Consider the following 62,807-nt stretch of genomic DNA (forward strand, 5'->3'; position numbering starts at 1 on the left):
CGACCAGACATGTGTACTGACATAGAGGCCGCAGACAGTGTTTAGTTTCAAGGACCGAGGGCTGGTGCCCCTTATTATATAAAACCTATAACAGTGGAGCATCAGAACTCTAGAACTTTCTATCATAATCTAACTTCTCATTGATATTTGTATAAAAGATATTTTGACAGATAATATAAAGGGAAGATGGCTTAATTTTTTAACTATACACGTATTATAAGTAAACATACATTGTAGAATTCAATATATTTTATTAAATTTACTCGAGAAATAAAATATTTAATATTAAAATTATTTATAAAATGAGCCTCATACTTCAAAATTTTTAAAGAGGCGATCAATCAGTTATTTATTATGTAATCATAATGTGTTAAGATTATTGATTGCTGTTTGTTATTTATTCCCAACCATCTTAATCTCACCCTTAATCCCACCAACTTAATATTTACTTATATAATTAACTCCATAAACGGCGACATTTCGCCTTAAAACAATATTTTAAAAAAACCTTAGACTCAAAATCAGATTAAGGGAATTCCCTTTTCACAAAAAAAATCCAACTTTTAATATTCCAACATATTTACGACTCTTATCTGCACAAACATTTTATATTAATTAATTATATTATAATATTTTATGCCTACCTTTAGTTATTTAATTTTAAAATATAACTTGAAATAATTTATCTGAATGTATAAAATTTGTCGTACATTTGGTTTGCCTCGATTTCAAAAGATGGGAGTCACTATAATCTAATATGCAAAATAAAGTCAAATAATTATTAAACAGCTTCTCCTATCTAAACTAAACAGCTGCGTAAAATATTTTATATAGGGCTCGTAGATCCTTAGATGACCATAGATTAGACTTTATAAGCCCAAAATATAAATCTAACCTAAAATGGAGAAATGTCAAAGCTAATCGGTCTTAATTAGTTGGTGGTTCAGCTGATTTTATTTAAAAAAATATAATGTAAGAATTTTAATTTTATTGTTGTTGTTATTTAATATCTCGAGGATATTAAAATTTTTGTTAAATTTAAAATATTTTTATATCCCTATATTTTGTTAGTTTTAGAAAAATGAGAAAATAAAGATTATTTAAAAGATATAAACTTTCTTTTAGTACGTGGGATTTCATAATCATAAATTAATTTAAAAGTTCATTTTTAGGATCAAACAACGTTATATAAACATTTAGCATAATTATAATGTTTAAAAATATTTTTGAAAGATATTAGTGAAGTAAACATATTACATATAAATTATGTATGTTTTATAAATTTTTCTAAGTTGTAATATTTAATTATATAACATTACTATTGTTTTAATAAAACTTGTACCATTGTGTAACCAAATATGTTTTAATTCATTACATTTATTAAGATTTTTTATGTAGGTGGTAATATTAGAACAATAAATTTTGGTCCATCAAAATAAAGGAGTAAAATTAATTTATCTTACACGGAGCCCTGAGTAAATCATTTAATTTAATCAGCCCCAGCGTTATGGGCAATGATTTGGGATATCTTGTGTTATTTACGAATTCAGAAAGATAATTTATCTTTCTATGAAAATTTTAACTAATTCATTCTTTATTTCTTTTTTTTATTCTTTCTTTGCGATTCTTTCAATTTAAAAACGGCCGTCAGTAAAAGAAAATCAAAATGGATTAATTCCGAAAGCTCATAGATTCCAAATCCCAAACTATAATGTAAATTACTCTTTCTTATGTATAAACCTAATTTATAATTTTTTATAAATAAAATATTATTTTGCTAAAAAAATATTGATTATTCTCAAGTTTAAAATTTCTAATTTAAAAAAATAATCATATGATAAAGCAATTTATATAAAAATTGAAATCAAGCCGTTTTTTATAATCGAAACAAAATTTTATTGAGGCTCGGCTACCCAGACGGAACTGATATTTCAAATATTGAAATTAAACATATTTGGACTTTATTTTTGAGGAAAGAAGATAAATTTTTTGGGCATTGATATTCAATTATAAGTGGCCTCAATGAACTATAAATGATGTTTAATTAGACTGAGTAATATATTCAATAAAACGCATTTTGAAACTTAGCCCATTTCTCACATAAGAATTTATATAAATATGTGAAACTATGAAACTCTGATTATTTTAAAAAAATGTTTTAGTAAAATTAAATATAAATTATATATTTAAATATAAGACACCGACTGTTTTGCGTTGGATTGATACGCATTCAAATTAATGAATCGTCATTCTAGTTAGTTTTACTTGGACATTTGATACGTACGTTAAAAATTTGTCTTATATAAAAATTTTTTAGGGGATTTGATATGTTTTATTTACTTTAAAATTTAATATAATTAAGATATGATTCTTAATTTCAATATCTATAATTAAAACGCTATTGCTAGAGCTCTCCGCTCGGCTAAAATCCGTCCACCTTAGAAACCCTCGAGACTTATTATTCGATAACAATATAAAGCTGGCACTTTCCCTTACAGACCTCCTCCTAACTTGGTATTAAACCAGAAGTGACCCTTTCGCAACCTTCCATTAGTTAAAAATCCGTTAGAAGAAAATAAGAAAACTACTAAATATAAAAAAATACTCAAATATTATTGATTTCTAACTTTTTCCACAGAATCAATATTTATTAAGTTAATATTTGTTTGTGCTTAATTTCAAGTGATCCTAGAGAAGAACTTTACATTCACTAATCAATCAATATATGAATGCCTTGTGTTGTTAAATGTTTTTATTTGGTCGATTTAAAAATAACTAACTCAAAAGATTTTGCTAGATGTCAGATAATTTAGGACATCTATTCATGTAGCCTCGAGTCTTGGATAATAATTTTTTTTCAAAAAAAAAATCTTTTTTTGGATGTTTTTTTTTAAATAGTCTCAATTAAGCCGTTTTACAACACTATGCAGGCGCTTTACTATAACGAATAATAGCTAATTTACTGAGACTAATAATAAATGGTTCTCGGGTAGATTTTTATATAGTTTTCTTTTTGAAATCAGTCATCCATTTATCCCTAATGACATTAAAATAGGCAAATGTAAATGAAATATTATAGACAAGAATATATTCCTATCTTATATAGAGCTTGTTGGCTAAACTATAGTGTTAATTCCTCTTTAATGTGATTGGATGAATTAGAATTCTAGAGGCATTTGCTAAAACTTAAACGTAATTGTAAAAAAAATATTAGTTTTTTTTAAATCTTATCAAAATATAACTACATATAAAATCTTCCGTGCAAAAATTAGTAAAAGAGACAAAATATAAAAATGGCCTTATCTTTGGATTTGGGTAGTATAGGAGAATATATTACGAAAAATTATATTATTACTATTTCTTCGAGTTCTGATGTAATGGCTTGGTTTGGCGGGTTATATTTGTTTAAAAAGAACTTAAAGTTTTCGTCTGAGACACGATTATTATAAAAAAAATTTAATATATTAATTTATAATATTTCTTTTGTTAATTTGGTCACAACTATATCAACCTGATCAGAATTAACATTATTCTAAAAATAAGAGAGATATGTGAATTGCTAAATTAAGTTAATCTAAAGTCAAGATGCGGAAGTTGAACCATCTAGCCTCAGGTCATCATCTGATGGCAGATACACCTTCTTTAGTATTCGTGCCAAAGCAAGTGTAAATAAATTATAGTAAATTAAGTTTTTAAATTGGGAAAAAATAATTTAGTTTAAATTTTAAAAGAAAAGGGGCAATAATAATTCTCAAATAATCAGGGATTTAAACCATAACCGAACTACCGTTATTATTTACCAAATCCTACCCTGAATTAAACCGACCTTCTAAAAAGGTTCGAAATAAATTTAATGACAAAATTGCCCAAAACATTATAATATTTATTTAAATTTTGTTATAAATATAATATCATTAAAGTCATTATCTTTCATCTAATATGATCATTATTATAAGAGAATAAGAAAATTTTAAATGTATTTTAAATCTAAATTATTAATATATATATATATATATATATATATTCTTTTTCTAAATCTAATATTGAAAAATAACAAAATTTTTAAATTAATAAAAATTTATTATCTAATATGTGAGGTTTCACAAGGAATACAGTGAACATTATATTCGTAGTCACAATATTGGTTAACTTCGTCAAATTGTAAATCGGATGGGAAACTCATTATTGGACGTTCTTGCGCTCGACAATCCACGTATTTGCTGTTTAAAAAGATTTTTTAATCTATTAAAAATAATCTTAATAATAAATTTTTTTCAGAAATAATTCCCTTATCCTTTTTTATAAATAATTCAACTTGAAAAAAGAAAACTAGACAAATATTAATTTTTAAATAGAGAATATAAACTTCCTAACTTGCAATCTGGAGGATATTTTGCTAGTAATTGGCCGTTATTACATATCGTGTCAGTATCCGTACTGCAATCAGGGTTATTATCGGTCGTAGTCGGCGTATACCATTCCTCCGTGGTTGTCGATGCTGGGTTGGTAACAGTTGTGCTTTCTCCGCAATAGTAGTTTATTGCATTTCGGACGAATTGAATAAGAGTTTGGGTCTTTTCCATAGCTATATCGTTAATCATCACCCCTTGATAGTTTTTCTGACACATCCATTCAATCTTTTTTCGGTTGAGTATAAATATGAAGGAGGAGACATAAGGTATTTTTTTTATTATTTTTATTATATAGTCTTCGCCATTTATAAATAATACATAGTAATTTTCATAATATTTTGTCCCAATTTCCGATAACCTTAGCTTCCAGGCTCGTCTCATTATCGTAACTCAGCCACTGTATGCCTTTAACAGCGTAAGGTACTTTCGGTATGTCATCCCAATATCTGTCCCAAGCTGCAACATTTATCTAGTTTATAAAATATAAACGTATAAATCAACATTTGTAGATATTATATTATATCGAATATCCATTTACATAATTCCAAGGCAACCTTATATCAACACCATATCCAGGGCCTAGTGACTCTGCGCCAACACCAATATTGTTTGAATTTTTCAATTTCCAAGTAATACTATAAAATGCCAACCCAATTACAATTTTATCGTTTCCAAGACTCTTTTTATCCATTCATCAGCGCATCCTTTCTGAAATATTCATATTACATATTTTCAAAGTTTTATTTTCGGGTGTGACGACATTAGTTATAATTCTATAAAATAATTTTTTAAATATTATAATAGATTACAATTGTATCAGGTCCGCCAAATAGAGGTGTGCTATATCGAGTAAACATTTTAAACATGGGATCATGAAAATCGTGTCATCAACAATACATAATCTAGATAGCTTAATATTAATCATGTATAATAATTTCTTTATATTTAAAATATTAATATGACATTATATTTGCAAGAAACAGAGAAAATTCTCCTTAAAAAAATAATTTATATATTATTTGTATATATATACTTATTCATCGCTACTTCATCGAATCCATCAAAATCTTTAACACTAGTAGGAGCCTTTGCCGTGATTACTGCATTTGGTCCTAGTGTTTGTCGCAAAATCTAAATTTATTTAAGAATATATTAAATTAATTAAAATCCTTTTTTTGAAAAAGTGTCTTTTACCAAAATCTACTCTAAACTAGGAGGAAGAATGTCAATCTCGCCGAGGAGTCGAAAGCGGTTTTAAAAGGTTTATTAGTTCGAGAAAGAGATAGAATGATTTTATATAACGAAATATAAACTGTTCACTGTGTGAAATTCCAATGGTATTCATCCGTACGATGCAAAGGTATTGCAAGAGTGTTAGCCTAATTACTAACAAATATTAGGGGCATTATAAATTAATAAACGATAAGAATAGCTACTTAGAACATAGAAATTTATAATGCAAAAATAGTTTGATCTCGATTAGTTAAACGAAAAATAAATTTCCAGCACAAAACACAAGATAGTGGTAATGTAAAATAGATTCAATAATCGGAGATGGTTGTAAATTGCGTTCCAATATGATTAAGTTGACATTTAAAGACAACATGAAAAATTTCAAACGAATGGCGTAAATATTATCTGGATTCAATCCACAAAAATAAAAGATATATTTATAAATCATTACAGAATATTTTTATAAATGATGATTATCCTAGGGTAGCAATCAAAAATGATACCATCTAAACTATACGTATATTAATTTAGTAAAATATATTTTCTTGAAATAATAACTTTCATATAATTTATCTAAGAAAAAAAGTAGTAAAAGTTATAACTAGGAATATTAATAAACCATATGCGGTTTTTCAGTTCAACCATGTTCGCCGATGCTAGAGGTGGGCGTGAGCAGACGAGTTACATTTGGAGGCTAAGCTAGAGGCTCAGGCGAATGAATTTAAAATATTTTAAAGTAACGTTATCAGAACGGACTTATATTTTAAACACTTAGAGTCCCTAGTTAAACAATATATTTAGATAAAGGGGCTAACAAATAAATGGGTAAAATATGGTTGGGCTGGCCGATTAAAAATTTTGGGCAGAGAAGGCTATTGGTTAACTCACATATTATAATTGTGTAGTTAACATAAGATGACTCAAAATTTCTTTTAGATGGGAAATGGAGTATTATTCTATAAAAGTGCGATAGACGAAGGCAGCCAATGGCAGTGTACGAATGGGTACATTTTTTAGGTTTTGATCGCCACTGTCACATATGGATATTATATATATATAGAGAGAGAGAGAAAACCTTTTAATTTTGATAAAAATATGTTACTTAAGAATGTGTATAAGGACCGAGTAATTTTTCCTACTAAATAAGTAAATTTGAACTATGGGATATGATAAATAGTAGATTTGAAGTAATAGTGTCCATTTAAAAAAAAAATTAATTGTTTTTTAGTATTAGTTATTTGACTCTTTATCTCGACTAAACGTAATCTTAAGAAGTGGAACGAACTCATAAGAAGTTTGAAGAAAAAATGCCCATCAGTTACAGAATAAAGTTAAAATGAATAGCAAGTGTAGAAATATTTTCGTGATAATAGGAAATTAAGCTTGATGTTGATCAATAAATAGATATGGTGGGGGATGTTCTAAAAGAAATGAAAAATAGCTGAGGGAAAGAAGAATACCAAAATAAATTACCTCATGTTATTAAATATATGATTGCAAATAATTATGAATGCGAACAAAGATAATATAATATAACCAATAGAAATGGCAAAAATAGTTTTAAGAAATATAAAATTGCATCAAAAAGTGTAAGCTGTTGATCTATGTAGATAAAACAATCATAATTCCTGATTAGAAATAAAACTCGATTATCTATTTCGTATATCATTATTTTTCTTTGCATGTCCAGACTTTTCAGCTACTAAAATTTAGTTTAGTCTTAACTTTTTCTGATAAAATATTGAAAAATGTAGAATAAGTAGAGTAAAAATGCTTTTATCTTTGTATTGTGAGGTTTGTTTGTATTGTGCTTTTAGCTAAGAACATACCTTTAATACATTTTCATATCTAGCTTTTTCGCTCTCAATTGGATTTTCCCAAGCAATATCAATCCCATGTAATCCGTATTGCTGTATTAGAGTTTTGCAGTTTGACGCAAATGTTTGCAAAGCATCTGTTGTTAGTTGACTGATGAATGAAAAATAAATATTAAAATTGTTTGTTATTCTTAATGTGTTTACCTGAACATAAATCCATTATATTTACCTCCTACACTAATTAAAATTTTTAAATGAGGATACTTGGTTGTTAACTTCTCCAATTTTGGGAAATCATCTTTTAGTTTTACAAAAAAATAGATATAATCTATTTTATAAATTGAAATTGAAAATACAACTTGTAAATGTTGATAAAATAATCTATCCTTTAAACTGTGGCATGATAGACTAACGAGTAAATGAATATCCCTGATAGAAATATTAGTTGATTTTTTTAAATATAGTTTCAATAATGTAATAAATAGATGCTTAATCACCACATACAGATGAAATTATTAAAAACACAATATATATAATATTATTGGCAACTTACCCCCATAAAAGAATCTAATTGTTCCGTCCCTATATATTCCAACATGGTTATAAACTAAATGAGTATACAGGTTACCATTCACATCTGATATATCTAATATATATTGGTTCCAGGATCCTATATACCCCACGATAACTTTCGAAGATACTTAATTATTATTTTTTAATCGTAATATAGTTTAGAATATTTTATATGAATTTTTTTATTTATATCATTCTCAAATAGAATTTTAAATTTGTATTTTAATTAATATATTGAAAAAAAGGTGTTGCAGGGCTGATTTACTTTATACCTAAAATATTTTTATTAATTCAGATATAACCATGATTAGTGTTGTTAAACGTCTCATTTTGAGCCATTTTATTAGGAAAAATATTATGCAGCCTTAAGATTTTGCTCATAGGCGGCACAAAGGTTTGAACATCTATTGACAAAATTTCGAGGATTAGATAAAATTTTCTGGCTAAAATATTGAGTCTGTTTGATAACACTAACCATGATTTATAATAAATACAGGGTTTAATAATTTTAACAAATATGAAACCTTTATTTTACTATATAAGGTATATATATGTGTATGTATAAATATTATACAAAATTATTTACCGAAGTTCAGGATAAAATTTATAATAATTAATGGTAAATAAAATTTTAAAATCATTATTTAAAATATATAATTAATATTTTTAATAAAATGGGAATTATATTTTCTGAATTTAAATTATTTTTTTGAAATAAAAATTAAACGCCCTTCCAGAATGGCATGTTTTTTTTAAAATATTTAAAACAAATTTTGCACTTGCTATTTATAAAGTTCTATTCAAACTTGTGTAAATATGATTCAAAAAAAAAATTACATATTATATTATTTTTTTTAAACAAAAAAATATTAAAGAGGGAAACCCATTATGTTTTTTTTTACCTTTTATATATTCTCTGTTATTTTCATCATATATAAATAATATATATTTTTTTAAATAATCAAAACTTGGATTTTACAGGAAAACCTAAGAAATTATAGCTCTTTCCATCCCACAATAAGTTTCAAAGATTTTTCTCAAGCTCGACCTAGGCTTGTATCCATATATTTTTTTTGACTGAGGAACATGCGAAATTAAGAACATCAATAAAATTAAAACTACTTAATAATATTGAATAAAATGCTAAAAATAATATTTTAAAACTTTAAATTTTTAACAGTAATTAATTTTACCGAAAAAAATATAGGAAAGGATGAGCTATATTCGTGGAAGGGTGAGCTTTGAGTTGCACAATAGTGATTATTTTTAAATATAAAAATGATATATTGAGCCATATTGGAAAATAATTATTAAATATTAGTGAAATTTATTGACAATTTAAACAAATAAAAAAATTGGATTAAACAACAAAGTTTAGGTGGCCAAAAAGAGCATTTAAGTGAGACAAAGATCCATAATCATTTTGGATGCACTTATTAGATAATATAATTGTATAATCCAGTTTTATGAATATTTGATTTGTTTTGATGTAGAAAATATAATCCTATTGTTTCATTAATCTTGATTTAAATCTTTTTATGTTGAAAAATCTAAATTTGTTTTCTCCATTACGGCTAGCTAGGACCGATATTCATTGAATTTATTAATAATTTCAACATTTGTTAGTTGTTTCTTTTTTCTAATATAATTTCCTACCAAATTCAAATTTCAAAATAAGCAAAAATAAATATTTAACATAACGCTCATAAAGTATATATTAACCTCTGAAAAGTGTTCCCTCACTTTCACTATCTTTAAAATTTAATTTTATAATTATGTCTTAGTTAATCTTTTAAATAAGATATTTGAATAATTAAAACCTTTTTAGTTTATTAATTTTTGTCGATTTAAAATAGTTTTGACGGTTTAAATCATACATTATATTATTAAAAGTATATTCTAACCGATATTAAATCAGGTTATTGCCGCATATACATAATTTAGTTTCATGTATTTGGTTAAACTATTAGAGGAGTACTATTAAAAAAACTCCAAGGCTCGCAATCCCCAGGTTCATAGAATTACTGACCTCTTAAAATTTGTCGTTATGAGAAGAAAAAAATTGCAAAATTTTTTGGTTTGTTAACTGTTTTATTAAGCTTAAAAACAATTTTTAAGCCCAGACCCGCCCCTGTCCCTACATATAAGTAGGCAATCATGATAGAATTGTAATATTATCTATTTAATTTACATTTTCTTTTCATTTTACCTTCCACCTTTTCTGGTGGTAAGCTCCTTCACTATATATCTCCACTTTATTATTCATGCTATCTATTTTTATCTAATTTATATTTCTATTTCTGATTGATTCCATTTGTATATCCTACCGGAGTATCGTTATCGTTGTCAAAGTATCTTGATCTCCTACCGATGTATCAAATCATATCGACAGATATCCCACTGGTGTATTCCTCAAACTTAAGTATCAAATCGACAGATATCCCAATCTTGATCTCCCAGCGGGGTATCAATCCCGATGGAAATCTTACCGGAGTATCGTTATCAAGTCCATTGTAACTTGCTCGATATTAAGCTTGAACAGCCTACCGAGGTCACTATCATTCTAGCGCTGGCCAAGAAATCTTTATCACATTTATAAAATGAAACTTGTGTTTCAAGATTTCTAAAGAGGGGATTAATAAATTAGTTATTATGGGATCATAAAGTGTTATGTTTATTAATAGCAATTTGTTAACCTTTTTTTAAATACCCAACGATTTTAAGCCAACCAACTTAATATTTACTCCAATAATTATTTCCTTCAACGGTTACTTTTCGGTAAAAAATGTTTAAATTTTAAAAAAATCTTAGACCTCAAAATCAAACATTTTAAAAACGAGGCTAAGGTAATTCCCTTTTATCACACAAAAAATTTAACTTGAAATATTTCAACATAATTACGACTTTTGGAAACACAAATATTCTATATTAATAAATTATAATATAATATATATTATTTTAATATTTTGATTTTTATAGCTTTTTAAATAGTTTTATATAAATAAATTGAGTTTATATCATATCTGAAAACATTATAAATGTGGCTACTTCTAAAATCATTGATTATTTAAAATACCTGTCATTGCAAAGTATTTTGAAATATAAATAACATTTCAGAAATAAATAATCTCGATGGATAAAATTTGTCGTCAAAAGATAGATTCACTATATTCTAATAGGCAAAATAAGGTGAAAATTTTTTTAAACAGCTTCTCTTATCCTAACTAAACAGGTGCGTAAAATATTTGATAGGACTCGTTAAAAATATTTAATATCTCAAGAATATTTAAATTTTTCCTATAATGAAAATATTTTTATATCATATTAAGTTGTATTTTATAGAGGATTTAAAAGACAATATAGATTAAAGTAAGTATTTGGGATTTTCATAATCATTATTTTTTATTTAAAAATTTATTTTTAGGATCAAACATCATTATACAAACATTTGGCATATTTATAATGTTTAAATATATTTTTAAAATATATTCGTGAAATAGCATTTTAAACATAATAATACAATTAAATTATGAAATTTTTTTATAAACTTCATAAATTTTTTTTAGTTTTAATATTTAATTTTTTAAAATTACTATTGTTTTAATAAAACTATGTCTATGTACCATTGTATATCCAAATATGTTTTAATTTTTTATATTCACAAAGATTTTTTATTTAAGAATATTATAACAATAAAATTTTATTCATCAAAATAAATGAATAAAATTAATTTATCTTACACGGAGCCCTCTGTAAATGATTTAATTCAACTATTCTTTCTTTCTTTCTTTCTTTCTTTCTTTCTTTCTTTCTTTCTTTCTTTCTTTCTTTCTTTCTTTCTTTCTTTCTTTCTTTCTTTCTTTCTTTCTTTCTTTCTTTCTTTCTTTCTTTCTTTCTTTCTTTCTTTCTTTCTTTCTTTCTTTCTTTCTTTCTTTCTTTCTTTCTTTCTTTCTTTCTTTCTTTCTTTCTTTCTTTCTTTCTTTCTTTCTTTCTTTCTTTCTTTCTTTCCATTTAATCGATGTCGTTAGAGAGAGAGGTAACCCTGGAGGTGTTAAGACTTCTATATCATCCGGTATATTTATCATCTGGCTGGCTTGGATACTTTTGGAGGAAGGGTGGTGGGTATTTTTTAAAAAAATATTTGATTTCGACTGGGTTGGGCCCTAATTTTTTTTTTTTAAATCGGGCCTGGTCGGGCTTAAATTTTCAAATAAAATAGTAATAGTTCAAATTTTTGCAAGAAATATAAAGCAAATAATTTCTATTTTTATTTCATGTCTGACTTTTCGGAACTAATAATAGAAAAATTTGCTCAGGATCATTCCCGAGCCGGACGAATTTAAAAGAATTGATAGTTAGCACTAATATATAAAGTATTAATCACAATATGAATTTTCCATGCTTTAATTTATGTAAGACTCTTTATAGATTTTTCGATTAAATTATTTATACACTTGTTGGAATAATTTATTGTCAAATACGACTCTTAAATTATCCGAATTTTCATAAAGAAAATTGACAGAGTTGTTAAGAAGCGGCGCTACAGGAGCGCCGCTCCACTTTTTCAAAAACACCTGAAGTGCCTCTCCTTTCAAAAATTAGGAGCGAGAGCGGGTATTAGCTCCTTTTAGGGCTGGAGTGGAGGAGCGCCGCTCCACTAATCTTTTAAATTTAAGTATAAATTGATTTATTAATTAAAATTCAATAAAAGTGAAATTTTATTTTATTTAAATTTATGCAATATTAAATGTTGAGCCGAGTTTTATATTGGTTTTTTATCTAATCAATTAAAATAGTAAACAATGAAAATTTCTTTGAAAATCTTGTAACTCATATAAATATTCATTTTCTAGATATATGATAAAAAAAATGGTTTTTGATATTATGCACACAGAGATCATAGAAGAAATCGAAATATAAATAAATTATATATTTAAATAACTTTAATAGCAGATTTTCAAATGTTTATAATGATGAAAATATTATATTCAAATTAAATTGGGAATGGATAAAATGTGCACAAAATTTGGAACTACAAATTAATAAATATTTTAAGAATTTAGAAATCAGTTAGCCACATATCACTAATGACACTAAAATAGATAAAATGTAAATGAAAAATATTAAACAAGAATATATTCTTATCTTGTATAGAGTTTGTTGGCTTAGCTATAATATTCATTCCTTCTTATTGTAAATCTAGTATTTATTGAACAATCGGATCATTTTGAATTCTAGAGGCATTTGAAATTAAAATTCAAACATAATTGTAAAAAAAAGAAGAAGTTAAACTTGTTTTTTGCAATCTTAAATAAAACCTTAAATTTAAATATTTGGTTTAAAATATAACTACATGCAAATGATTGCGTGTAAAGATTAGTAAAATAAACTGTAAAACTGACGTTATTTTTGAATTTGGGTAATATATGAGAATTTTTTATGAAAAATCATACTAATACTATTAATAAATTAAAATATTAACAACGGTTAATTCTATAAAGACAAAAGTGTGACTTCAAGTTCCAAAAAAACAAAAATAATCTTTGAGTTCTGGTATAATGGCTTTGGTTTTGCGGGGCATATTTTTCTTAAAAGAATTCTCCACAGAGTCTTATTAGTTAATTTATAATATTTCTCTTGTTATTATGCTAACAACCATATTAACCTAATCTGAATTAACATTATTGGGAAAGGAAGAGACATATGTGAAGTCCTAAATTAAGTACCCGAAGTTGAATAATCTGGCCTCAGGTCATCATCTGATGACGTCCATGTTTAGTATTCGTGCCAACGCAGGAGAAGATAAAATATAATAAATTTTGTTTTAAAATTACCAAATTAATTAAATTTATATTTTAGAAGAAAAGAAGGAAATATCCAGAGATTTAAACACAACATAATAATATATTTATATTTTTTTAACATAAATATTAATTTTTTTAGCATGGTATAAATAATTATAAGTGTGGAGCCCTATCCTAAATATTGTTATTCATTTTTTTAACGTAGTAAGAATAGTATTAATTAGTTTAACGTAGCATAAAGATTATATTAATTCTATTTAAGAATTTTTACAGAAAAATTAGAAGGGAAATTTTCTTGCTTTTATGGAGGCTTCCACACTGCATTATTGCCTTAATAGATAATATGCAAAATAAGTTAATGGATGCTAATTTCAATAATACCAGTAATTAAAAATACTATATTAAATTATACAGCTTTATATTTTTGGCTATATTATCTGATATGGAATATTTGTAAAAAATATAACTGAATAGGCTCTCATTCTTTACAGGGAAATTATAATAATGTAATTATTTTTATATAATTATGAAATGCATTTTAATAAATTCGGTCATTTGTAATATATTTCAATGTTTATATAACTTTTTAAATAGCCATTTTATATAATAAAGATACAATATATTTTATATAAACTATTTGGATATAAATAAACTATTATAAAAAGAAATAAAATTCAAGAATATTCAATAATATTTTTCTCTCAAATTCTTGGGGCAAACAAAAATACGACTCTATTTTAAAATTAATATAATAGCATTCCTCCCCCTCTCAAATTTTAGAATTATATATGTGAGGACTAACCCTTCTAAATAACTGATCGTGAATTTAGAAACTAGCTAGTCTTAGCTGGTTTAAAAACTAGTTGGCTAATATAAAATTAGAAAGCTAATATCTAGTCAACTAAAATACAAACAATATACTATCCAACTAATATTTGTTTTGTAATTTATCTTAAAGATTTTGTTTTGGGATATATTATATGATTTGTTTTTATCTCATTTATGCAAAATATTTTCCCCATTTTTTGTACAATTTATGATTTTTAACTCAATTTTATTCCTTTTCTTATTCCTTTGTAATTTTTTCTACTCATTTGGAATATTTTAGGTAATTTTTTAACAAAAAAGATAGAAAAGTTTAATTAAAATTATTTAGAAAAATATGACGAATTATTCCAAAATGGAAAAAGAAAATACAAAATCAACGGAAAATGAAAGAAAAATTAAATTTAAAGAAATAATAAAAATGGATTTTTTGAGGGAAAAAATTAATTAGCCGCAGCGTCGACATGAGCAGGGGGGGGGTTAGGAACAGTTTGCATCCAATTTTTCATGAGGTAGGTAGGGGATAGGCGTCACTAATGGGGGTAGGATAAATTTTTTTTTGGGTTATCCATTAAATTTTGAGATGAAATAGGACAAAAAAATTTATACTAATACTATAGACCTAATTTTGATACAAAGATATTGCTGATTATCGACCAAATCTATATATTGCAAATAATCATAGTTCTCAACAACTCATTATGCTATAACAATGCTTTCATTTTAAATGAGGGGGTTTAATTGAATTCATGATCTAAAAAATAACTCCTTAATATTCACAATATTTTGGTAGTAGAGATAAAATAATTGAAGTTATTCCTTTTAAAATTTCTGAAAGGATGTTATAATTAAAAGGTTGTAAATAATAGGCGGAATTTTTTTAGGGGGGTAGGCATAGGTTTTTGAGTGGGGGGGGGGTGTTTACATTCAGTGAAAATCCTGTCATGTAGATGCTGATTAGCTGATATAAAATGCCATGAGTAAAAATAATCAAAATATTATAAAATGGTTACAATTCCCGAGAATTTAAAATTGTGTTTTCAGAAATATTCTTTAAAATTTCGAGAATGTTTGTACATCAGTAATATTTAAAACCATTTATCAAAAATAATTGAACAAGAGAATCGTATACTTACAAATTTTTTACCTTGACCTGGTAACCTACTTCTTAAAATACCGTCAAAAAAGAAAGTAAATATTAAAATCATTTAAAGTTCCTAATATTATAAGGTTATACTTATGATAACTATTTTAAATTGAAAATCGACAAACATTAGTGAAAATCATATCACTATTAAAAATTATGACCCGTTTCATATTTAAAGGTCTAAATGGATAACTACAAAAAGTAATAAAAAAGGTAACTAAATAAATGAGTTAAAAACGACTAAAATTATTCGAATTCAAATCAATATATATACCTAAATATTTCTCGAAATTGTATCTATTTATAACATTTTATTAAATACAAAAGTAAATTTTTTCAAACTATTTCTAATGTTGATTATGCAAACGGATAACTTAGTAAATATTTTTTTAAGTTGTTCAAACATATCTTTGAGAATATAATACTATATTAATTTTTACTCTATATTTTATTATTTTTAACCTTTCCTACCCAATTTATTTATAAATTGAATTTCCTACAATGATATCAAAAAGTTATTATAACTTATTCATAGGCTTGATATGCCTTGCTCTCATATATATTAACAATGGAACTTCTCTTGGTAAATTTATTATATTATTTTTATCTTAAATTTAATATAATGCTCATTGATTATTTTATAATGACCTTACTTTGTGGCGGTGTCTGGCCAATTTACATGTTAGGCTTATAAGATGATTGGTAGTAAAAAAATATTTTTAAGGAATAGTAGGTAAAGGGGATTGAAAATCTTGATGGTGTAGCTTCCAAATTGTAGTATGAAGATTATCAGAATAGTTAACAATTCAAATGCCAAACATATTTTAATTTAAACTATTTTTTTTTATCTAAAATGAACTTATATAGATAGCGTTAAACGAAATAGAAAATGCTTTCAAATGGAAAGTGAATCAATATATGGTATAAGAGATTTCAAACTCGGCTTAACGGCAAATGACAACAATGACACATATAAATTGGAAATAAGATTTATGGCTCCCTACTCTTTGATCCCTAATTATACGATCTTAGGATATAATCATATATTGCATAAATATGTAAATGAGACAAATCTGACCCCAGTTCTCAAAGATGGCTATATCAAATTCAAACCTAATACGGTTTTTATAAAGGAAATCTTGTAGAATTTTAATATTTTTTTCTTCAAATAACATAGAAACACTACAGATTCACTATAAAAAATTTAAATAAAGGCTCAAGATATTTATTAAAACTTGTGATTTTGCACAAAGATGGTGTAAGGGATCATTTTCCAGCTATGCACACATTTAAATGTAATATTTATTTAATTTATTCATCCTTTTTTGTTATCTTAGTTTTTACATTTCAGTAAGAAATATTTAATTTTAATAGTAATAATGTTTATTTTTATAAAAAATAAAACAAATTTTTTAAAATTTATTTTCTCTTACATTACAGATCAAGAATCACCAAGACTTATTAAAATTGGTATATTTCAATAAATCAAAATTATTTTCATTTATTTTAATTTGAGGAATCAAATAAAGTGACATATCATTATATAATTGATGAATATCCACTTCTTTCCTAATCATCGGAATAAATAAAATGTTACTTATTAAAGTGACTACTCATTTGCATATAAGACTTTATAATGTATTATTTTAAAAGATGATTTTGCCCATGCTCCAAGAATACATACAGCCTATGTGGTTAATTTTGATGATGAAAAATTGGGCATTTCGGTATATTGGAAATCTAATCATCTCCTCAAAGAAAATTATAAAGGTTATTTCATTCAACTGTTGCCTACGCACCCAGACTTATATTTACCTAGACATGAACTTTTAAAAGATGTAAGTAACACAAGTGATCTCATTCGACTGTTGCCTATGCATCCAAACTTATATTTCCCTACAAATGAATTTTTAAAAGATGTAAGTAACAAAATATACTATATTTATAATAAGATAGATTTGAGCCTAAATATTCATGATTAGCTGGGATAAATGTAGCTGAACTTTATTAATTTTTTAATTTTGTTTTATTATAATATTAGATAGCCTCGTAATTTTATTCTTATATACAAATAAAATCATTGTTTTTGAGTAGCGTCTGTGGCTAATGTGAGTGCATATATCCTCTATCGTATAGATCTGACTTCGAATCCAGCAAGGATCAAATTTTTTTCTGAAGCTAACTAGGTGATTATATTAAAATAAAAGTGGGTCTCTTACTTCATTTTAATAAAAATTGGTCTTTAATTGTCTAATTGCTCTACGATGATCAATCATATTGATCATTACCCTGACTAGTTAGAAAATGTAACAAACAGCATGTATATAATTTTATACCCTCAAATTACAAAATATGGCACACTGTTTTATAATCTTCAAACTTGGTCGTAAATACTTAGTTTCCATAATACATAGTATATTTTTTTAAATACTCTTCATAAAATTTTTTAATTTTTATTATGAATTTTTATTTTATTAGCTGACAACTACCTATTACATTTTTCGTAATGTGATACCGAAAAGAGAATACAGAATAACGTTGTCCGTTTTATCAAATATTGAAGAAACAACTTATGAAGAGATCATCTTCAATGCTCACAATGTCTTCATAAATACTTCCTGAATGTTAAGCTATTATAATAATATTTTATGTTATAAATTAAAATGGGTTATTTTTTTTGTAGTATATATTTATTATCGTATAATATGAGGTGTATTTTTATTACTTTACAATTTATTAATCAATTATCATTTATATTAGTTTATTTTAAAAATAGTTATATATAATATTATTTATATAAAAATCTTTTTCGCCATTTATCAATTGACTCACAATTAAGAGATAAAATTTATTTAAAATAAGTTAGAGAAATGGGATTCGATTGAAATAATTAATAACATCCAAATATTTAAATCATAATTTGCATCATTATTTACAATAGCTATATTCCCTCTTTACATATTATATAACAAAATATTAGAAATTATTCCAAATCATAAATAAAGGGAAAATATACATATAAAATGTAAAAATGGTTATAAATTAAAATTAAAAACGTTTCAGGAAATTTCTAAATAAAAAAATAAATAAAAAAGCAATAAGAATATTTTTTTATTATTAGTTTGGAATCCTCACGGACATTATAATCTACCAATTTATTATTGTAAATTTTTCCCATGCATCTTAAAGGCTAATGTCAACTATCACATAGTCAACATATAGCAATTGTTAAAAAAAAACGACCAATTTTTTTCATAATGTAGTAAGGCTCATTTACTTTTTAATATATATTAACAGAATTACGTGACCGAGTCCGATCTAATATATACACTCCCTCCCCTAGGAAGGGCCACCTAGTTGTCTTCAGAAAAGCATGATTTATATTGGATTTAACCTCAGAACTATATATGATTGAGTTACGCGCACTTATCTGAATAGGTCACAGACGCCCTCGGAAAATGACTATTTTTTAAATATATTATAATATTGACTTCCGGTAAAAAATTTGAAGTGATAGAACGGTAAATATTATTTTATTTTAATCATATTTATTTACAGATTCTATGAACATTATATCTCAATATTGATAGCAATTATAACTTACACTAAAGAAATTAAGCTTAAAATCAGCCATCACCCACCTTTAAAGTAATTAAATTATACTGTAGTTCTCGGGTATAGGCTTTTTCTTTGTCCCACTCCTTTTAAATTAAAGCCTATAGAGGTTTAAGCAACATTTTTCGAAATGTTGTGCCTGCAAGTACGTGCGGCTTGCCCACAAACGTGTAGAGGGCTCCTCATATTTTTACTTTTATACCCAAATTAAATTGTTCCAATTAGATGGAAATGAGGAAAACCTAGCGTAGCTCTTTTGTGTATTCAACGTTAGAGGGCGATGCTCTATATATCACGTATTACTTGTATTACTTTTTATGAATTCAAATTTATCTTTTCAATTCAACTTTTTATTTTTGTAATTCAACTTATTTTACTTATTATTTTTCGTAACCTTACTTTTTGTTTTTATGTATATTCTAATTTATATTTTAGAAAATGTATATATACCTTAAGAAAAGAAAAAGAAGTTAGTTAATAAAATATATTTTTACTGACTCGCACCTCGCGCCATATCGTTAAGATCCTTATTCTTTTCGATATATTAAAAAAACATTGTTTATCTCGATTGTATCACATTTTGTTTGATTAAATATCGCATCATGAGATATTTAACATTAACCTATCTAATACATACTCTATATGAAAAGTAAATTAGCTTTGGATTCAGGGTTATATTAAAACAAACAATAAATATTTGTATAAATACAAATAATAGAAAATCAAATTTTGTGAATTTTCTTTTTATTTACTATCGAGTACTTGGTCATGATTTTAGATGCTAGAGTGATATACTATGGATATTTCCTATGAGAGACTCTTTTAATAGCATGTAAGGTTTACATTTCGCTATTTACGTTTGGAAAACAAGTTCTTTAAGTTTTTTCTAGTATAATTTAATTCTTTTAAAAAAAGTATAATGTGGTAACCAAGTATTTGGAAGAGCTGAGAATTTTATATAAAATTGAAAAATAAATATGTTATTAGTCCATTAAAATTTTTTTATATTAACCCTACCCCGCATCTTTTTAACTTCCTATCTCCTTAATCTACCGGTTCGAGAGTAGATTGGTTTTAGAAGAAAAATTATTCAATACTTTCCCATCGTTTAAATCACCGCTTAGAATTAGTGGTATTCAATGCAATAAGAATTGTTACAAGCGTTAATCACTTTAAAACCTTTAGGCACAATATATAGTTTATATAGTCAGTCTAACAAAAATAAAAAGGCATTATATCAAATAACGTCTGACTAAAAATTGAATGAGTATTTGATGTAAGATGGGCGTATATCAGCTTTTATATTGCGGTAGGTTGGAATTAAAAAAATTTAGCAATTTTAGCAATAGTTAATCTAACGGGCTGTCCACCATATATGAAAGTGGTGAGTTCTTATCAGATCTCGCCTTGATTTGATGTATGATGTAGGGATTTGCAAATCACAGCCCGGCCGGCACCCGGCCTGAGCCCGAGTCCTGCTGGAACAAGTTTCAGATCAGGTCGGGTCTGTTAAAAAATAATCTTGGTTTGGGCTGGGTATGGCCTAATATTTAAAAAAAAATTGAGCCGAGCCGGGTTGGGATTAATTTTTTAAATATGACATCTTTACATTTTGTCAAATGATTGATATATTTTAAAAATCTGGTGCTAATATTTTTTATTTATAGAATTCTTTTTTTTTACAATCAAAAAAAAAATTAAATTTTTGTATATTTAAATAAATTCGGGCCGGGCCGAGCTGACAAATAATTTTTATTTCGGATCCGGTTAGGTACAAATTTAAAAAATTATTAGGGGGCACGATAAATTTTTTTAAAATTATATCGATCACTAGTATGATGTACTATTTGAATTATCCGATTAGTCTTTGAGGCATCTGACAAGAATAATCAATTTAAAATATTCCTTCTGGTTATATTTTTAATTAACACTAACCATATAATATTTATCTATGAAAGACTTATAATTATCTGAAAATCTCTGTAATTCGTATTTATGTCAAATTTGTGGCCATTTTCCTTAATTAGACTATCTATTAATTTCACAGAGTTTAAAAAGAGTTCCGGCTTCTTATAACTATTTTACAGATATCTTCCTATTTTTATTTAAAAATTACTGCACAGTTTGGAGACTGCCCATGTCTATTCCTTGAGTTGGAACACAATTTACACTTACAAAATATAGACTTTGTACCCTTCATTTTATTTAATGGTGTAAAAATGTTTCATATTCAGACAGGGCAGGATTGAATCATCTTCAATTGAAGAAATATGTATAATTGACACTCGATTGAAAATTTACCGCACAAATTTTGGTAGTTGATGTGAAATAAAAACTCGCCTTAAATTATTTATAAAACTTAAAAAATAAATAAAAGTTATTTTGATACAATAAAATATGATTTTTCCCTAACTTTCATGAAAAAATTTAAAATATCGGGTAACGTTTTTTCGTTACCGTTACTTAAAAAATAAAATGATGCGTTAGTCGTTATTTGTAACCTCTAGAAGAAAGTTATAAATGGTATCCCTTTTCTTCAAAAAGATAACACCTTTAGTAACGATGTTACTTTATTTTAAATGTTATATTGTGGCTTTATTTTTGTGCTATTCAGGTATAGAAATAAAATGATATCGTAATTTATGAAATTTATTTTTAGTATATTACACCAATAATTTTAAAATTTCAAATGAATATTGTATATTAGAATATAATGCATTACACTAAATATTCCTCATCGACATATTATGCACACCATAGCGGTTTTAAAAGATAGAATCTGTGAAACATACTTCTTATCAGCCTTATCACCATAATCTCCGAAAATGAAAATTTCCAATCATAAATTAGAAATCAGCATCTGAGGTCTAGTCATGCTCACTTTCCTACCTCCACTATAAACAAATAATCCTCCAAAATAACTATAGTTAATTTTTTTATTAATTATTCATATCTATGTATTTTTAAAAAAAATTTTCCTTCGGGTTATTGACGGCATTGTTGGCTAGGTACTTTATTTTTTTTCTCTTCTTTTATCATTTATATTTAGTTATTATTAGGTTTATATCCAATATTTTTCAATAATGCATAAATTCATTTATATTTTATATAATCTTTTTGTTTTTAAAAGAATCAATTAACCGCATGGAAATGGAAATCGTATAGAATTGATTGCACAAATAATACCTTTATTTCTAAATTTTATATCAGCAAATCTTTAATTTGATCTTTTATAGTTCTTAAAATGGTTCAGTCAATTAAATTTTTCCTTTATGTGATCCTAGTATTCTCAGCCATAATAGGTAAAAATCATTAAATAAAATAATATAAACATATTAAAAAATAATATCTATTTCAAATTATATAGGAATTCGACCTGCTGTAGATGTTAGCATGAATGAAACAAGAAAAACTTCTATGTGCCCTCCAGGGGTCTTTGTATTCCAGTGTTACTTATCTCCATGTTATAATAAAAACTGTACAAATTATCCTTTGGCAAAGTGTTTTCCTAACTATTGCGGAGGGTGCAGGCACGATTTTTATCTTGATGGGAGAAAAGTTATGTGTTAAAACAATCAATAATTTCGTAATCAGAATAACGAATTAATTATATATTTAATTATTAAAAATATGCAACGATCATTATGCGAAAAAAGTTAACATTATAATATCGTATTATTTTTGTATTATTGAATTATTTCAATATAATATAAATAAAATGATATAAAAATTTATGAGATTTATCATAAGCACATTTTACAAACAATTTGAAATTTCAAATATACATATCGCCTTGCACTTAATATCTCTCCAGCAATATTATGCATATCATAGGTGATTTTAGGGTGAGAAGGATCAAAATATATATTTCTTATCAGACTTATTGACGATGGCATTCATTCTACGACAATGATCGGAAAAAAGAAATAGAATACAACTAATTTGAGGCCTACATAACACAATTTCAGGTCTACTCATAACACGCTTTTCCAACATGCTTTTAATATATATCGGAACCTGGTTACATATAACAATATACAACCAAAACCCCAGCTATACCACATCAAATAAAATTAGGAGAAATAGTGCAATGGTGTAGTAGATATCCTTGATTCGTAAAATATATAGAACCTTAGGTCATTTCCAGACAGAACATTTTTTCAAAGCGGTTTTTGGGTATTGTTAACAACAATCAATTTTTTATTTCCAATAAAAATATATATGTAGAATTATTTTTTTTAAATGTAATATAATATTTTAAAAATAAAAACAATCCAGATCCCCATTTTTTTAATCGTAAATAGAAAACAAACTGTTGATTCTAAAAAGGATTAAATGGCGTTTTGAAATGTGGCTCCGGATTGTTTTTTAAATATTATATTATATAAAAAAATTAATAAGACAAGTTAGTATCCTTTGTTTGGAAATAAAAAAAAATTGCTGGTAAAATTACCCAAAAACCGCTTTGAAAAAACATTTTGGAAATAGCCTTAGTTCAAATGTCTAATTATCTGATTTTACTCTTCCGAGTTAGTTTCTACAACAGACGGGTTTCAATTCACGAGCACTTCTACCCTTTATTTAAAAACAAAATTCAACATTCCCCTCCGTGCACGTTCTTACACAAAAAATTGTCTAATTAATTAGTTTTAAAAATCCTTTTTTATATCTTAATTTATTTTGGATATATATTTTTTTAGAAACTTGCAAAATATGCAAAATTTTGTAATAAACAATTAATTTTTAATATATATGTTAGTAAGCTCTAACATAACCCGTAATAATTATAAAAACTAATTTGTCGGTCCTTAAATTGTTTAATTTTCAAAAGCCAAGCGGGCAGGTTTAAACTCGTCCATTGCAAACCAAGGTGGAATAAGTCTCTTAAGTGTACATATGATGGTGTTATGTTTGACCCTATATTTTTAATTAAATTTCGTAAAGTTAGTTTGTTAAGTTATGCCTAAAATATTTACCTTTATTAAATAAGATTTCATCTTATTAACATATTTATTTTAAAATTTGATCCAAAAATAATCAAATATATATAAGAATTATTATATTACAGGTAATCAGAAATCATTAAAAATATCGTCAAAAATCTAAAAATTTTAATTACTGAATGAAAACCTATTTTAACACCAAATCTTTCTTTTATAATTTGATAAGATTTTAGTCATTCTAACCAAGAAATTTTATAAAACAAAAAATTAACATATGAATAAAATGCGGAGTAGAACATTCTACACTTTGAATAGTAAAATTTTAGTACTTTAAATGTCAAAATTAAAAAAAAATTTATTTAAAAATATGAAGGTTGGTTCTTGTGTACAAGGAACGAACTAAGAAATATCCAAAGCAAGATTGATGGGAGATGGTTTTAAAAGTATTTCATTTCTATAAGAGAATGGTATTTATCATAAGCTGGCAATAATATTTTCGCAAATATATTAACCATGAATCAAAAATTGTAAAATTTTGATTGGACTTAATGATATTAAGATCATTATTATCATTTCTCTGTCAAATTTAAGAAATAATTCGTATTTTTCCTCATTTGAAGCAAATAAATTTTGCAATTTATATAATATAAAAATAACAAAAATACTTTCTACCATTTTGAATGATTTTATTCAAATATATGATATCGTTTCTCCTAATTATTCTGATCAAACAGAAACTTTTTATATGTGCAAGCTTTTTTATCCAATTTTGATTTTGAATATTATGATAAATGAATTAAAAAAGAGATTTTGTCAAGAAAACGCAAAAATTTTAATGATATTCCTATGATATTCAACTATAAATGAATGTGCAACAATGACTAACAGGCGTAGTGAACTTATTTTATCAAATAGTTTAACCTTATAATTTATATTTTATCCAATTTTAGGCGTTAATGTCTGTTAGTGAATATATCGGATATTTATTCTATATTATCATTATCCAAAATAGTTAAATATATTATACTTATAAAAAAATTTCTCTTTGAGATTGGTAAAAATCAGAAACCAACAGTAAATGCTTCCTTATGATATGACCTAATAGGTTTTAGCAAAAGATTAATTAGAAATATTACATTGACAATAATGTATAAAATCTTAATTGCTTTTATCATATCACTCTGGTCCTTATTTTCTAGTTACTAAATGATTCGTTTCTAATGTGGTGGCATCCTCGTGTAAATAACACAAGGCCTCAATATTTTTGCATAATTATTTCTTCTAAAATTTTTAGTGTTATTATGTATGCTGTTTATCGATGAGTTAATAATAGGATAATAGCCCTTAGATTGCCTATAACGAATTTATTTTAAATAATATAGTTGTGATTACTTTCAAAAATGAGCTGTTAAACAGTGAGAAAAAAAAATAGTTTAGAGCAATCAAAAGATTTATTGATGTCTAAATAATTGATTGAGATAATTTATTTCTGCTTATTTAAACTAAAGAAGAGAAAAGGACTAAACATTTTACGTAGAAAATAGATAATAATATGAACAGTAAAGGGGATGAGAAAATATACATCTTTTCGACATTCCATTTAATTTATCAATAAATACCTATCTCTTATTACATATAATGGCGATAATAGGATTCTAGAGGAGTTATTGTGAAGGTTTAAGAGGAGGGTTTAGCTATGCATATATTGGTAATAATTTGTTTTAAATTGGTTAAAGAAAATCTAGAAAATATGCTGGAGAAACATCTTGTCAGTTAAGAGAATTATTTAATAGATAATCTTGTTACAATATATGGAATTTGATTGGTAGTATAATGCAAATAGTAAAAAAAATTAATGGTTCTCGGAAAAAGTAAATCTAGTAAATATTTTATAGAAATAAAAAAAAATTTGTTTTGCCTAAAATTATATTTTAATACCTTACTAATGCTAATCATTTGGCATAAAATTTTCCTTAGTTTCCTCTATATTTTTTTTTCTTCTGCGGACATTGAAATATGGTGCAATTTTTTTAAAAAAATAAATATTTTAAAATTATGGTATATTTATTCAGATATAAAAATAAAACTCGCTTGTTTTTCCAGATTATAACTATTAAAATTTAATTTCATAGCTAAAATATAACTTAACGAATTCTTCTTCTTTAGCTCAAATTTATATTTGAAGATAATCATAATTTATAAATAACACTAACTAATTTCATTATTCTTCACAATATTGAAATCGAATTCATCATTCATATTTGAAGAATACGCATAACTAGGGCTCTGAGACCAACAACACCAAAAAATTTTGCTTTTCATTTCTAAAAAACGTGATTTTTTTTGTTTGATTTCAATGCGTTTTTTAATATTTAATTTAAAAATAAACCCCCCTACTTTCTAAAAAAAAATAGCTGCAAAATATCCATTTTGCGTTTTTTTAAACAAAATTAGTTGTTTTTTTTTATAAAAATATGGCGTTTATAATTTTGTTTTTTTTTGTGGAATCCTAATTTTTTTTTTCTGTTGGAACTAATGGGATTTTTTTTTAAAAATATTTCTAAGGGTTTGTTGATAATATAATATTCTTTATATAAAAAGCACAAAATTTATTTGTTGCGAAACGTGACCTAATATAATTATGAAACTAGCATGAAACTTTTCTCCCATTTAAATAATAATCGTATTTGCATCCCCCGCAATAGTTTTCAATACAAATTGCTGAAGGATTATTTAAACAGATTTTGTCTGGACATGGAGAAATGTAACACTTAAATTCTGCCACCCCTGGCGGGCAAATAGATCTTCTACTTCTTGTTTCACCATATCTATTGTCAGCTGATTGAATTCCTTTATATATGGAATAGTTTTGTTTATAAGCTATTTTTGAAAAGTGCATTTTCCAAAATTAACTTGCAACCAGTTTATATTTTTAAAAAGTAACTAGTTAAATTGCAAGTTACTTTTTGAATTATTTAAAAAAACTCATCAATTTAATTATTTTATTAAATTCTTCTAAATATTTATTTTTAAAAAAAATCAGTGCCTTATTATAGAAAAGGTGAGCTAGATTTTTTTTGCTCAAAAAATAAGTTTCCTTTGACTTTAAAAAAAACGTTCTATAAAAGAGTGATGTAAAAGACAAATTATATTTTATAAACATAAATTTTAAATTTGGGAAATCATCATATTTAATATATTCTTAAAAGTAACTTAGTAAATATTTTTACCTTTCATGGCTAATATTAGGATTAAAAGTAGGAAGCATTTATACTTAATATAAAGACACATTTGAGAAAAATATTTTTAAAGGAATTTATGAATTTTAAAGTTAAAATTTATAAAAGGTTATAATTATGATAAGATATTATATTAATGTTCAAGGTTATATTAATCATTTTTTTTAAATTACTATTTAAAGTTATGTGTTTTTTTATTGTACAAATCTCTTTGTTTTAAAAGATGGAACGGAATGAAATGGATTATTTAAATAGAAATATAAGTGAACAATCAGGAATAATAAATCTCGTGATATTACAACCAGAATAAGGGATTTTAAGTCGAGATAACTATCTTTTCAGGATTATTACCAAAAAGTAACCTTGGTGTTTATTTATATTACTTATTTTTTATAAAACATAGTATAAAAATTTAAGGAACAGCATTTATACAACAAATCTAAAGATTCTAAGAACTAATATAGTATGATTTAAAGCAACATATGCATAGCCAGGATTTTGCTAGGGGGTAGGTAAAGTACTATTAGATGGGGGCTTCCTCAAAAAATTTATTGGAGGTCTTTAGGTCTATTTTTGTTGAAGGCTTGTGGCTAATTTTGGTGTTTCACTTTTTTTGATGTAAAAATGCTTTTTTCTAAAAAAGTTATTATTTTTACAAATTTTTCTTCCAAATTCTTTTTTGTAATAATATATATCTTTTTAGGGGAGAAAGGTGAGGGAAGGTGTGTGAAGATATTTTATTAGCTCAAAATGTGATATTTATGAGAATAGACAAATTTCTGAAGGAAGGTTTTCCATGCTTCCCCTTTCCGACTACCCCTATGTCAGCATTTAAAAAGTGACTGGATGACACTGAATTTTTATGATATCTTATAAATCTCAGAAGGCCTTCATTTTCCATAAAAATAATCTAAGGATCAAACAAATCATACCATAAAACAGCTTAAAAATTTTAATTATCTGAATGTTATAACATAATATCGATACAACTTCTTTATATGGCGATAAAATTTTACCTTTGTCTAGGATATCCCAATTTTAATTTAACATTATTACTCTGATTAAAAGTGATCAACATTTCAGATTAAATAAGGATATTCATATCTATTGCGTATTAATGTCTATTAATTAGTTATAACATTCTTTTTAGAAATCAATCATTCTAAACAATAAAAGTGGAAATAGCAATATAGAATTACTTCCAATTTATACTCCTATATTGTAAATACTAAATACCACGTTAAAAAAAAGAAAAAGCCCTTCTTAGTTACCTTCTGAAAACTTAAATTCATTGGAAGTTTCAGACTACCCCCGCAACGCTCAATTTAAATTTAATATAAAAAGGAATGCTTATTGATAGCTTTATTTAGATTGGAGATATTTACATTGTATGAAAATTTTATATCAGTTCTTCAAATATAGATTTCGCGGTTGAAAAGAAAAGTAATCGGAAAGAGTTAAAGGACAACAGTCTAAATAAATGAGGGGTATTAATCTAATTACTCTTACAGTAGATAGCAATGGACAACCACAATGAATGAAACCAAAAATGGAAATAATGATGACTGTTATTTTTTTTAAAACTAAATTTAATAACTATATTTTGTTTTGCAATATTCTTATTTATAATGTTTATTGTTTATTTTCCTAGAAATTCCTTTTCCTGGAAGTTTATTTTTCTAGTGGGTTATATTCTCTTAGACCCTTTTTTTATAGGAGTTTTTTTCCTTAATTTCCCCCCCCCCCCATAAGTTACTTTTCTGATCACTATAATATTCATTTACTAAAATAAAGGATTCGCTGTGAGGTCTATAAAATTCATATTATATACATTTATTTAATATGCCAACAATATCATAAATTTGTATATGAGACTCTTTTTTTCTTAATAAAATGATTAAAACAATAAAGATGATGTAAAATAGATAAATATTGTGCATTTAGAGATTAAGGTAATTATGATTAGTTTGAAAAGAAAATTCATAATATCGTTAAATAATTATTTCATATTTTTAATTTTGTTTAAAATATATATTTTACCAATAAAACTCTAGTATTTTAAAATCATAACATTTTTATTTTCTTTTTTATAAGTTGGCAATATTTGATTCGTTAGTTGCATTTAATCTTTCTTCCGTTGAAATAATAATCGTAATAGCAACCCCCACAATAATTAGGAACACAATTTGCCAGAGGATAACTTCGGCACTTAGTGCCTAAACAGGGAGACATCCTACAATTGACTTTTTTAATCCCTGGCGGGCACATGATAGATCTCTTAATTCTTGATTCATGCCTATGAGCACCAAATTGATACCCTATACAGAGTTTATAATTGAACATAACAAAATATTAATTTTTACCTTTTATGGTTTGTAATACTAGAATCAAAAGCAGGAAGGATTTGATTATATAACGCATTGAGTTATTTAAAAAAATTATATTAAAGATTTAAAAGTAAAATTTTGATAACTTGATACTATAAAAAAATGTTTATTAGATATAATCATTTTAATATTTATTATATAAAGTCATCCTATTATTTTTTTATTATAAAAATATATTTGTTTTATATCGGATTGGCAAGAAATGGCATCAAAATTTTTTTTGTTTCTATTTATTTTTTAAGATTAAAAGAGAATAATGAGTTGCAAATCTTGTGAGTTAAAAGGTACTATAAAGGAATTACAAGGAATTACATATCCCTTCTCATAAGATTTTAAAATGAGAATCGTATAGGCAATTGAAAGGAATGCATCCTATGATAACACCTTCCTACATATACAATTTCTAGCCTAAAATGAAAGTATATTAAAATGAAAGTAAATTAAAATGAAAGTAAATTAAAATGAAAGTAAATTAAAATGAAAGTAAATTAAAATGAAAGCAAGATAAATTGAAAGTAAATTAAAATGAAAGTAAAATAAAACTTAAAGCTTATATATAATTAAAATTGAACGTAAAGTAGAACGTAAAGTATATATATATTCTTTACCTTTTTCCTTTATGAAGTATTAATTATATATTTTTTTTGCCTCTTCACTAATTTATGAATCTTTTCTTCTACAATATTTCTTTATTCAACAATTTCCATAACAAAAATCCGTCATTGTATATACATAAAATTTTCCTCTTTTAAAACAAAAATAAAATAATGAATCTCCTTTTCTTGTGTTGCCACTGTATTTTTCTTTTTCCACAAAAAAATAAACAAAATACATGGCTAACAACAGGTTCGTAAATATATATATATATTAATTAAAATCATTTAAAATATAATGAATTTTTATCATTCTAATACAACACGTCCACCCTATTAAGGCTTCTTGTGTTTCCATTCATTTGTTGCCTCCATTTATCCTCCCACTTTAACGACAATGGATAATAATTAATGGATAATATCACATTTTTCATGATAAGTGTCTTAAAAGGAAGGTATGATACGTTTGCCATCAAATCTTTAAAAAATACAAAATAAATATATATCTCTTCCCCTTCCCAGCTCTATGTATAAACTATTGTACTCTAATTTTTGTTTGATCATGGTGACGAATACCCTCCATCCCATTTTCAAATTCTATACGATTTAATTTTTTTCCTAAATTTTCTAATACCATCCCTCTTTCCCATAATTTATCCTTATTATTATAACATCTAGCCCATACATTTGACCAATATGATATAATGTAATTTGATAAAACCTCTATATCACATCTTGGTTTCATAAGATCCAATAATACTTTCGCCCTTCTTCCCAAAAATCAGTTGGAGTAAAACCTCCTATCCTTTTATAATTATTAAGATTATTCTTCCACTTTATGGTCCCTATTAAACATAATCTTACCTGTCTTTTCCTTATCCCTTATACTATGTTTCCTGAGTTCATCCCACTTAGTAGACCCCCCCCCCCCTCCTTAATATGTGAGATAAATTACGAATTATGGTTTCATCTTCTTGCGAAGATTCTATATTATTTATTTTAAAACTTTCAGTGTTCAATCCCAATCTGGATAAAATATCAGGTAGATGATTTTCCCTACCTCTTCGATATTTAAGCTCCAAATTGAAACTACCTACCAATAATAACCACCTTTGAAGTCTAGGTGATAACATTAATTCTTTGTTATTTCTCTTAAACAAATGAATTAACGGCTTATGGTCGGTTTAGACTGTAAATCTTTTACCAATTAAATATTCCCTACATTAAGTTAGACCAAAAATTACCGCTAGTGGCTCTCGCTCAATCACTGAATATCGGGTTTCTGCATCATGAAAAACTCTTGAAAAAAATAGAATAGGTCTCTCCATATCATTTATTACATGTAATAAAGCCCCCCCCCCACCTCTATTAGATGCATCCACCGCCAATATTATGGGTAAATCATTATTAAAACAACTTAAAATTGGCTCTTCACTAATCTTTTGTTTCAATAATTCTTTATTCAACAATTTCCATAACAAAAATCCGTCATTGTTTATATATAAAATTTTCCTTTTTTAAAACAAAAATGAACCTCTTTTTCTTTTGTTGCCACTGTATTTTTCTTTTTTCACAAAAAAATAAACAAAATACATGGCTAACAACAGGTTCGTAAATATATATATATTAATTATAATCATTTAAAATATAATGAATTTTTATCATTCTATTACAACATAGCCCACTTCTATTAGTCACACCAGGGGCGGATTGAGAAACAAAGCGCCCGGTAAAATTGTTTATTAGGGGCCTCAAAACCCCATTTGTAAGTTTTACTCCTCATTTCCGCTCATGATTATGAGTTTATTAAGTATATAATCTTAATATACTAATTCATATATATTTATGCAAAAAGCCATTCATACAGAAAATTTAGTTACGGTTAGAGGTCTGACTCAAAGACTTGGGTCGGATTAGGACATAAAAAAAAATTTGGACTCGGTTAGGGCTAGATATGTCTGACCCGACCCAACCCGGAAAATAAATATTAGAATTACAAATAACCCTAAATAATACAAATATCTTTTGCTTCACAAATAGAATAACTGATATTTATATGTCTTTTTAATTGGTTTATTATTATATTTTTTAATTTTTTTTCTTTATTTAAACAATTATATCATCTTTTTTCGACATCAATCTTGCAAATTATTTTTATATAATCCCAATATTTTTAAATTCGATTGTTTTAATTTTACTTTTTATATTTAAACCGAATAAAATTTATATGTAAACAAATTAAATAAAATGCAACTTTATATCAATATTGATTAGATTATAGGGGATTTTCATTTAAGGCAGTATGTGAATAAATACAAATAATTTTTATTTGTTTCTTAGATAGATTTCCTTGCCCATTCTAAAATACATTACCCTTTTCTCAAAACTGAGTCATTAAAATGCCAAAAATATTCCTACCTGATGGGTGATAATCACTTTGTCTTAATCGTAGCTATATCATCCTGCTTTGGGCAAGCCGTTTTGAATCTTGTCAAAACATTTTCAAAATCCATAAGGGAAAAAACATATATCTCTCCTTTTTATAAACTTAAACAAAACAATGCCATCACAATAATCCGGCCCAATTATTTAAGGCTTAAAAATTCTTGGCCAGAATCATTCATTTAGCATTCTCCTTTTTAATTTTTTAATATATTCGTTCTTTTTTAAAATATTTTTCATGTTCTATTTTAATATATATTTATTTGTAAATTTTTAATAATTCTTTTAAATAAAAAATGATGATTATTATTTAAACTCAAATTATATAAAAAATTTGTCGGGCTCGGGTTGGGTTGAATCTAAAAATTTGTGCTCGGGCTCGGGTCAGGCTTGGGTCGTGAAATTATTACTTTGCAGACCTTTAGTTACGGTATTTATCTTTTCTTAATATTTCTTTTGTTCATTGAAATTAAGAGGTATACAATCTTAAATAAATTAAATACCTGTTAGATAAATAAAAATAACATTTAAATAAATAAAAATAACATTTAAATAAATAAAAATAACATTTAAATAAATAAAAATAACATTTAAATAAATAAAAATAACATTTAAATAAATAAAAATAACATTTAAATAAATAAAAATAACATTTAAATAAATAAAAATAACATTTAAATAAATAAAAATAACATTTAAATAAAAAAAATTATTTTTGCATCGGAATCGTATAGTAAAAAGAACATATAATTAACGCGAATATAGATAAAGATTATTTTAACAAATTTTAAACTAAAAAAAAAATCTAACCTTATGAATGGTGATAAAAAGGTATTTTTTTTATTTATTTTTTTACAGATGATGAGGCTTGTTTGTTAAATCATAATACTTATTCAAAAAAATCTGAGGGATAAATAAAAGACGAAGATATTTTATATTGTAAATTCTAAAGGAATATGTAATGATCTTAAACTAAAAAACAAGGATAAAATAGTATAATAAGTTACTATACAATATATGTAAAGATTTGAGTGGTCGTAATAGCAATTGTTATACCTAAAAAAAATCATTGTAGATTCAAATTTACAAAGTTTAGAATCTAAAAAGAAATAGTGGTATAAATAATGAGACAGCAAAGACGAAGAGGGAATTTGTTACTATCATAAAATGAGTAATGCTAGATTATTATCCCAAACCCAATCACTCCTGAACCTTTATAAAATTTCAAAACTTAAATTACGGTTAAAATGTATTTATAAATTTAAAAATAGTTAGACAGTTTTAATATAGCCTATAAATATTATGGGTAGTGTTGTTAAACGGCTCATTTTGAGACCATTTTTTAAAACGGCTAACTCAATATTTTAGCCAGAAAATTATTGCCTAAGCCTCGAGATTCCGCGAATAGATATTCAAACCTTTGTTCCTTCTACAAACAAAATCTTTAGGCTTTGCGCAATATCATTCTGGAAGAAATATTGAGTTAGCCGTTTTTAAAAAATGGCTCAAACAACACTAATTATGGGGTTTGAAAAATATATTCATTTAGAAGTTGTAAAAAATAATAATAGTCTCAAAAAACTCAAATATATGGATGCAATACTAAGTACAAACATATACAAGTCCGATTTAATAAAACGCCATTATGCACACATTTAGATTATAATTTATATCTACAAATTATTTAATCAAATTTAGTGCTCATTAATTCACAATCATTACTTATATAATTAAGAATAAAAAAATTAAATTTCCAACATATCAAGTTTAACTGACTTTATTAAAAGCGTCTCCAGATAGTCTTGATTAAGGCTTGCCCACATCCTATTTCTAATTATTTTTTAACTTAAAAAATATTATTTTACAATTAACTTAGGTAAAATAATTTGAGATTATATTTATATACAAATAATATAATAATTTTGGTAGATGCACTTGAGTATCGTCCTCGTTTCCACTAGACACGGTATCATTATATAAAAAGCCCACTATACTTCCAAGGTACCTTCTTTTCTTACATTTCCCGGTAAAAAAGTAAAATTTTATCGTGGCAGAGATCTGCAGAGTCCGGACGGGATACATGGGGCGGGCTGGAAATTTAAAAAAATAAACCCAGACCATGTAAAAGTAATATATTTTTTTAAAATACCTGGGCCGGGTTGAATAATTTTCCTATAGACATAGGCCGGGCCGCCGAGCCAAATATTTTAAATCGCAATTATTATATAAAATACAATGAATGTTACATAATTGATTAGTATATCACATTCATTCATTTCTCATATCTTTCAAAACCGAAAATTAAGAAATCTGGGCCTGGCTAAAAAAAATTAAAATCTAGGTCGGGCCAAATAAATCCGGGTCAGGTTATAAAATAGGACCTCTGCAGGTCTATGATATATGTTCAGTCCACTACTATGATTTCCTTACTATTCTTCAACCTGGTTACATATGATACACCAAAAACTGTACCATATCCTCAAGTAACTTAGTTAGAACTGTTAGAGCCTGACAGCTTTTCATATCATAAATAAATAATAGAAATAACAAGAGCCATAAACATAAGCATATTTAAGTCCTCAAACCATATTTAAGTTTGGATAAAACTAAATTTAAAGAACAGCGTTCTTAATGAAATAAGCAACAACCTATTTTATAAACAAATAATTATCGAGAGAATCAATTAATATAGTATATAAAAACTTAAAAACATTTATTTAAAAAAACCCAAAGGATTTTAAAAATTGAATTGAAAACAGGGGAAATAATAAGTTTAATCAAAAATCTGCTGGTTCCCCGTGTCAAAAATTGTTAAATATCAGGCTCAATCAATATCTGTCAGCAATAGAATTGATATGAGTAAAAAAAAATTATTTCTACAATTAAAAGAAGCAAGTCTCAATCATTTTAGGGACAATTGATAATTCCAAGAAAATGAAAAAATGGCATAGCACTAAAATTACATTATTTTAAGTATAACGAGATGAGCAAAATTCTCATTTTGAAGCATTCTTAATATCGGGTAACATTGATTAGATTTCAATATTTTTTAACAGCGACATAAGATTTCCTATTTCATATAGCAGTTATCGCACAGACTTGAAGAACGAATCTTCCGAATGTGATAACGGTAGAACATTATCATTTACTAATATTATTTAATTTTTATTCCAAAAATGAAAAGAAATGATTTACAGAAGAATATTTTTTGTATCTGCTGCAATTAGTGTTTATTAAAAATAATCAATCAAGTAGGCCGAATATATGGCATTTCATTTAGTATTTAGGTGAGTCGTGTAACCATGTTTAAGACAATTCGGGTATTCTGGAAGATTGTCACATAGCAATATACAATTTATTAAAGATTTCAAATGTATTTGCAAACGCCTTGCTTTCTGGAAACTTAAATATGTTTGAAGATACCATCTTACTCATGAAGAGTGACTAATAAGGAAAGTAAAAAAAGAGAAGAGAACTAAGGGAGATTTGATAAATAACAGTTGTGGAAGGAGGCCGAAAAAGATTTGTCCATTAGTGTAAATGATATCATATAAGAAATTAATTTTTTAATATGGAAATCTACATTTTAATACAAGGATTTTTAAATATTTTTTTTCCCAAATTAATCAGAGAAATTTGAAAATATGAATATTCCAAAACAAATTTGAATTAAAGAGGCAATCTAAAATCATGCAAAAAGCAATCAAACAATCATAAGACGAGTTATGGCATTGATCATTTGGAGAATTATAATATAGATGAATATGATTGAGCATTTCTACGTTTTATCTGAAAGATGTGTCATTTTAAGGATTTTGCATTCTCATAATCTTGCACTTGAATATAATTATGCTAGTTTCTCTATCTATTATATTTAAAAAAGGAGATGAGTGAATTCAAAACGATGTTAAGGCCAAAGTAGTAACCACTAAAATTTTATGATTTTTTAATCCTAGTTTCTAAAATTTTCATTTTTTTATGGGGTTTATTTTCTCTATAAATAATTTTTCTGATATTAGAGATATTTTTTTTGAAGTTTTTTCTTCCGATTATGCTATAATTATCCTATTAAAATATAATAAAATTCGAATTATCCGAAATCTACGAAAACCAAAATATAATAAATTTTATTTGATGCGGTATTTATAAAATCTAAATTTGTATTTCTAATAAAAGAAGATGAATAAAATTTATAAAATAATATATTATGTTAAGTAATATACATATTTCTTTATTTTTAGTTTCAAATATTTATAAATTAAAACAGAATTGACGATTTTTTCATTAGCATGTAACTTTTTCCCCGTCATAATAAAAATCGTGTTTGCATCCCCCGCAATAATTGGGAACACAATTCGCTAAAGGATATCTTGGGCACTTTCGCTGATGACAAGGAGACACAAAACATTTAACTACGATTACATCTGGCGGGCACATAGAAGATCTTCTGATTCGTGTTCCATATCTATGGTCAGCAGGTGGAGCTCCTATTTATGGAGTTAATAATTCGATGTATACTTTAAAAATTAAATTATTTACCTTTTATGGCTACCAACACTAGAACCAAAAGTAAGAAGGATTTAATTGGGTCGCACATTTGAGCCAAATTGTTTTTAAAGGAAATAAAATATTTTTGAAGTTTAAATTTTTTTCTATTTTTAAAATGTTAAAATTATGACATTATATATTTTAAAGCTCAAGGTTTTCATAATAATATTTACATTTTATTATTTAAAATTTTTCTTTTCGTTTACTCTCTTTGTTATAAAGAAAATTGGACTGGCATGAAGTGGTTTATTTAAAAAATTTTTTTTTTAGAATTAAAGGAGAATAATAGTCACTTAGTACAATACATATGCATTAGGTATATGTGAAAATAAAACAAAAAAATTCTTAAATATATATTTTTTAAAAAAAGACGAAAATAAATGACTATAAAAAATATTATTAGGCTACATGGAGCAGTAAATTGATAAGAAATTTTAAGACGATAAAAATAACTTAGTTACTAAAGCCGCTACATTTGAGTAACGGTAGCGCAAAACATTACTCGTTACCTTATTTTTTTTTCTTAAAAAATATTGAAAAAAAAAATGTTTTATTTTATTTTATATTATATTAAATTTTTATAAAATTTTATAAATAATTTAAGCCGAGTTTTTAATTTCAGATCAACATCAGAAATTCTTCATCAGCTCATATCTAAAAATAAACATTTGAAGATAGAAATATGAATTCTGATTAATTTAAAAAAAATTAGAGGATCTTCTGAATAGAGAATTTTGTGAAGATGATCTAATTAAATATTTTTTGTAACCGGAAAATGATTGCTTACAAGCACAAACTAACAACTAAGGTAATAATGTCGTTATAACTTTTTCCCACCAACAACCTTCTATCGTCAATCCTTAAATGCAATCACTCAAATATTAATTTTTTATATACCCAACCAAAGGGTACCCCCTTAACATTTTAAATTTTAATTTACCGAATATTTATTCTATCTAAGATAATATATAATATATATATAATCATATAACTTATGGCAAATTACCTAATATAATTCATTCAAGGTTGTTTTATTAATTTAAAAAATTTAATGATTGAATTGGCATAAAATTCAATTCTTATTTTTTTAAAAAAACGTATATATTTGAAATCCTTAATCTCCCTAAAAAAAATGCTATGGGTCATCCAGTTAAATCATTCCTATTGTTGATTCTAGTGTTCTTAGTCGATAAAGGTTCTTTAAAAAAAATATCTTCTTTGAATTTTATAATATATTAATTATTAGTGATCTGCAACGGGCCTAATTTTTCAAACCCGGCCTGAAATTTTCTTAAAAAAGTTACACCAGCCCGGCCCGAATTTATTTAAATATAGAAATTAATTTTTTTTAAAAATTGGAATTACTCAAAATAAAACACCCATGTCATATGGCGTCTAGTCTCATAAATATAATCAAATATGTTTTTTACAAAAGAATTCAACATAATGTTGGTATACTTAAATAAATTTCCAAGGTGCGACCTGACCCGACCTGAGTTTTTTTAAAAATGTTAGGCCCGACCCAGCCTGATCCCGACGGGGCTACTTTTGCAGATCTTTAATATTAATTCTATATAGAAATTCAATCTGTAGACCGAATAAATTCAACAGAAATAACATCTACCTGCTCACCAGGATGCCGGCGACATCCTTTTGCAAGATGTATTCCTAATTATTGTGGAGGGTGCAAGTACGATTTTTTTTTACAAGGGAGAAAAGTTAGATGTTAAGCGAACCATCGATAATTTTAATATTCTATAAATGTGTTTCAAATCAACAAAAAAATAATTATTTAATAGATAAAATATAAGAATAATATTTATCAGAGGTTCAACCAAATGTTCAAAAAAGTATCAACAGATATTTTTAAATTTTTAGTGAAATTTTTTTTTTAATACCAAGTCTTATTTTGAAAAATTAAATTATTATTTTTTTAAAAAAAAGAAAAGAAGCTATGTTTAATTTAGATTTCATATAATATTCATTAATTGCATAATAAAACGTTGCTATTATAAAATATTTTGATGAAGAGGGAATTATTAAATCAATATCGGCGAAATAAAGATCATAGTACATCTTATTGTTTGTTATTTATAAATCTACGCTAGATAATTTTTTTTCTACCAATTTTGTAACTTATATTTTCTTTACATTTGTCAATATTCAATTTTAAAAATCATCTCAATCTTTTATAATAAAAAAAAATTGAAAGAATTGTGTATGTAGCTTACTGAATAACATTTTTAAATATTTTAAAAAAAAAAATTGTATTCTTATTCATCGAGATTATCATTATTACAAGACGAACTTTGAATCGTTTTAGATTATTATAAAAAAAATGAAATGTTATATATTATATAAATTTATGGGATTGCATAAAAATAAAACGTTATATTGACGAATTAACACATCATTTTGAATGTATATTTTAAATTATAGTAAATGGAAAATAGGATATATAAAAAAAAGTAAATGTAAAGTTGACTATAATACCACGATTGTACAATAATTTTTGATTAATAATAAAGGAAATTAAGATCCTTTAGGAAGGCAATTTTTAAAATAAAATAATTTCACATAATTTTTTTGAATTTTAGAAGTGTCTAGCAAAAATGAAAGCTGGTAACTAGATTAGATATCCCGTGTAGATAATATTTATAGAGTATAATATTAATTAAAAATTCTTTATATTTGGGCCATAGCAATAAATTGATGAGAAAATACTTGCAGCGAACATAAGCTAGCTAATATATGCTGTCTTATCCTATTTTTTTTAAATGAGGGGGGGGGGGGGGGTGAGGGGGAGGGAGTAATGTCGAATAAATACAAATTCCTACCAAATAAAGAATTATCCCCCCCCCCCCATTAACAAATATTTGAAAAATGGATTTTTAGTCCATATTAAATAATTGACCTCCCTACATCTTTTCTCAAAAATTCTAGATTTTTTTTATAAAATTTATAAATTTTTACTTCCCCTTTTAATATTCGATCCTTTCGAAAAAAAAAGCACAATTTTTTTGGCGAAACATAGCAATTTATCTAAATCATTGACGCGCGCTATCTTTCGTAGGGTAACATTGGACAATTCATAATCGCCATTGTAGATAAACATTTTAAGCGTTCAGTCTCTTGTTTTTCCTTGAGTGATTTTCCATGGGCGAATTAAAGTAAGTTTTGAAGTAAATCCCCAACATCCTGCCCATCATATTGAGTTTGCACGAGATATTAGATGTTCAATTTTTCTTGGAGCTTATTAGCAACGAAACTAATAATATAAAGTTAGTCCGTTTTGAATGATAGGTAAATTAGTGCTATATTATACGTATTAAATGGGGTATTTTTATGGTAGATATTACTATAATTGATATTTGAATGATTTTAAAAAAATTATAAAATATTTTATACTCTTTATCTCTAGCCATATTAATTTTTTTAAGTTTGAACAAATGGTTTAAATTTATATATGAAAGATTTATTTGGTTTATCTCAATATAAGATCAAATTAAAATACTATAATAATTAAAATACAAAAACAGTTTATAAAAATATATAAAATTACTAAATAAAAATAATTATAAGCATTGAAGGCTCTAACAAGAGTTTAATTTAATAATCAATATATACCTTAAAAACAAGTATAATTATGTTTAAAAATTAATAGTTGAAGTTTTTGTTTAAGAAATATGGATTCGCGATTTTCGTTTGTTATATTAAAAAATTTTCGCAATAAAATTTTTTTTAAAAAATATGTAGACTGTTGAATATTTATTAATTTTTTTATTTTCCCCGCTAGTAGGTTTGAATTACTTGATGAAGGAAAGAAGGAGACGCAGGTTGCGTCCCAAATAAAGGATTTCCCGTTCGACTAGGGGGTACAGATTAAACCGTCGGGTCTGTTGACTGTGGGTGCAGTTTAGGCTGTGTCGGACGTTAGGTTGAACGGGTCAGTTGCATTGATGGCAAGTGTGTGGTTGTATAAGCGAGCATCCTATGTTAACTCTCAGTTGTAGAGCCGCTATATCACCACTTGCCCCTACCTTTGCTATTTCTTCCTTATCTTCCTCTACCTCTAACGTTCTTCCCTCTCTTCCCCTTTCTATTACCTAACGGCCGTTTTTAGGGTCAATACCCAACAACCCTTTTCAGGGCTACATACCTAGGAAACTGAAGGTATCCAAACTCTGGATAACAGACCTCCGACCCGGATACGTAGAACAGATAAGTTGCTAGACATGCTCAAAAGGGTTAACTAATACCTAAGGTAACTGAGGCTTCAGCTTTTTTTATCTAATGAAGATCAAGTATCTGGCGGATCAAGCAATAATCAACCGCCTTCGCCTCAGCCAGATGCCACCATCGCCTGTCGCCGACCTGAATCTTTATCCGATGTTGTGTCCCTGTTGTCAGATGATTTAGGAATTCTGGATGGAATATCAGCATCCTGAATTTCCTTAGACATCAACAGTCTGGGGAGGGGGGAGAAGCTACATCTTTTATTGACTTTCTGGAGGGTTCTCTCACCGGAATAAAGAGTCCAAGCTTGCGGTGGGTCCTCTGATCTCCCCCTTCATTAAGCAGTCCGAAAACGGGAGTCAAACCTAGGCTCGACCATCTCCGTACCCGAAACAATGAAGGAAGGTACTTCCGCCATGCGCACCGATGGGAACCCGACGCATGTTACATACCAATATTCCAGCAACTCTAAGGCGACTGGAGTAATTGAAATTGAAGGAGATGACCAGATTTGCTAACTTTACGTTATCCCTAAGTATAGCTCCCCTAGATTAATTAGCGACTTTTCATAAGTTTTCAAGAACTTTCTTCACTACCCGTTCAGGCTCTAGTCGATCCCACTGCTGTCCATCAAGCTTGACAACCCGAAATTCGTTGGCAAGATTGATTCCACCTTCTTCTCAATCCCACTGGTCACTTATAAACGTTTCTTTGGAGTCCGTATCCAAGGACAATCCTTCAGATATATAGTCATCTCCATGGGAGCATCTTTTAGTCTTTACTACCTCCAGAGCATCATTCTGGGGGCTGTTGAAAAAAAGAAGAAATAAATTTAATTTAATTTAATACATCAAATGTCAGTTATTTTCTGACAGGGGAATTAAGTTTTCCTGGTGGATAGGGGGAAAACGTGATCATCACATGTTTGGTTTTTAAGGATTCCTTTGTTAGCTATTTTGGAGTGAAGATATTGGATTAATTGGAGAAGATGTCAGCTGGGAGGAACAAAGAATGGACCTGTGGGAAGGAAGAACATGTGAAGGGGGATAATTATGATTTATAATATTTATATTCTTTTTTAATGGATAGATAAATATAATTATGAATAAATGTGTTATGAATAAATATGGATTGTTTTATGGATTTGTTTTAGGGGCCTGTGGTAAAACTGTACAGAAAGCAAATTACAATGTTTACCTCGACGATATTCTCATCCATGGGGATAACGAATTAGATGTTAAGTGGTCGATGATCCCTCAGATGTATCTTAGAAGGATGGGGACTTAAAATCGACTTGAAAGATCGGTCTTAGATCCTACTCAGCGAATTATCTACCTTGGAGTTCCTATTGACCTGGTTTCAAAAACCATCAAGGCGGACAACAACACAAGATGTGGGCTATTTAAGTGTTTAGATGTATTTTGCAGGCATTCCTATCAACACCTGGAAATCGGGCGCCTCCTAGCCGCAAGGATCTTGGGGTGTAGTCAACCATTTTGTCTATACTATCACTGGAATGTCCCGTCTTTTTTCGCCTTACTACGTTACAATGAACCAAATACAACTCACGCCCGTTCTGGATACATTCTACAAAAAAAAGATCATCTTTGACGTTCTCCAATCGCTTATTTTCCTCAGATATCAGGCTAACAATGAGTTGAATTTCGAAGCCTAAAATAACCACATTGGGTTATGTTTTTAGGGCTACAACAATATGTTAGTCTCGTCAGGAAGCCTTGTTGCTCTTTAACATCCCTTTGCAAGCGATCAGCCATATCAGTATCACTGACAAAAATATTCTAGCCGCAGGGGTTGGCGTGCTACTCACTATCGACAAAGATGGTTTCCCACCTATGATTTTCACCAACTCGACGGTGTGGTATTTCGTGTACAAGAATCAAGATCACCATCCATCGAAATAGTTATTACACAAATTTTGGAAAAACTAGGACTACCTAACTTTACCGCCGTTTTGCAAAACATCCAAAAGGTCTCTACTGATAAAAACCAGGCCTATGAGCCATCCAGAATCTGAATTGGTGACCGCGCCTACGCTATTCGAACAAGGATCCACTATAAATACATAGAAAATCGAGGAAATCATGGATCAAACTGACCAGGAAAGGTCCATTTTCTGACCAGAAACTGTTGTTACTCCATCATTAATCTCGGGACTCTTAATTCATTTCACAAAAACTTGAAAACTTAACCAACTATCTATCAACACCGACGAATTAACCTAACAAGCCAAATTTTATGAAACAACAACATATACCTTAAACAAAATGCATCCCCGATAAATATTATATATATCGCGTTAATAATAACAGTTCTCGATTTTTGTTTTTTTTTATCCTTTGCCATATTATTATTTTAATTTACGAATTACCTCCAAAATTTTCAGCTCTAAATCACTAATAAAAGAATTCAAGTACAAAAGTCATAAAGGCCAATGTACATGATTAAATTTTATCATGTCAGAAAATAGGGCGTATAAAATGTTGTAGTGAATGTATAATTTACTTTTCTGACATTAAAACTGAAACATAATAGTTATCAAACGAATTTAAAACACGTTTCATATTCTCCGAACGATTACTTTAAGATAACCTATTCTATAACTTCTGTATGAAAAAATGATTGTAATATGATACATGGGATTTTTTTTAAGATTCCTAAAACTCAACAATCTTTCCATCGAGAATAAAACATAATTATAAATATAAAATAAAATTTAATTTAATTTAGATTAATATATATACATCTCTTAACATTGAGGAGGGGGTAGAGATCATAGGATTTCTTTTCCAATTAGAATTGTTTTCCTGGCCTTTTTAAAAATTTTTATTATTAACCTTCATATACATATATATATCACGAAATAAAATTTAAAAGGGTAAAAAAAGAATCATTTTATATAAATCATAGACATTTAGAATGCCATGGATGTTTTCTAATCAGGGATAATGTAATAAGTCATTTTTGTCCTATCATTACTCATAGATATATTATTTTCCATCTCAATCATGTTTTTTTTGAATTAATGTATCATACTTGTTTTTGGAAAATGATTGCTTACAAGCATGAACTAACAACAAGGTAATTAATGTCGTTTATAACCTTTTCTCTCTCACCAACAACTTTTATCGCCAATCCTTAAATGCAATCACTCAAATATTATTTTTTTTATATACCCAGCCAAAAGATATCTTCCCCGTTTACATTTTAAATTTTAATATACCGAATATTTATTCTATCTAAGATATATATATAATATATACATAATCATATAATTTGTGGCAAATTACCTAATTTTTCATCCAAGGTTAATTATTAATTTTATATTTATTAAAAAAATTTTTTTTTTTATCCAAATCTGGATTGATATGAAATTTAATTCTTATTTTTAAAAAAAAAATTGTGTAAATTTAACATTTATTATTTTAAATTTATTTATCTCCTTAAAAAAAATGACTCAGATGCGACACCCAGATAAAACATTTCTATTATTGATTATAGTATTCATAGCCATAATAGGTTCTTTAAAAAATATCTTCTTTGAATTTTATAATATATTAATTTAATATAGAAATTCAATCTGTAGACCCAATAGGTTCAACACTAATAAGATCTAAGTGCCCACCAGGGGTTCCGATAGTCCACTGTTACATTTCCCCATGTCTGCACACAAAATGCCGACTATATCCATCTGCAAGATGTGTTCCTAATTATTGCGGGGGGTGTAAGTACGATTTTTATATAGGAGGGAGAAAAATTATATGTTAAGCGAATCACCGTAAAATTTTAATATTCAATAAATTTGTTTCAATACAAGAATAATATTTATTTCAGAGGTGGCAACCAAATGTTCAAAAAGTATCAACAGATATTTTTATATTTTTAGAGATAAAAAAAAATTTATTATAAAAATCGTTATAATGTTGAAAAATTAAATTAATATTTTTTTTAAAAAAAAGAAAAGAAACTATGTTTGATTTTGATTTCCATATAATATTCATTAATTGTATAATAAAACGTTGCTATTTTAAAATATTTTGATGAAAACATCTACGATTTATTTATCATGATACATTGTTTGTTATTCATAAAATTGCGCTGGATAATTTTTTTCTTCCATCAATTTTGTAACTTATATTTTTATTATATATTTGTCAATTAATTCAATTTTAAAAATCATTTCAATCTTCTATAATAAAAAAAAATTTGTATTCTTATTCATCATGATCTTCATATTCATATATTATAAGACGAACTTTGAATCGTTTTTGATAATTATAAAAATATATAGTATATTTTATAATTATACTAAATGGAAAATTGGATATATAACATGTAAATGTAAATAATACCACGATTGTACAATAATTTTTGGTTCGGGTCCGCTTTATATACTCTTAAAAATATCAAAAAGACAAATAAGCTAAAATGGCTGTCAAAATGGCCCCTATAAGTTTACGTGATACGTGATATAGAACGTTTACGCCCTCTAGTTGTGGATACAACAGAGCTACGTTAGGTTTTCCTCAATATCCATCTAACTGGACAAATTAAAAGGGGATAAAAATGAGGAGCCCTTCACACGTTTGTGGGCAAGCCGCACCTGCTTGTACGCGTAATAGTCCAAGGACTATTACTTAAACGTCTATGGGCTGATGTGGAAAGGACAAAATAAGCACAGCCCACACCCATAAGATGCTTATATACATAATAGATTTTAAAGGCAAAGGGGGACCTAACTTTAAGATGAGAAAAATGATAGCAAATAATAGATGAAAGGAAAAGGGAGCAAAAGTAAAATAAAGAAGATAAAACAAAAATAAAGTAAAAAGCAACCCTTGCATTATGAATTCTAATTTTTAGTTCTTCGTGACAGCTACCCCTAATGTCCATGTTTACCCCAAGATATTTATAGGAGGACACCACCTTGACCAACTTTCCCCCAACCATCCAATCAACCAATGGGGGCGCATGAGATGAAGGCATAATCACCGTCTTATCGAAGTTTATATCCAATCCAACCCTTAAGCTGAAAGAATTTAGTATCAAGACTAGATTGTGGGCCCCTCCAAGCTCTTGGCGATCATAACTAAGTCATCTGCATAGCAAATCACCCTAGCGAGAGATTTAAAAAAATATCAAAAATTTGACTTTTACAGATTAGATAGTTTTTCTATTTAAGTATTTAATATTAAATTAATATCATTATAAATTTTAGTAAAATACCTTAATCAAATTTACATTTAATATAAATTTTAATAAATATATAATTGTAATATTTAACATAATATATTATTAATATAATATTTAACATAATATATTATTAATATAATATTTAACATAATATATTATTAATATAATATTTAACATAATATATTATTAATATAATATTTAAAGTAATTAAATTAATTAAATTAATTTGATATAAAGAAAAATATATAAATTGTATTAATATAAATTTTAATAAGTATATAATTGTAATATTTAATATAATATATTATTAATATAATATTTAAAGAAATTAATTTAATATAAATAAAAATATATAAATTGTATTAATATAAATAAAAATATATAAATTGTATTAATATAAATTTTAGTAATATATAATTATAATATTTAATATGATTTAATTATAATATAATAATTAATATTATTAACATAATTAATATATAATTAAAATAGTATAATTTATATTATATATTTATAATATTATTTACATATTTTATATATTTATAATATTATTTATCTATTTAATATAATTTATTTATAATTCAATATTATACAATATGGTTAATATTACTAGGAACTCCATTAATAAAATTTTTATAGTAGAGATTTATACTTATTATTCCTATAAATATCAGATTAACTCATATTTTAATTTTTTTTTAGATTTCTAATGATTAATGGGAATATGTTAATCTCTTTTCCTACTAGGAACTCCATTAATAAAATTTTTATCGTAGAGATTTATATTTATTATTCCTATAAATATCAGATTTACTCATATTTTAATTTTTTTTTAGATTTCTAATGATTAATGGGAATATTTTAATCTCTTTTCCTACTAGGAACTCCATTAATAAAATTTTTATCATAGAGATTTATACTTATTATTCCTATAAATATCAGATTTACTCATATTTTAATTTTTTTTCTAGATTTCTAATGATTAATGGGAATATGTTAATCTCTTTTCCTATTAGGAACTCCATTAAAAAATTTTTTATCGTAGAGATTTATACTTATTATTCCTATAAATATCAGATTTACTCATATTTTAATTTATTTTTAGATTTCTATTTATTAATGGGAATATGTTAATCTCTTTTCCTACTAGGAACTCCATTAATAAAATTTTTATCGTAGAGATTTATACTTATTATTCCTATAAATATCAGATTAACTCATATTTTAATTTTTTTTTAGATTTCTAATGATTAATGGGAATATGTTAATCTCTTTTCCTACTAGGAACTCCATTAATAAAATTTTTATCGTAGAGATTTATACTTATTATTCCTATAAATATCAGATTTACTCATATTTTAATTTTTTTTTAGATTTTTATTGATTAATGGGAATATGTTAATCTCTTTTCCTACTAGGAACTCCATTAATAAAATTTTTATCGTAGAGATTTATACTTATTATTCCTGTAAATATCAGTTTTACTCATATTTTAACTTTTAGATTTCTAATGATTAATGGGAATATGTTAATCTCTTTTCCTACTAGGAACTCCATTAATAAAATTTTTATCGGATTTATACTTATTATTGTTATAAATATCAGATTTACTCATATTTTAATTTTTTTTTAGATTTCTAATGATTAATGGGAATATGTTAATCTCTTTTCCTACTAGGACCATTAATAAAATTTTTAACATAGGGATTTATACTTGTTATTCCTATAAATATGAGATTTATTTTGTTAGAGCTATTTATCATACGTATTTATTCATATAAATATCGGATTACTTAGATATTACTAAAAAATATTGTTAAAAGGCTCGATTTGAGTCGAGTTTTTAAAAACGGATAACTCAAATTTTGGCTAGCAAAATATTGACTAAGCCTCGAGATTTAGCTAATAGATGCCAAAGTGTTGTTAAACGGCTTGTTTTGAGCCATTTTTAAAAACAGCTAACTCACTACTTCATCCAGAAAAATATTACCCAAGCTGGAAGATTTTGCTCATAAAAGGAACAAGGGTCTACACATATATTATAGAAATCTTGAGGTTTAAGCAATATTTTTCTGGCTAAAATATTGAGTTAGCCGTTTTTAAAAATCGGCTCAAAACGAGCCGTTTAACAACACTATGCCAAACCTTTATGTCACCTCTGAGCAAGGTCTGCTGGCTTGCCTAATATTTTTTCAGATAAAATATTGAGTTAGCTGTTTTAATCGAGCCGTTTAACAACATTACTTATAAATAATATGATATAATGAATAAGCATGCATGTTGCAAGAATAATGAAATATAGGCCTAACAATTTTATTATTACTTTTGCAATTATATCAATAGTATATACAAATATTATTAATGTGATTGATAAATATTATTATTGTGATTGATAAATATAAAATAATGATTGCAATTGTATAATAATGCTATATAAAATAATGATTGCAATTGTATAATAATGCTATATAAAATAATGATTGCAATTGTATAATAATGCTATATAAAATAATGATTGCAATTTATATATCAATAGTATATAAATTTATATTTATTGAGACTATATATTGATGAAGGTATATAAAATAAAGATTGCAATTTGCATATCAATTATAAAATTATTTTTATTAAGACTGTATATTGATGGTGGTGTATAAATATTTGTATGTATTGCAATTGAATATTAATTGTATAGAAAATGATGATTACAATTTGTATATCAATAGGTGGTATATAAAATAATGATTGCAATTTGTATTTCAATAGTGATATATAAAATTATGGTAATTACTTTTTGCATATCAATATTATATAAAATGGTGTAAATTTGGTATAAAAAGCATTAAAAAATGAAAATTTTAACAGCATGATCATAATATTGATAAAGAGTGATGTGAAATTTTAGGTAAAAACCTAATAATTAATAAATATCTATGTAAGCATCAATGACATATGTCATTGTTATGCATATAATAGTTTTCTCTATTTTGAGAATATAAATAATTATTAGAAAATAGTAGATTTTTATTAAATTTAGATTTTATAAATTTATATTGGGCATTTTGCTTTAAAAAAATTAATTGATTTATTGAATAATCATAATTTCCAGATAAAACTAGTAGCATATTTTAAATTTTCTTTGGTTGGTTGGAGTTCCTGAATGGATTATATCAAGTGATGCTAGGATTAAAATTTCCAGTTTAACAAGATAACATATTTTAAATTTACTTTGGTTGGTTGGAGTTCCTGAATAAATTATATCAAGTGATGCTAAGATTAAAATTTCCAGGTTTACAAGATAGCATATTTTAAATTTACTTTGGTTGGTTGGAGTTCCTGAATGGATTATATCAAGTGATGCCATAGGCGTAGCCAGGATTTTCATTAGGGGGGGAAATCAAAAAAGTACTGGGGGCTTTGCCCCCAGACCCCCTTTTGGGTGGGCCTTCGGCCCGCTTTTCCCCGGCCTTCGGCCGGGTTACTTTAACCTATATATAGTCATAAAATATTTTTACAAATTTTAATAAAAAAAATAAGCCTGGAACAAATATGAAATATATTTTTATTAGTTTATATAAAATAAAAATATAATAAATTACTTGTATTGTATATACCTTAATATAAAAGCATGGTAATAATTTATTCCAAACAATTATAAGAAATTTATTTATAATAAGTAAGTAGACATATAGTTGATTTTACTCTATTATATAGAATTAGTTATAAAATACTAGGTAAAATTCCAATTTTACAGACATATTTGACAGTTAGAGAATATATTACAGTTAATAATCTGACAAAATTTACTAATCAATGCTCTTAATATTAAATATAGCAACAATATGTATACAATTATTTAACGCCATCTATTTTATTTAAGTATATATAAATTTAATCTTCATATTATTCATCCCACAATGTCTTTAAAAGATATTTTCTGATGTCCTTATCAATATTTTATAGTTTTCTGTAAAATATATAATTCGCTATATTGGTAAAAATACTTGATTGTCATTTGATAATTAGATATATTGTAAATCGACGACATATAATATTCCACTGTTTATATTGTGCTTTAATATTTTTTTAATTTATGATTTAATTTTATCAATAGTTTTATAATTATATTTTACTTTTATTGAGATAAATAAATTAAAATTACTCACTTTATAAAAAATTATATTTGATATATTATATTATTTAGTAATTTTATAGATCTATTATTAATAATTATAATACATTTCACTTCTGTCTTAAGACTTATCCTTGGCCTATATTCCATTTATTAAAAAACATTTTTGGTTCATTTTATATATTTATAAATTTATTTTCTCAAAAATCTATAAATTATGATGAATAGTTTTATAAAAAAATATCATCTTTTACATTCTTTCTTTTAAATTATTATTTAAGATATATGCATACATATATGAGGGTCAGGGAGTGGGGAGAGGACTAAGGGGGATATTTTTTATTAGCTATAAATGATATTTACAAAAAGTGATAAATTTCTGAAGGGGGGGGGGATTTCCCCTTGCCCCCCCCCCTGGCTACGCCTATGAGTGATGCTAAGATTAAAATTTCCAGGTTAACAAGTTAGCATTTTTTAAATTTACCTTGATTAGTTGGAGTTCCTGAATTGATTATATCAAGTGATGCTAAGATTAAAATTTCCAGGTTAACAAGATAGCATTTTTTAAATTTACCTTGATTAGTTGGAGTTCCTGAATGGATTATATCAAGTGATGCTAAGATTAAAATTTCCAGGTTAACAAGATAGCATATTTTAAATTTACCTTGATTAGTTGGAGTTCCTGAATGGATTATCAATTGATGCTAAGATTAAAATTTCCAGGTTAACAAGATAGCATATTTTAAAGGATTATCAATTGATGCTAAGAAGAAAATTTCCAGGTTAACAAGATAGCATATTAGTAATATATTCTAAGGTTAACAAGATAGCATAATAGTAATATATTCTATAATTTACCTGGGTTGGTTATGGTCTCAAATGATGCTGGAGAAAATATTATTGAGCAATCAGCTTGTTAAATTTATCATACAAATTTTAAGCTTAAGCAAAATTTAGCAAAAAGTCACGCGACAAAACATCAAAACACAAAAAAAAAGTATATCATGCGGCACGATCAATGTCATTGGGCACGATACGATAATTTTTGAATAACAAAAAAAAATTTAAGATCCTCTAGGAAGGAAATTTTTAAAATTAAACAATTTCACTTAATTTTTTTTGAATTTTAGAAGTGTCTATCAAAAATGAAATCTAATAACGATGTTTAAATAATATTTGTTTATGATAATATTTATTAAAAATACTTTGGTGAGAAAATACTTTAGGAACATAAACATATGCTCTCTAATCATCGTATTTTTTAAAGTGATTGGTACAAATCCTTACCAGATAATTTGAGAAATACCCCCCCCCCCCCCCCCCCCACCCATCAAGATATTTGAAAGCAGGATTGATAGCCCATTGATGTAAAAGATAATATAATTGGCTGATATCATGATCATTTTTAATTGCATTGATTTCACACATATATTTCGAAATGACATACCTTTTTAAGGAAATTCAAATTGAAAATTTTTTTTCGCTTATCCAATTTAAATATTCCAAAACAAATCTTGATTTATCACTAAATATAACATTTACAACATCTTTCTTTGCCCTATCCCTAATTGTAATTTTGTTTTTAGAGTAGTGATAGCAGAATCTTTTTCTTTGACAATATAGGAATTAAAAATAAATCTTAATAGATTTGGATATCATGTACCTTAGAGAGCAAACCGTAGCTTTCAATCTTTTATTGCAGGATTGAATATTTCATTTATGGTTATTTGCGGATATGTCTAAACCTATGAAAGAAAGAAAAAAAGAAAGAAAGAATCTTCCCTTTTTGTACATAGAATTGTTTTCTTCAGGATTTTGCTATAATATCACCAACGGCAGCCATTAATGTACAATTGAAAATTTTCCATAGACCTTTTAGCATTTATTATTTGCAAGACTTTATCATAATTCTATCTAAATATTTTAAAAAAATAATAACTAATAGTAAATGGGGATATTAACGACAATAAAAAATCCTTCGTTTTTCATAATACGAAACTCCGTTTTAAATATGAAAATGGAACATAAAACCCGATTCGTGATTATCGCTTTTAGGATTCGGGATCATATATAGCATAAAAAAATATATCAAGATTCTGAGAAATGTATTTTATTCAAATATATTCATTAATTTTCTTTACTTTTTATCTATAAAATAATAATTTTACTTCTGCTAACAGTGGTCTAAAATCAATCACCGTTAGACTTGTTTTAAGGGCCTGAAGTTATAATGTCAACTGATTCAGATTATGACATCGATTCAAATCCTAGCCAACGTAGCATATATATCTCCTCAATTATATATCTAATATATATAATCTAATCTCCATAATCAAAACACGATCGTTTTCGTATCTCCCTAATGTATTTAAAATGTAAGGAGACTCTATAATGTAATGTTAATTTTTTGCTATCTACGAGAGTCGAACACAAACCTCCTGTTTCAAAGGCGTATGCTTTACGCATGCACCTACTTGAATATAATTAAATTAAAAATATTAATTATATATATGATTTAATAGCTGATATTTTTATATTACCATAACTAGCTGACGGTGTTGAAGGGTATTTAGTTTGTGTGTATGGTACTAAATATATTTTATTAATAAATTTTATTAATAAATTTTATAAAAATATTAAAATTAAGGATAAAAAGAGGTAAAATTGTTGCAATACAGTGAGCATTAAGAGTATTAGAAATATCAAAATTTAAATTTGTGATGGTAATCATATTGGATAACATTAAAAATAGAGATGCTTTTTTTGAATTTTAAATATGGGTTAGACATTGGCTTGATATTTTTTTTGCAGACATAGCTAGCATGTAACTTTCATATTCTGATTGTATTTTTAAATGAATTATGACTTTTACATATTTTATTTTTAAATACCAAAATTATTATCGTCTTTGGCGGGCTTGAGAAAATTTTCTCAACATGATTATGAGCATGAACCTGTTGGGAATTTTTTTTATATTATATATGCATAATATTTATATGGTTCTCAGGTAAAAGCTAATTTAAATATATTTTTATTCAAAAAATAGTATTCACTATTAGTCCTGATGAGTTGGTCTTGGTCTGAAGTAGGATTGAGCGGGATTAAAAAGAATAAAAAATGAATAGTTTTTAGAGATTTACTTATCTCCAGGCTTGAGAAAAAAAATTCAAAATTTTTACGCGTTGGCCAGGTTCGAGAAAAATTTTTTAAAATTATTATGGATGAGGCTGGATTTGGAAAATATTTTTATGAATTATTTTGGACTGGGTTTAGGTAAAATTTTTCAAAATTATTATCAGCTTGGACGCTTGGGAATTCTATTATCAACTATGGATCAGACATTGACCTAAAACAAATTTTTTTGCAAGCCTGGGGATCAAAGATATTATTTTCAAATATACAACTATCATAAAAGTAGAGAGAAAAACTAAATAATTACCCCTCAACCCCGTCATTCTTGAAGGTTTTTAGCTAGTAAATATATATTTATTTTAATAATCATAATATTATTTTTAAAGCATATGATTTTTAAAAAATAATAGTGTATTCTTACTAGTGATCTGCATCAGGCCTAATTTCTCAAGCCGGTTCCATGTCACTTCAGCAAAACTTTTATCGCGAAACCTCATTAGCGAATACTTTTCCGCGAAAACAATATAGCGAAACAAATATCGCAAATTTTTTATAGCGAAACTCTTATCACGAGACCTTTAAAGCTACATGAGAGCGAAATTTTTATCGCGAATCAATAATCGCAAAATTTTTATAGCGAAGTCAATATCGCGAAACATAAATCGCGAAGACAATAGAGCGAAAACTATTTCGCGAAATATAACGCGGCCTATTATTATTTTTTTATTTTTATTAAAATAATTTATTTTATTTATATTTAATGTTAATATTTTATTTATCAACAAATAAACATATTATGATATATTTTTTATTTATGTTATTATATTATGAAATGAAAAATGGATTTCTTTTATTTGATATTTTTTTTTAATAAAAAAAATGATATGCTACTATTGTAATATTATTTTTGTTACAATTTATTAGTGATTTTCACGACCAAAATTTTAAACAAAAAATATTTTCTGAAGTTCAAAAAGATTTTTAAACATATTTTGATAAAAATTTTAAATCTTCTTCATAAAATTCTTTTGTGAATTTTATTATAAATAAACAATCTTTTAGGTGAAATCTTTTATAGTTTTTTTTATCATTTTTGTAAAATTATCTATTTTTTAAGTATATTAAAGAGGTGGATTTTCTAAATAATATTTTTTTTAAATATTTTTATTTAACTTATTTATGTTATTTTATATGATCTTTTTAAGGAAAATAATTTAATCTGACAATTTTTATATTCGTTATTGAAGATGTTCCTTAAAAAAATGACAATTATCATAATCGGTATTTTTAAACATTAGATTTTTTACGGTAATATATATTTTTAACATGTTAAATTAAATTTTTAATTAAGATGCACCATATAAAATCATAATCGTTATTTTTAAAGTTTTTTTGACGTAAATCGGTTAAAATAAGTATTGTTAACATGTATTAATAAAACTTCAGTGAAGTTGTACCCTAGATAAATGACAATTGTCAAAATTCTTATTTTTAAAGTTTTTTTGATGCAAATGGGTAAAAATATAGATTGTAAACTTGTTAAATTTCATGAAGATGTACCACAGAAAAGTGACAGTTGTGTAATAATCGTTATTTTTAAACATTTTTTGACGTATGTTAAAATAAGCATTGATAACATGTTTAAATAAAACTTCAGTGAAGATGTTCCAAAGATAAGTGACAATTGTCATAATCATTTTTAAAGTATTTTAATTTTTTTTGACGCATAAATTGCTAACATGTTTAAATAAAATTTCAGTGAAGATGTACCATAGATAAGTGACAATTGTCATAATCGTTGTTTCTAAAGTTTTTTGAAATTTTTTTATACAAAAGGGTAAAAATATATTGTAAAAATGTCAAATTAAAACTTCATGAAGATGTACCATATAAAAGTGACAATTGTCATAATCGTTATTTTAAAAGTTTTTAAATTTTTTTGAAGCGGGCTAAAATATAAATTGCTAACATGTTAAAATAATCTTTGAAGATGTCTAGATAAGTGACAATAGTCATCATCGTTATTTTTAAAGTTCTTAAATTGTTTGAAGCAATTGGACAAAAATATAAATTGTTAACATGTTAAAATAAAAATTCAGTCGTAACAAAAAACAAATCGATATTTTCATTCTCATAATCGTGCTCCTTTTATCCTAATGCAAGTCGTGTTTTTGTATAATATATTTTTTTAAATCGATCAAAATCAATATATTTTAAAGAATATCTAATAAGTAATTTACACAATTATAAATAGTATTCTTGCGATTATTTTTTAATCAAATAAAATAAGAGAATAAAGTTTTCCATTAAAGACGATAGTAATAAAATTTGACAAAGTAAGCTGTGGCGTTCCAATTGAAGATGACGGAAAATATGTATAAGCATATAAGTAGAGTAAATGGAGTCAATATGATTCGAGAATTTTTGATATATGGTAAAGCTTTTAGTTATTTTTTTTTTTAAAAAAATAAAAAATATATAACTAAATACAGTTCTAATGTACTTCGTTTGCAAAATAACAAAATAAAATCATAGAAAAATATTAAATTATTATAACAATATCTAAATGTATTATTCAAAATTAAAAATAAACAAAGTTTTAATATGTTACTTTCTTTCAAGTGAAGAATGAAGGGGGGGGGGTACTATTCGATTCGTTTTTGAAAAGGTGTAATATGAAGTAATCAAGCCTTATTATTTTTTACAGACAAATTTGAAGGTTTATAATCTAGACAGATGCTTGCCATTTACTTTTTAAATATCTCTTTATTCGTTGAAAACAAGAAACGATTTGACAAAAACTTCTTAATCGCTGAGAAAATATATGCAAATATATTTTATAAGTAAACAGCGGAGATACACTAACACCAATTTTGATACTGGATACCAAGTTTATTTTTAAAATAAATTTGAAGAAAAAGATGAGATTTTTCCCAATCTTAAAATTTCCACAATGCTAATGAAACTTGCCCTGAGGCTGCATTCATAGTGGGATCCGATCTGCATGATTTAACAGCTCAACGAGTTTAGTGGGATCCGATCTGGCAAGATTTAACAGCCCAACGAGTTTTAAAATATGTTTATGAGATCAATTTTTCTTTGATTAATATTAATTTTATCTTTAATTCCATGACAAATGGACCAGTGATTCGGTGGACTATTTTAAAAATGGATAAACTGGGTATGAAGGTTAAATAAATTGTATATCTTATGCAAATCCAAATTTTAATGCCTTCAAAGTTCGATGAAAACCTTTTCCTTTTTTTAACGAATCTCAGAATACTCTAAAAAATTTTGGTCTAAAGTAACAAATAATATATCATTTTGTAGCCCTTAAGAAAATGCAAAATAATTTTTAAAATATCTTGTATTTACAGTAAAACAAAAAAATATTATTTTGAAAAGTACCCCATTTAAAACGATGAAACTCATGAAATATGCTTATTGCCAATATATTTACATATTTAAGTAAAAATAAGAATTTTTAAATTTTATTTAGTTTTTTTGTAATCTTAGGAATAAAAAAATCAATTACAAAGGGCTTTTAAACGATGAAATCCATCATATATGTTTATTATCAATATATTAATATACATGAGAAAAAATTAAATGCAGAAAATAAGAATTTAAATTTTATTTAGTTTTTATAATTTTAGGAATAAAAAAATCAATTATAGAGGGCACTATCGATAAAAATAATTATAATATATTTTCTTTTTATTAGTGTATAAAAAAAGTATTTTCAAAAAATTTCTAGTGTATTTAATAATTTTATAGAAATATCAATGGTTATTTATAATATAAAATGCATATTTTTATTATAAAATAAAATATAACTTTTAAAAACGCCTACAATGGATTTTTATATTCCTAAAATTATAAAAACTAAATAAAATTTAAATTCTTATTTTCACTTAAATATTTATGGTAAACATATTTAATGAGTTTCATCGTTTCATATTACCCTTTTAAAAATAATTTTGTTTGTTTTACCGGAATTGCGACACTGAAGATATTTTTCAAATAATTTTTACATTTTCTGAAGGCGAATTTTAAAGGGCTATAAAATGATATATAATTTGTTACTTAAGTTCAACCAAATATATTTTGAGTAATTTGATATTTGTTTAAAATTTTGACTTATATAAAATATACAATCTATTTACCTTCATGTCAAGATTCATCTATTTAAAAAATAGTCGTTTGGAAATCACGTTATTTTTGTAGATTTGTCACGGAATTACCCATTTATTGATTTGAAATAATAAAAAATTGATCTCAAAAACAGATTTTAAAATCGATCAGCTGTTAAATGCCGCGGGATCGGATTCATTACGAATGCAGCCTAATTAGAGCAAGTTTAAGAATTTTTTAAGATTACGTTTTACCAACATTTTTTTATAATTATACTATATTTTAACCCCTTTATCATGGCGACACTTTATCACTCAGTCATTTAATAACGCGACAGTTTATCTGTTTTAAAACTGAATTCAATATATTTGAAAAGTTATATTTCGATAATATCTGATTTTTTGACTTTTCCGTTTAAATTTTGATATTTATAAAAAAAAATTTTGAATTTTACATTTTGTCACTCAAACTTTAAGTAACTTTAGCATTGAAGCATCGTTTTCCCTATAAACTTTAGGGAAAGATCCAATTACATATCCTTGACAGATTTATGCCTCTAAAATATTTTTAATTTTTTGTATTTTTTTTATATTTATATTTAATAGATTTCTAATCATATCTTTCTTAATTTTTCATCATAGTTTTTTTATATATAGTTATTTTTAAATAATTATACTTTTTATATATATTTAATTTTAATTTTTTTGAAAAAGAGTTAAATAAGTCAATAAAATCGCGTGATAAAGTGTCAAGTCATCAGATGACTTAATGAAAAGTGTCGCTACGCTATTCTATTTACATAAAAAAAATCTGAAAAATTTATAAATTATTATATTTTAGTCAATATAAGGTTATTACCATCATAATGAAAATAATAGAAATTCAATTTTTAAAATGGCTCTCGTAAAAATTACAAAAAGTGTAAATGGAATAATCTAATTCTGGGAGGACGATGAACAAATGAATCACGCCTATCTTACTTTTAAACGCTCTCTTTATGGTTTCTAATATGTTTGAAAATTTGTGGATTTAATGGATCAATTATTTTTTTTTAAAAAAATAAAAGTTCACTATTATTTTGGGTATTGTTTAAAATTGGAAATACCGTGAATAATTGGTATTATGGCATCATAAGAAATTTTATGGATTTTGACAACTATCCATGCCATTGTTACCGACACTCATGAAAGCTATACAATAATCAGCAGGTGGCATTAAACAAAACATAAGTCTAGGTATATCAATTATAACAATTAATGTTTAGAAGAAAATTCCATAAATTAAGCCACCATACTTTTATATTAATACCATTTTAGTCAAAATTATAAGTTAGACTTGAAAAAAATTGTTTACAAATTATTTAATCGTGTCAACTATGAAAGAAAGCTACGATCGTAGTGTAAGAATTATAAAAAAAGGTCATGAAAATTCACAAGAGTATTAAGAAATTATATATTAATATAGTAATTCTTTTATAGATGGCATCCTATTTCCGAATAGGGAATAAGATTATAAAGATTGAGATCAGAGAAGTAGATGGATCGTTGGAATCAAGAAGATGGGTAGAAGCTGCACGAATGGATACGGGGAATTGCTCCAGGAAAGACCCAAGATACAACATTATGAAGTACTGAGCAAATTTGGGTCAAGAAAGGCAGTGTTGGTCCTGTGGGAGGATGCATAAGTTGAGGTATTGTCCTACGGAGGTTTTAAAATTAAATAATAACGTGTTTTTATCGGTGCCGGAAGATGAAGAAGAGGCTAAAAACTCTGTAGGAAAAAATATTAAAGGGGAGCGATGTTGTATTATTTTACTTGGTTTTTTTTTAAATTTGTATATTTAAATAGTTATTATACTTGAATTATTAAATTTGTACATTATTATATGGTAATTTTTAAATTTATTATTTAGTCTTTTTATATTAGTATATTTAATTTTTTTTATATATTTGAGTGTTTAATGTTAAATTATTATAAAATTGTTAAGAAGTTATGAGAATTTTTTTAAATTTTTGAATATTAATTCTTATAATATTAAATAATATTAAAGAAATTATAAAATTATTGCGTTTTGGAAATCATTAATAAAGTTGACAATTTTTACGTTTTTAAAGATCTTAATAAATTTTGAAAGTATTAATAAAGTTAACAATTTTTATGTTTTTAAAGATTTTAATAAATTTAGAAATTATTAATAAAGTTGACAATTTTTACATTTTTTTAAAGATTTTAATAATTATTTTAAATTTTTGTTTTTCTATTTTTAGATTTCACTTCTACAACATATTTTACCTTTACACTTTTAATAATATCGGAAAATTCTCTCGGAATATCTATCAATTTCCTCTTAAGCCATACAATAAAATTATTATCGATATCTCGAATTGTAACAGAGAATAAAAAAAAATTAGCGAATAAAATCCTCCCCTTTCGGTCGTTTATTTCTGATTATTCTTTAAAAAATATGAAGAATTATAGCTTTTTAAAAATAAATTTTTTTTATTGAAACAAAACTAGGAAATTTATTTTTGAAAAAAAAGAAGATATTATGAAATTGAAAACACTATGATTTTATAAAAACAACACTATATGAATGTGAACTTAGTGTATTAAATGCCTTCGATAAGTTAAATATCAATGATGTTGTTTAGTCAACGATTCATTTGTAGCATTTTTCATTATTCTAGTTAAGTGATAACAAGATTTTTACAATTCTCTAAGTATGTTAGGCAAGTTTGAATCCACTGGTCTAATTAACGACATTAATATAATATTACCCTAAAATCTCTTATTATTTCGCCAACCTGGGTAAGGTAATTTATAGAACCTAATAAATTTAAAACTGCAAACAAAGAAATAACGGAAAAAAATAAGATACAAAAAAATGTGTAAATGAAATTACTATTGTATCCAATGAACGTGATGTAGATGTAATAAGCGGACGCGACCAACCAAAACACGTTACCAAAAGCAGTTGACATATGTGAATAACGGTAATTTAAGATTACTAATTTAAAATAATTTTTTTAAAAAATATTATGACAAATTAAGAGTGAATATAATCTCATTTAATTTCTAAAATGATATATAATGCATCTCATCTATAAATTTATAATAATAAAACAAACCATAAATAACACTAAAAAGTTTACAAAATAATGAAACTATATTAATTTTATAAAAAGCAACATATCATTACTCTTAATGACAACCAGCGTTGTTGAACGTTACTCATTTTTTTAAGGAAGCGATAGATAATAGCTACTACCTTTTTATAAATGGTGATAGAGGTAGCTTGCTCCTTTTTTATTTTTTTTATAATAAATACTAAAATTAATATATAATTTTCTAATTTATTTTAAAATTATAATCTTTATATTTTTATTTAATTTTGAAATTTATATACAAAATCTGCTTTATATATCTAATTTATTTATCAAGTAATTTTAAATATAAACGCTAATAGAGATAGAAGAGGGAAGAAATTTTGAGACAGATGATGACAACAAAATTTCAATCTAGAAAATTATATTCTGAAACTACCTTTTTCATAAATTTCAATAATATTTTAAATTTAATAAAAAAAAACTAGTGCAGGATTTAAATTTGGAGGCAAGAAATCTGATAATAACACATAATAAATAAACATCAAAATCTTAAAGTTTTGGTGTAATAGAAGAGGCTAGCTATAGCTATATCCAACAAATTAAATTTAATTCATAATAAATTTATTAATCCTACTAACATCAGAATCAAGTGTTTTGTTTCGGCAATTTTTTTGGTAGATAATCCCTCATTTATCATACTGATTCTCCTGGTACCAAAATATCTTGCTAGCTGAAAGTGATGGCAAGAATTTTGATAATATTTAAGAAATTTAAAATATCTATCAAATGTCTCTTACATCTGCAGTAGATTGTATTGCCTCATAATAGAAGTTAAAAAAGTATTTATGTTTTGATCTTATATTAACTTAATTTAATTCAAAGAACAGCTAAATATGCTATTGGTAATATTGTTTAATATACCTTACAAAGATACATTAATAAAATTTCTTGACATTTAAATTAAAAATACAATTGAACATTTTTAATAATTTTTTATATATAAGTTTAGAAAATTAAATATAGCAATGCCCGCAATCCACTGTTGAGTGATTATTTAATAAAGCTAAGTTTATACTTTATGATTGTCCCTTCAGTCTTGAGGAAAATTAAAAACAAGCATATATTTTACAATTTGAAATGTCAATTTTAGGGACAGATTAAATATATATTTTTTAATATAAAGTAAGCTAAAAGTAAAAGTGGTTTTGTTACTATTTAAAAAGCATCTAATGGCATACCCCTTTTTGGAAAATAGAGGTAGTACCCTACTTTAAAAA

At 25.7% G+C, this 62,807-nt stretch overlaps 3 protein-coding genes and 2 long non-coding RNA genes across 9 annotated transcripts in view; all 5 read right to left on the reverse strand.

Moving 5' to 3' along the window:
- Positions 1-4,022: 4,022 nt before the first annotated feature.
- On the reverse strand, positions 4,023-27,729 carry LOC135929901 (endochitinase-like). Of its 5 annotated transcripts, none has more exons than XM_065466651.1 (10): positions 27,600-27,729; positions 10,245-10,617; positions 8,016-8,162; positions 7,475-7,613; positions 5,446-5,543; positions 5,222-5,322; positions 4,951-5,120; positions 4,771-4,881; positions 4,375-4,637; positions 4,023-4,220 (listed from the first exon to the last, which is right to left on the reverse strand). In XM_065466651.1, the coding sequence occupies exons 7-10, from the start codon at positions 5,101-5,103 to the stop codon at positions 4,082-4,084; spliced, it is 666 nt and encodes a 221-aa protein (XP_065322723.1). In that variant the 5' UTR covers positions 5,104-5,120; positions 5,222-5,322; positions 5,446-5,543; positions 7,475-7,613; positions 8,016-8,162; positions 10,245-10,617; positions 27,600-27,729; the 3' UTR covers positions 4,023-4,081. The 5 variants fall into 5 exon arrangements, with proteins under 5 accessions (XP_065322723.1, XP_065322731.1, XP_065322737.1 ...); XM_065466659.1 differs by having other exon boundaries at positions 10,245-10,658; positions 27,600-27,665; XM_065466665.1 differs by lacking the exon at positions 27,600-27,729 and adding an exon at positions 22,149-22,542.
- LOC135930832 (acidic mammalian chitinase-like) lies at positions 5,107-8,374 on the reverse strand. Its single transcript, XM_065467620.1, has 6 exons — positions 8,338-8,374; positions 8,016-8,162; positions 7,667-7,760; positions 7,475-7,613; positions 5,446-5,543; positions 5,107-5,185 (listed from the first exon to the last, which is right to left on the reverse strand). Exons 1-6 carry the CDS (start codon positions 8,372-8,374, stop codon positions 5,107-5,109), a joined length of 594 nt encoding a protein of 197 aa, XP_065323692.1.
- A 1,951-nt stretch (positions 27,730-29,680) lies between the features above and the next one.
- On the reverse strand, positions 29,681-30,618 carry LOC135930182 (uncharacterized). The gene is made up of 3 exons (XR_010572735.1): positions 30,604-30,618; positions 29,972-30,403; positions 29,681-29,926 (listed from the first exon to the last, which is right to left on the reverse strand). It is a non-coding gene; the product is annotated as an uncharacterized LOC135930182 (long non-coding RNA).
- A 6,522-nt stretch (positions 30,619-37,140) lies between these two features.
- LOC135930152 (uncharacterized) lies at positions 37,141-37,804 on the reverse strand. The gene is made up of 2 exons (XR_010572733.1): positions 37,570-37,804; positions 37,141-37,517 (listed from the first exon to the last, which is right to left on the reverse strand). It is a non-coding gene; the product is annotated as an uncharacterized LOC135930152 (long non-coding RNA).
- Positions 37,805-56,460: 18,656 nt separating this feature from the next.
- Positions 56,461-62,807, reverse strand: part of LOC135930833 (protein unc-50 homolog) — an 18,099-nt gene continuing 11,752 nt past the window's right edge. Inside the window, exons 8-10 of the mRNA XM_065467621.1 lie at positions 61,326-61,430; positions 56,901-56,979; positions 56,461-56,729 (exon numbers count right to left, since the gene is read on the reverse strand). Coding sequence (XP_065323693.1) covers positions 56,555-56,729; positions 56,901-56,979; positions 61,326-61,430 — 359 coding nt within the window. The 3' untranslated portion in view covers positions 56,461-56,554. The remainder of the gene's footprint in view (positions 56,730-56,900; positions 56,980-61,325; positions 61,431-62,807) is intronic.

Source organism: Gordionus sp. m RMFG-2023, chromosome 1 (genome assembly GCF_954871325.1).
Source record: "Gordionus sp. m RMFG-2023 chromosome 1, tfGorSpeb1-WG-v2, whole genome shotgun sequence".
Lineage (NCBI taxonomy): Eukaryota > Metazoa > Nematomorpha > Gordioida > Chordodea > Parachordodidae > Gordionus > Gordionus sp. m RMFG-2023.

Excerpts from the sequence above, each read along its gene's own strand:
- LOC135929901 (XM_065466651.1), bottom strand. The coding sequence starts at position 5,103 with ATGGATAAAAAGAGTCTTGGAAACGATAAAATTGTAATTGGGTTGGCA. Across the intron at positions 4,882-4,950 it reads TAAGGTTGCCTTGGAATTAT|ATAAATGTTGCAGCTTGGGA; the intron begins GTAAATGGATAT and ends TTTATAAACTAG. Across the intron at positions 4,221-4,374 it reads AAATATCCTCCAGATTGCAA|CAAATACGTGGATTGTCGAG; the intron begins GTTAGGAAGTTT and ends CTTTTTAAACAG.
- LOC135930832 (XM_065467620.1), bottom strand. The coding sequence starts at position 8,374 with ATGGCTCAAAATGAGACGTTTAACAACACTAATCATG. Across the intron at positions 7,614-7,666 it reads TATAATGGATTTATGTTCAG|TCAACTAACAACAGATGCTT; the intron begins GTAAACACATTA and ends TTCATTCATCAG. Across the intron at positions 5,186-5,445 it reads GATGAAGTAGCGATGAATAA|AATTATAACTAATGTCGTCA; the intron begins GTATATATATAC and ends ATTATTTTATAG.